General features: G+C 39.6%; 1 pseudogene; it reads left to right on the top strand.

Moving 5' to 3' along the window:
* Positions 1 to 40,801: 40,801 nt before the first annotated feature.
* Positions 40,802 to 43,649, top strand: LOC145957899 (putative serine/threonine-protein kinase PIX13; annotated as a pseudogene).
* Positions 43,650 to 72,089: the final 28,440 nt, after the last annotated feature.

Below are 72,089 nucleotides of genomic sequence, written 5' to 3'. Positions count from 1 at the left end.
TTTACGCTTCGTACCACGAGAATCAATGTGAAAATTTTCTTTATTGGAACTAACTACATCTAGTAAGTATAAATTATCAATTAAAGAACTAGAACCAACAACATTTGAATTTTGATAGAGGCTAAATTTATTATTTCCAAATGAACAAGAAAAACCAAATTTGTCCAAACTACAAATAGAAATTAAATTCCGCCTAAAAGACGGTACAACAAAAGTCAAATAAATCCAAATGAAATCCAGTTTTTTTAACTGTAATCTAAATGTTCCAATAGTCTCCCTTATGACCTTGTTGCCATCACCCACATATATAAATCTTTCATTATCACTTGGCAATCGGCTCCAAAGGAAACCCTGCATGGATACACTAATGTGAGTAGTAGCACCAGAATCTACCCACCAAGTATCATGTGGTACAAAAGCTAAATTAACTTCAGAACAAACAAAAGAGAGAAAATTACCTTTCTTTACATGCCAAAAGGCGTACTTGGGACACTCTTTCTTCATGTGCCCAGGCTTCTTGCAGAAGAAGCAAGTAGGTGTGTTCTCATCCTTTTTGACTTTCTTTTGCTGAGAAGTCCTTTCTACAACATCCTTATTATTCTTTCTCTTCCTATTCTGAGAGCTTGACACTAAATGAGCATTTTCAGTCTTTTCTCTTTGCTGCCTTTCCTCCTCTTGTACACAGTGAGAAATCAATTCATTCAAGCTCGATTTATCTTTCTGAGTATTATAACTCACCTTGAATTGTCCAAAGTGTGTAGGAAAGGAAATCAAAACTAGATGCACGAGCAAGTCATCAGACAGCTCTAACTTTAGTGCTTTTAGTTTTGACGCGAGATTAGACATTTCCATAATGTACTCCCTTATGTTTCCTTTACCATTTTATCTCATAGAGATAAGTTTAGCAAGCAAACTGCTTGCATCAGCTTTCTCATTACTGGTGAAATACTGCTTAACAACATCAAGGAAACCTTTAGCATTTTGGCTCTCAGAAATAGAGCCCCGAAAAACTTATAGAACAGATCGCTTCATGATCATCAAACACATTTGGTTTGAGCGTTCCCACTTTTCAACCTTATCCTCATCCGGGTTTTCCGGATTTGGAGTGGGTTTCTCATCTCGAAGTGCAAGATCAAGATCCATGCAGCCAAGAATTATCTCAACTGCTTCCTTCCAGGCCTTAAAATTTGTCCCATTAAGCATGGGTATACAATTAATTTGAGCATATAAGTTAACAGCACTAGCAACAACAACTGTAATAGAACATTAGAAAAAAAAATTAATTTAATTACATGCTCACAAAGTAAAATAAAATAAATAAAACATGCAGATTATTTACATAATAGACCCATTACAAGATACCAAACACAACATTAATTCTTTGTCTTTGGACATACAAATCAACTTGTTACTAGCACTCTCAATGCAATGATCAAATATTCACAATTAATTCTATCAAATAATAGCCTTTCTTTGGACCGACTATTATTCACATGATTGTACCTTTATAATTGTCATATATTTATCATCATAGGCATAAATAATTGTACCTTTATAATTGCATGTTATTATTTGGCCCAATTGTGTCTTCCTTTGGGATGAGCACAAATTGCATAAATAATCTCATACTAACATCTATTGTAATTTTAATCAAATTAATTTCTATAATAGGGATTGTTTTGGCAATATATTACATCAATTTATTTAATTAAAAAAATTACCAGAAAAATTAATTAATAAGGAGGGTCTATAATCTGCCAACATTCGCACTCAAATTTGATATAAAAAAAATATCAATTTAAATTTGAACATAATATCAATCAAATTTCAAGAAAATAATTCTTACGCGAATGCCATTAAAATTTCGATAATGTGGAATTAAATATATTGATCATATAATTTTCCCAAATATCATTTAATATTACAACAATGATTTAGACAAAAAATAAAAATAAAATCCCACTTCTGGTGGTACTCAAAGGATCAAACATAATATTATGTATTTATCTTTCCTTTCATTTTTTTTATATTATTTTCCCACTTCCGGTGAGGAAAATATTCTTTTATTTCATTGTTGTACAATTAACTCACTTCTAGTGAGAAAATATTCTTTTATTGCATTGTTGCACAATTAATTCACTTCTGGTGAGAAAATATTCCTTTATTGCATTGTTGCACAATTAACTCACTTTTGGTGAGAAAATATTCCTTTATTGCATTGTTGCACAAATTATCTCCCTTCCGGTGAGAAAATTAAAAAGCTAAAAAATTTCTTCATTTGACAATGTCTTCTGGATCATCGCAAAATTGTTACATATATAAATATATAACATTCACAGAAAATTATACAATTTCACAAAAAATCTCTTTAATAAAAATTCAATTTTTAATCGATCTCTTTATCCGTACAATCAATTAAACCAAATTGAAGCAAAAAAAAAATGGTCAACACATTCAAATACACGTATTGTCAATGAAGAGAGAAAAAAAAATTGTAACAATACGCTTTAGAACCCCATAACCTAATAACAACGGCAGCTCTGATACCACTTGTTGGGATAAATTTTTTAAGCCAAATAGAAATTATCCATTAATCAATATTAAGAACCGTTGTCTCAGATTACAGAGTTAATGTTAATAACACGTACTTGTATCCATTGACGTTGACCAAAAAAGGTTGCAACGGAATAGTCTTTTGATGCAATGATCTTCCTCAGCCAAATCACTAGATTCCTTAATGAGACTTGATGTTACTCTTCTGATGGGGAGACAGAGAGACGTATATTTCTGATTTAGCATATTAGGGACCATGACCATCTTTATAATTTTAACGGGCCAAATCTGGTTTCCACTTATTTGGGTCCATATCAGTTTTTCCTGTTGGTAGTCTAAAGGCTCACTAAAATTAGATCACTTTTATTGAGCCCAACTAAATATAAATAACTAATATAAATACTACAAATAATATATGTAGTATATAATAATTATTAAAAATAAAATTTCTTAACACCGTAGTGGAAAGAGAGGGGATTGACGGAAAAAGAAAATAAGGACAGAGGAAAAAGAGAAAGCCACGTTGCGGTATTGGATTGTTTTTCGACTTTCATTCTATACTGTATGACAGCCGACCGGGCCGAATACCGAACCTTCGGCTGAATGGTCCGACCACCCGAGCCCTGAGCACGCCGACCACTAGAACAGGCTGACCACTTGCGGCTTGAACATAACATATCGGTGTGCTCGGCCAAACGCCTTAATTACGCTAGGATGATGACGGAGAGGTTAATTTACGTAACGCAACGGATTAACCCCCTAATTTTCCGAGGCCCAACCCCTAATCAAGGCCCAATAAGAACCACTATAAATAGGACCCCAACGAGGTATGTAACTAACTTTCAACTACCGCATTTATTACGCCGAGCACTTACTTGAGCGTTGGATTGTCTTTGCAGGCACACCCCCCTCGCTTCGGACTACCCGGATAGGAATGAGAAGACCGAGACCCAAGATTAGACCCGCTATAACAAGGATAATTGAAGTGTGTATCATAACACAGGAACATTTGGCGCCTAGCGTGGGGCCAAAGAGACATTTTCAGCCCCATTGAACTCTATGACTGGGACCAAGACATGGTAGTAACGCGCAAAGGACAATCGTCAACGACTCAACCGATCCCTAACCCCGAGAACAATCCCGCCATGAACAACCAAGAACGTTATCCGTACGGAATGCCTCAGACGCAACCGGAACCTGTGATACAAGAGGTCCAGTCGAATACTGACCGAGCCCAGCCCGACTTCCAAGATGACTTGCGTGCATTGCGCGAGGAAATGGAGACCATCAGGAGACAGAGAGAAGCCGATGCTCGAGAGCTAGCAGAGCTACATCGGCAAAATGCTGAGCTCCGGAGCCTGAACCAAACCTACGTGCCGTCAAATCTCCAAGAGGAGTCGGCATATCACGCCCCAGCTGACCACGCGACCCGTACACCAGTTACCTCTTTGATAGATAACAAGGCCGACACCAGCGTTCACTCCCTAAGACACCCTTTCACACGAAGGATAATGGAAGCAACCTTGTCGGATCATTGGAAGAGCCTTCCAATCAAGAAGTACGACGGATCCACCGACCCTGACGAACACCTGAATGTCTTCCTGACACAGGCGACCCTCTCCACTCAAGACGACTTGGCTTTGTGCCGAATATTCCCCACGTCGCTGAAAGGAAGGGCCCTGAGTTGGTTCACGAGGCTGCCGAGCTCTTCCATTAACTCGTTCAATGAGTTGTCATCCCAATTCACTCTCCAATTCGCGACGAGCAAGTCGTAAAAGACGACCTCGTTAGCCTTAGCGGGGGTCTGTCAAGAGAAGAAGGAAAGTTTGAGAAGTTTCATGGACCGATTCAACAAGATTGCCATGGAAATAGGCGATCTTAACCCAGCCGTGGCGTTGGACCGGCTGAGCACCGCCCTGAGGCCCGGGCCATTCGTAAACAGCTTGTGTAAGAAACCCCCAGTCGATATGAACGACCTCCAGCGCCGAGTCGAGAAGTACATGCAAATGGAGGAACTTGCGGAGACCCGTAACCAGGCCAGGGCCGAAGAGACTTATAGCCAAAAAGAGCCTGGCCGAGAGCCAGCGAGAAAGACGAATGTTGAACCCTCAAATGCTCGCCCCCCGAGAGGACCGCGCTACACAGCGTATACCCCCTCAATGCAAGCAGGGCCAAAGTAATGGAACAGGCCCTCGCATCAGAGATACTTACAATGCCGAAAAGAGCGAACACACCCCCCAGGGCAGACAAAGCCAAAACGTGTCGGTTCCATTGAAACAGGGGGCACTCTACTGAAGAATGTTCGGCGTTGAAAGACAAGCTCGAGGACCTTATCAAACAGGGTCACCTCGGGAACTTCATCACCTCCCGAGACCACCAATCAAGGAGAGATCACTCTCGGGAGGCACAACAGCCGAGAGACCAACGTCGCCGATCCCGATCACCTGAAAGGAGGGAACATTCACGGCACTCACAGGAAGATACCGACCGACCAAGGAAGGTGATAAACACCATCGCTGGAGGCTTCGCTGGAGGCAGATCCACCTCTTCAGCGCGAAAGAGACATCTCCGAGCCGTACGATCCGTGAACAGTGTGAACCAGCCAAGGATGTCGAGAATGCCCCCCATAACCTTCTCCGACCGAGACTTCCGTGGCGTCGACCCCGTGCAAGACGACCCCATGGTAATTTCGATTGAAATGCACAACTTCATTGTGAAGAAAACATTGGTCGACCAGGGAAGCTCTGCCGACATCTTGTATTGGAACACCTTTGTGCAGCTAGGGATCCCGGAAAGCCTAGAACCGTATCACGAACCACTAGTGGGGTTCTCCGGCGAGAGGGTGATGACAAGAGGATGCATTGACTTGTACACCCGCTTCGGTTTCGACCAAAAGTCATCCCGAGAAATCAAAATCCGTTACATTGTGGTGCATGCGAATACATCTTATAATGTCCTGCTAGGCCGACCCTCCATCAACGCACTGGGGGCCATCGTGTCAACTCCCCACCTATATATGATGTTTCCGTCGAGAGACGGTCAGGTAATAACCGTTCATGCCGATCAGAAGACAGCTAGAGAGTGTTACCTCTCTAGCCTGAAAGTGCAGCCAATCGCCGACCCCCGACGGTAGCGAAGGGTGTGAATGTGGTTAGACAGGGAATGAAGGAAGACATTGACCTCGATCCTCGCTTAGGTGAAGAGGAGCGAATCGAACCGGCCGAGGACCTCGTTCCTTTTCAACTTGGCCAAACGCCTGAACAGGTTACACGTATGGGATCCCAACTGAGTGAAGCCTATTCGAACCAGGTGAAATGAACGATTCGAGACAACAAAGATCTATTTGCATGGGCGGCATCGGACATGCCAGGAATAGACCCAAGCTTCCTTTGTCATCGGCTTGCAGTATGTCGAGACGCCTGACCCGTCACTCAGAATAAGAGAAAAATGGGGGACGAGAAAAGGAAGGCTGCAAATGCCGAGGTCAAAAAACTACTACAAGCCAAATTCATAAGGGAAGTCACGTACACAACCTGGCTAGCCAATGTGGTCTTAGTCAAAAAGTCGAGTGGGAAGTGGAGAATGTGCACCAACTATACCGACCTCAACAAGGCCTGCCCCAAAGACGCTTATCCACTCCCTTGCATTGACCGACTGGTGGACGGCGCGTCCGGGCACTCCATCTTTAGTTTCCTCGATGCCTACTCCGGCTACAACCAGATAAAGATGCACCCGGCCGACGAGGAAAAGACGGTGTTCATCACCGAGAACGCCAACTTCTGTTACAAAGTAATGCCATTCAAACTGAAAAATGCCGGAGCGACCTACCAAAGGCTAATGGATAAGGTGTTTGACGGGCAGATAGGGCGCAACATTGAAATCTATGTAGACGACATGGTGGTGAAATCCAACTCGGTGGCCGACCACCTAACAGACCTGGCCGAAATCTTCGGAGAGTTACGCAAGCATAACATGAGGCTCAACCCCGAAAAGTGCACTTTCGGAGTCAAAGGAGGAAAATTTTTGGGATTTATGCTATCGACTAGAGGAATAGAGGCAAATCGAGATAAATGTCGAGCAGTCTTAGACATGCGGAGTCCGAGCAATCTCAAGGAAATGCAACGGTTGTCCGGAAGGTTAGTGCATTGTCCCGATTCCTCCCTCGCCTAGCCGACAAGATCAGCCCGATGACGAACCTCCTGCGGAAGGCCTCTGCCTTCTCGTGGAACGAAACGTGTGAAGGAGCTTTTACAGAACTGAAGACAACCTTGGCGTCACCGCCGATCCTCACGCGACCCGACCCCTCACGCCCACTTGAAGTGTACTTGGCCGTCTCTGAAGAAGCGATCAGCTCGGTTCTGGTACAGGAAAGGGAGGGCAGCCAAGTCCCCATATACTTTGTTAGCCGACTACTTCAGGACCCCAAAACCCGGTACCAACTAATAGAAAAGGTGGCCCTAGGCTTGGTACACACTTTCCGACGCCTACGGCATTACTTCCAGAGCCACCGAGTCATTGTACACACTGATTTCCCAATCTCGAAGGTCATAGGTAAACCCGAGTTAGCCGGGAGGATGATGGCTTGGTCCCTTGAATTGTCACAATTCGATATTACTTTCAAGCCGAGGGGACCGATCAAATCCCAGTTCCTAGCCGACTTCGTGAACGAACTACACCCACATGGTGATAGACCATGGGCCAAGGGCCCAGTGACCAGAGCTATGGCTAGGAGGATACAGGAAGAGCTGGATCTAGAGAAGACTAATGGGCTTGTCAGGCCCAAGATAATCTTCACTTGGAATGCTCTATCATGAAGAGAAAGCCTTAGTTCTATTTGTTTATATTGTACAGTTTATACATAGTCTTGTGTATAGGTTATTTTTGCCTTTGTATTTGTGAGGCACTTTACTAGCTTTTTCTAGTGTTTGTATATTGATTTTGAGGTAGGTTACTTGGAGAGTTTAACTCCATTTAACCTCCCTAGTTGACACACTCATTCTTTATTTTTTCAGTAGGATAAAGGGGGTGACATTTAGCAAAGCTAGGGAGTGTGCTTAGAAATTGGGCCAGAGTTGGGCCTAGGCAAAATTTTACATATTGGACTCATTTTGCTCCTAATTTTTCATAGACTTGATTTAGCTAGGTTTCATCATCATATGATGAACCTAACTAAACCAAATCAAAGAATTTCAAATTAAATCAAGGAGCAATTTGAACCATGGGCCGCCTAGCTTCCTTCCTTCTCCTTGGCCGAATTTTTCAAGCATTCTTGCTTGAGTTTGAAGCTTGTCTTACAAGCTTCTAAACTCAAGCAAGGTTAGCTTAACCTTACCTTGGTTCCTAAAAGAACCATGGTCAAGGTTTAGCTTCTCCTAGAAGCTAGCTAAACCGTAGGAGTTTAAGTTAATCCTACCATGGTTCTTAATGAACCATGGTTAGGGATAACTTCTCCTACAAGCTACCATCCCCTATATATTTGTTTTTCCTACACATGTACTCACTTTTGACATAAATGAGAATCAATCTTCAGATTTTTCTCTCAAATTCAAGAGTCCAAAACCGTGAGGAACTTTCTCTCCTAAGTTCTCTCCAAAGTTCTTCAAACCTTAGCTTAGGTTCTACAAACTTCTTCATCCAAAGGAAGTAACCGAACCTCCTTCTAAGGCATCACCTCCATTGAAGATTTCTTCAAGGAGTTTCAAGATTTGATCCAAGGTCTACCTCAAGAGATTCGGTCCTAAGCATGGAGCAAAGTGGAGGAACATCAATCTCCTCTCCTAGTTCCATCATTTTTGGTATCTAGAGCCTAGTGCTCTTGAGGTTTTTGTTTCTAACTTTTTGTTCTTGAATCCGTGTTGTATCTTCCTCCTTTTACATGTCTCTTTGTGTTGCTGCATGGATCTAGTTTTAATAAATATGTTGATGGATCCTTATGTCACATATGAAGTAATTGATTCATAGTTTTGCTTGTTCCTTATTCTTGAATCAATTTGTGGTGCGCCTAGGTTCCTATACTTGTGCGTTTTGATTTTTGTTTGAGTCTTCTCTATTCCTATACATGAGTCCGTGATTGGACATTGATTTTGTTTAGTGTATGTTTTTGTTTTTGAATCATATGTTTTGTCTAGAGTCATGTGTAGTCCTTTGAATGTCATTGATTCCTAGACTAGCTTGTTTTAACCTAGTTTTTGTGTTGTGTTGATTGAGTCCGAAATTTTGTGGAATTTTCTTATTGAATCTGTACCTCACCATATGTGCTTTTGTTTTACATCATTGAGTTCTTAATTTGCTATTAGTCCTAGCAAATTTCCTAGAGTTAGGTTTCCTTTATGTCATATTAAAAGTTTTGTCAAGAAAAGTTCATAAACACTCTCCTATTAGGTTTCCTTGTGTCTTGTGTTGTGGCTGAAACTTATTGAAATTTTTTGAACATTAAAACAGAACCAAAACAGAGGTGTGAGTGTCTTAAATGCATTAGAAAAACAAGAGAAAGAGTGCTTAAAAATTTGACAAAAAAATAGTACAAAATTGTGTAGCACTAGTTGAAAATTGCATGTGAACACCTCTTGTTTTGTGTCCTAATTTTGCTGCAGTTTTTCTATATTGAAACCGAGACATATAAGTGCTTAAAAGGCATTGAAACTCCTGAACATACAAAGAAAAATAAGTGAAAAATAATTTGCAAAAGAAAAAGAAAGAAAATAGCAAAAGAAAAGCCAAAGGAGTGAAAATTTGAGAAAATATTACTCTCGGTTTTGATCTATTTTGTGTGACATTTTTGTGTTGGTCCAGCCACATATTGTGTCTTGTTTTTGTTCATAATCTTAGCTTTTAATTTTGTAATCCATTCTAGTGCCTTTCCTAGGTTACTCTTGTGTGTACTAGCTTCCAAATTTGCCTTAATTTTTTGCTTGTCAATTTGTGGAACTCTTTCTAGTCTTGTCTCATTTTCTTCTACCACTTGGTGTAGCCATTCTAAATTGTTCATTTTCAGTTTTAGCACTAATATTCAGTCTTGAAGGTGGTTGAGTGCTTCTTGAAAGGTGTAGGAGGCCAAGGCAAAGGACATCCACTTGAAGGCTTTGGTGGTTGCTTAGGGAGTTTGTTCTCTCTTGGTGGCTAGGCTCTTGGAAACACCTAGAAGTGACTAACATCAAAGTTGCTTCTAAAGAGAGGAGTGAAACACTTTGTGAGGCTGCAGTTGGTGGCTGAATTGGAGCAAGAAAGAACAAAGCTAATTGTGAAATTTTTTTGTGAAAATTTAGAACAAATTTTAGTGACGGAAATTTTTGATTCTAAAACCTACTTCTCCTTACAAAATCCGTGACTAACATTTGCTTCTAATTAGTGGCTAATTTGTTTTTCTTAAAATTAGGTGCAGCCACTAATTTCATTTGAGTGTGAATTTACATTTCATTTAGAGTGTGAATTTGCATTTCATTTGAAGAAAAAAGTGAATTTCATTTTCCTTGTAATTTTTTGTTTTCTAAATTTTTTGTACAAGGCCTTTATTAAGGAGTGTCTTGGAGTGCCTTTGGTGTATCTCCATCTCTCCTTAAGAACTTTTATAGTAATCACGTGTAGTACTTGTGAGAGTGGTCCTTGAAGGTCTTTGGTGCCTTTCAAGCTCTCACTTAGGTTTAATTGCTTTCAACGTCTAGTTTAAGTTTTCAAGCAATTTATGTTTTAAGCAATTTATGTTTTCAGTCATTTAAGTTTTCAAGCAATTTATGTTTTCATGCTCTTTATGTTTTCAAGCATTTTATAAATTGTACACATAGGCACTTGCTTGTTATTTTTCTTTAAGAAAAGTTCTTTGTGAAAATTGTTTTGTGCAAGACAAAAGTACAAGGGGGTTTAGAGATTTTTACTTGAAGAGGCTTGGTTATTAAGTGGCTCTTTAGTAGCTCACCTCCCTCCAAAGTTCAATTTGTACTCTTAGACCTCTACGTGCCAAGTCTAAAGCACTCCAAAACCTTATTTTCATAAAAACTATTTTTGTGTGAAAAATATCTCTTGATTTAAAATGTCTCAAGATTCCTCCCATAGTGAAAGTGATGGCTCTCCAAAAAGTCTTTCTTACATTACTAAAGAGCTCAAATCACTTAAACTATGGAAAAAGCAAGAGTCCATTCAAAGAGAGAAGGAAAGAATTGAAAGAGAAGGACAACTTGCTTATCTTGAGGAAGAGTTGAGAATTTTAAGACAAGAGGAGGAAAAATTGAAAGAAGATATGAAGAAACATAGGAAAAAGAGTAGGAGCTCACATTCCCAATACACATCCCCTAATGAAAGCATGAATCAAGGGGATCACTACCAACATACTCCTAGGAGAATTACTAGGCCAAGGGAAGTCAAGGTTGACCTCCCACAATTCTTTGGCAAAGATGATGTGGAGTCTTATTTAGATTGGGAAATGAAGGTTGAGCAACTCTTTGCTTGCCATAGGGTAAGTGAAGAGAGGAAAGTACCTTTGGCTGCCCTTAGCTTCCAAGGGCATGCCATGTATTGGTGGACAGCCCTAGAGAGAGAGAGACGCCTCCACAATGATCCTCCAATTCAATATTGGAATGATCTTAAAAGTGCAATGAGGAGGAGGCACATTCCTACCTACTATGGGAGGGAGCTTATGAATAAGCTCCAAAGGCTCCAACAAAGAGACATGTCTGTAGAACAGTACAGGCAACAAATGGAGCTATTAATGATGAGGGCTTGTATTAGGGAAGAGGAAGCTACTACTGTAGCTAGATTTTTGAGTGGTCTTAATTTAGAAATAAGAGACCAAGTGGAGCTACTACCCTACAGGGACCTAAATGACTTGGTCCAACTTTGTGTAAGGGTAGAACAACAAAGAATGAGGAAATCTTACAAAAATAGCTCCAACTCTTCATTTCTAAAGAAAGATTCCAAGAAGGAGGGAAAAACTTTTGAAAAGAAGAAATCTTTTGAACCCTCCAAAAATCTAGCCACAGAAAAAGATAAGGGAAAGGGAAAGGACACTACACACACTAGTTCTAGGACTAGTGATATTAAGTGCTTTAAATGTTTAGGGAGAGGCCACATTGCCTCCCAATGCCCCACAAAGAAGGTAATGATCATGAGGGGGCATGACATTTATAGTAGCCAAGATGAGGCTACTACTTCCTCTAGTAATAGTGAGGAAGAAGCAAGTGATCAAGAGAAAGGTGTAGAGTCTACTTTTCCTTATGAAGGGGAGCTCTTAATGATTAGGAGACTCCTCAACAACCAACCTAGTGATACTCTATCACAAAGAGAGAACATATTTCATACTAGATGCAAAGTTTCAAACAGTGCATGTTCTCTCATTGTTGATAGTGGCTCATGGTGTAATTGTTGTAGCACTAGGCTGGTTGAGAAGTTGGGTTTAACTACTAAGTCCCATCCTAAACCTTATCAACTCCATTGGATTAATGAGGATGGTGATTTAGCAGTTGACCAACAAGTAAAGGTCAAAATTTCCATTGGGAACTATGAAGATGAGGTGCTATGTGATGTAGTACCAATGGAAGCTTGTCACATCTTATTAGGAAGGCCATGGCAATTTGATAAGAAAACCATGCACAATGGCCTTACTAACGAGATTACCTTTACACATAAGGAAAGAAAGTTTGTGCTTCATCCTCTTTCTCCTCAACAGGTGGCTGAGGATCAAGCACAAATGAAACTCAAAAGAGATAGTGAAAAGAAATTTATAAAAAAAGAAGAGAAGAGAGAAAAAAAAAAAAAGTCTGTGAAACTTAAGGATAGAGAGGAATCTAGGGAGAAAGGAGTTCCTTCCCTAGAGGTTGTTAATCAAGAGAATAAAATTTCCAAACAAACCCTCTTGATTCAACAACCCTTTTTTTTCCTTCTCTGTAAAGGAACTCTTTCTTGCACTGCCACATCTAGTGGACATGAGACTTTACCTAAGGGGGTAAAAACACTTTTAAAAGAATTTGATGATCTATTTCCTCCCGAGGGTCCAATGGGCCTTCCTCCTTCTAGAGGAATAGAACATCAAATTGATTTGGTGCCTGGAGCTAGCCTACCTAATAGGCCTGCCTATAGGACCAACCCCCAAGAAACTAAAGAAATTGAGTCTCAGGTCCAAGATTTGTTGGAGAAGGGCTGGGTTCGAAAGAGCTTAAGTCCTTGTGCTGTTCCAGTGTTGTTGGTTCCAAAAAAAGATGGCAAGTGGAGAATGTGTTGTGATAGTAGAGCCATCAACAACATCACTGTGAAATATAGACACCCCATCCCTAGGCTTGATGACATGTTAGATGAACTTCATGGAGCCATCATATTTTCTAAAGTTGATCTTAAAAGCGGATACAATCAAATTAGAATCAAAGAAGGAGATGAATGGAAAACCGCTTTCAAGACCAAGTTTGGATTATATGAATGGTTAGTGATGCCTTTTGGGCTCACCAATGCTCCTAGTACTTTCATGCGTCTCATGAATCATGTCCTTAGGGATTGTATAGGTAGATTTGTTGTAGTTTATTTTGATGACATCCTCATATATAGTAGGAGCCTAAGTGATCACATAGGACACTTAAGGCAAGTTTTTGATATTCTTAGAAAAAATCAACTTTTTGGAAATTTAGAAAAATGTACCTTTTGTGTAGATAGTGTAGTTTTTCTAGGGTTTATAATTAGTAAAAAAGGGGTTCATGTGGACCCCGATAAAATCAAGGCCATCCAAGAATGGCCCACTCCTAAAAGTGTTGGAGATATTAGGAGCTTCCATGGTTTAGCAAGCTTCTATAGGAGGTTTGTTCCTAATTTCTCCACACTTGCCTCCCCATTAAATGATTTAGTCAAGAAAAATGTGGAATTTATATGGGGAGAGAAACAAGAAAATGCCTTCATAACTTTAAAGCATAAGCTTACTCATGCACCACTTCTAGCTCTACCAGATTTTTCAAAAACTTTTGAGTTAGAATGTGATGCTTCTGGAGTTGGCATAGGTGCGGTTTTGTTACAGGGTGGGCACCCTATTGCATATTTCAGTGAAAAACTCAAAGGTGCCTCTCTTAACTACCCTACCTATGACAAGGAGCTTTATGCTTTAGTTAGGGCCCTTCAAACTTGGGAACACTACCTTATTCCCAAAGAATTTGTCATTCATAGTGACCATGAGTCACTTAAATATTTGAGGGGCCAAGGCAAGCTAAACAAAAGGCATGCTAAGTGGGTAGAGTTCTTAGAACAATTTCCATATGTGATTAAATACAAGAAAGGGAAAATAATGTTGTGGCTGATGCCCTTTTTAGGAGACACACTTTGTTAATCTCTCTTGGATCTCAAATCTTGGGATTTAATCACATTAAGGAATTGTATACTAATGATCTCGAATTCAAAGAAAATTATACCCAATGCTTAGCAAAGCCTCAAGGAGGTTTCTATATTTCTGAGGGGTACTTATATAAAGAGGGAAGAATTTGTATACCCCAAGGATCTATAAGAAAACTCCTTGTTCAAGAAAGTCATGAGGGTGGTCTCATGGGGCACTTTGGAGTTGAAAAGACTCTAAGTTTTCTAAAAGAAAAATTCTTTTGGCCCCATATGAGAAGGGATGTTGAGAGGTTTTGCTCTAGATGTATAGCTTGTTTACAAGCAAAGTCTAAAGTAATGCCTCATGGCATCTATACACCCTTGCCTGTTGCTAACTCTCCATGGGTTGATATCAGTATGGATTTTATTTTGGGCTTGCCCAAGACCCAGAGAGGCATGGATTCTATTTTTGTGGTAGTGGACAGATTTAGTAAAATGGCCCACTTTATACCCTGCCACAAAATAGATGATGCAAGCAACATAGCAAGACTCTTCTTCAAGGAAGTGGTTAGACTTCATGGTCTACCCAAAACTATTGTCTCAGATAGGGATACTAAGTTCCTTAGTCATTTCTGGAAAACTCTTTGGAGTAGGCTAGGAACTAAATTACTTTTCTCTACTACTTGTCACCCACAAACTGATGGGCAAACAGAAGTAGTTAATAGATCCCTATCTACAATGTTAAGGGCAGTCCTTAAGGGTAACCATAAATCTTGGGATGAGTACTTGCCCCACATTGAATTTGCTTACAACAGGGTAGTCCATAAGACTACCAAAATCTCACCTTTTGAGGTTGTATATGGTTTTAACCCTCTTACTCCTTTAGACCTAATACCCCTACCAGATTCTTCTCATTATTTTCATAAAGAAGGGGTATCAAGGGCTGAATTTGTTAAGAAATTGCATGAGAAGGTTAAAACTCAAATACAACAACAAAATGAGAGAACTGCTTTAGATAGAAGCAAGGGAAAGAAAGCCCTCATTTTTGAGGAAGGGGATTGGGTTTGGCTTCACTTAAGAAAGGAAAGGTTTCCTTCTCAAAGAAAGTCAAAACTCAACCCAAGAGGAGATGGTCCCTTCCAAGTCCTCCAAAGAATTAATGATAATGCTTACAGGTTAGATCTTCCCAGTGATTATGGAGTGAGTAACACTTTTAATGTGAGTGATCTTATTCCTTTTACAGGCTATGGTGAAGAAGATGAACCTACAGATTTGAGGACAAATCCTTCTCAAGAAGGAGGGGATGATAGACCATGGGCCAAGGGCCCAGTGACCAGAGCTATGGCTAGGAGGATACAGGAAGAGCTGGATCTAGAGAAGACTAATGGGCTTGTCAGGCCCAAGATAATCTTCACTTGGAATGCTCTATCATGAAGAGAAAGCCTTAGTTCTATTTGTTTATATTGTACAGTTTATACATAGTCTTGTGTATAGGTTATTTTTGCCTTTGTATTTGTGAGGCACTTTACTAGCTTTTTCTAGTGTTTGTATATTGATTTTGAGGTAGGTTACTTGGAGAGTTTAACTCCATTTAACCTCCCTAGTTGACACACTCATTCTTTATTTTTTCAGTAGGATAAAGGGGGTGACATTTAGCAAAGCTAGGGAGTGTGCTTAGAAATTGGGCCAGAGTTGGGCCTAGGCAAAATTTTACATATTGGACTCATTTTGCTCCTAATTTTTCATAGATTTGATTTAGCTAGGTTTCATCATCATATGATGAACCTAACTAAACCAAATCAAAGAATTTCAAATTAAATCAAGGAGCAATTTGAACCATGGGCCGCCTAGCTTCCTTCCTTCTCCTTGGCCGAATTTTTCAAGCATTCTTGCTTGAGTTTGAAGCTTGTCTTACAAGCTTCTAAACTCAAGCAAGGTTAGCTTAACCTTACCTTGGTTCCTAAAAGAACCATGGTCAAGGTTTAGCTTCTCCTAGAAGCTAGCTAAACCGTAGGAGTTTAAGTTAATCCTACCATGGTTCTTAATGAACCATGGTTAGGGATAACTTCTCCTACAAGCTACCATCCCCTATATATTTGTTTTTCCTACACATGTACTCACTTTTGACATAAATGAGAATCAATCTTCAGATTTTTCTCTCAAATTCAAGAGTCCAAAACCGTGAGGAACTTTCTCTCCTAAGTTCTCTCCAAAGTTCTTCAAACCTTAGCTTAGGTTCTACAAACTTCTTCATCCAAAGGAAGTAACCGAACCTCCTTCTAAGGCATCACCTCCATTGAAGATTTCTTCAAGGAGTTTCAAGCTTTGATCCAAGGTCTACCTCAAGAGATTCGGTCCTAAGCATGGAGCAAAGTGGAGGAACATCAATCTCTTCTCCTAGTTCCATCACATGGTCACTTCGAAGAACATTGGTGGATCCTCCGTGTGGATGGCTCCTCAAACTGCCAGGGGAGTGGGGCAGGAGTAATTCTAGAGGAACCCAAGGGGATAACTTTAGAACAATCCTTGAGGTTCCGGTTCAAGGCCTCAAACAACCAAGCCGAGGATGAAACCCTGTTGGCCGGATTAAGGCTGGCCGAAGACATGGGCGCATCGAAAATCAAGTGCCTAATAGACTCCAAGGTTGTGGCCGAGCAAGTGGGCGATAACTTCCAAGTAAAGGACCACAACATGATGAAGTACTACCATGCCTATCAAAAGTTGAAGGCGAACTTCCAAGAGGTGTTGGTCGAGCACATCCCGCGCGAGGACAACACCCAAGCCGACCAGTTGGCTAGGCTGGCTGCGACCAAGAAGCCAGGCCAACTAAGAACCATCATTCAACAAGAAATTGACCAACCTAGCGTCGAAGCGGAAGTGATTGCAAGTGTTGATGTCGATAACCCCGGCCTGAGCGACCCCACGAACTGGCGATCTGAAATCAGGGCATTCCTCACGAATGGCGTCGCACCAGCCGACCCTGCAGATGCAAAACGATTGAGAACACAGGCCAGCAGATATGTTGTCATCGCCGGTCTACTATACAAGCGTGGCTTCTCTCCTCTGTTACTCAAATGCCTAGATCCCACCGAGGCTGATCACGTGATGCGAGAAGTCCACGAGGGTATTTGTGGAATGCACTCTGGAGCAAGAACGACCGTCTCCAAACTTTTACGAGCCGGGTACTATTGGCCGACCATGAACACCGACTATGCAACGTTTGTGAAGAAGTGTCAGCCGTGCCAGAAGCACAGCAACTTAATCCACCAACCGGTCGAGCAGCTACATTGCATTCCTCTTGCATGGTCGTTCGCCAAATGGGGGGTCGACACACTTGGACCCTTCCTGGTTGCCAAGGGGCAATGCAAGTTCCTCATCGTCGCCGTCGATCTTTTTACTAAATGTATTGAAGCTGAGCCCTTGGCATGCATCTCGGCTCATCAAGTCTAGAAATTCTTGTGGAAGAATATCATTACCCGATTCGGCGTTCCATATACCCTGGTGACCGACAACGGCCTTCAATTCATCGACCGAAAACTCAACGAATTCCTAGCCGGCCTGGGAATACAACACAAAGTCACATCGATCGAACACCCACAAACGAATGGTCAGGCGGAGTCCGCCAATAAGGTCATTTTAACAGAGTTGAAGAAGCGGCTAGGAGAAGCAAAAGGAGCATGGGCCGAGCAATTGCCTGAGGTGTTGTGGGCCTACAGGTGCACACCCCAGTCGACCACACAAGAAACCCCCTTTCGCTTAGTCTATGGGTCCGACGCAATGATCCTGGTAGAAATTGGGGAGCCTTCATTTCGCCGAGCCCACTTCGATGAGCCAAATAACGAAGTCGAGCTCCGAGTAAACCTGGACGTTGTGGAAGACGTTTGAGACCGAGCACAAGTCGTGGCTGAGGCCACCAAGCAACGCTACAAGAGAAGATTCGACAGCAAGGTGAAGCCTAGAGAGCTCCGAGAGGGAGACCTTGTATGGAGAGCCATAGGCGAGGCACGAAAAGATCCGAGACAAGGAAAGTTTGCCCCGAATTGGGACGGACCTTTCCGAATCCGACACAACCTAAACAATGAAGCGTTCAAGCTAGAATACCTGTCAGGAGAGCTTATCCCTAGGACTTGGAACTCAACGCACATAAAGATGTATTACAGCTTATGTAATAGTGCACTCTTTTCCTTGGCCACTCTTTTTTCCCTAAGGAGGGTTTTGGGTCGGCAAGGATTTTAACGAGGCACTTCATTAATACAACACATTTTGAATATTGTTATTTCATTTCCTATTTAACTATGCATACACGTTTAGGTCACGCTCATGTAGGGCCGACCATTCGAACTAGTGCACTCGCGCCTCGTAGGTTTCCCTCCCGAGTACCCTCCTCGGCTAAGGATGTACCTAGGCCGAGCACTACGACACGCGCTGAAGCCGAGCCGCAATCGGCTAAACCACAAAAGTGCGTTCGAGCCACAGGTTTCCCTCCCGAGTACCCTCCTCGGCTAAGGATGTACCTAGGCCGAGTACTACGACACGCACTAAAGCCGAGCCGCAATCGGCTAAACCACTCAAAAGTGCACTTGAGCCACAGGTTTCCCTCCCGAGTACCCTCCTCAGCTAAGGATGTACCTAGGTCGAGCACTACGACACGCGTTGAAGCCAAGCCGCAATCGGCTAAACCATTCAAAAGTGCACTCGAGCCACAGGTTTCCCTCCCAAGTACCTTCCTCGGCTAAGGATGTACCTGGGCCGAGCACTCTCACGATCTGGTAAGCATGTCATCGCATCTCAACTCCAAGGTCGAGACCCATTAACCGAGTACTCCTAACGCGAGCGCTCTTGTGCGGTCCAACCAAATATCAAATCATGAGTCGACCCCGAGGCCTAAACCGCTCGGGCCGAGCACGTAAAGCCTGATCACTCGTGCGTGCCACCGCGTATCAAATTGCGATTTCCCCCGAGGCCGAGCACTCTCACATCAAAAACGTTAAATTTATTTCCTCGGCGGGATGTACAGTTCGGGTACAGGTTGATACAGGCGTTATTGCGCGTAAATAAACATGTAAAAATTGCAGTTTCATTAAAGGTATGGCCGATCAAATCGGCTAATTACAAAAAATCATCTTCCTACCGGTGCCAATGGCCAAAATAACAAAAGGCACTAACGGCCCGGTTATAGAAAAAGAAGCAAAAATCCTTAACCTAACCTACTTCAACCAAAGTTGACCTCCTACACTGCGGCCGAGTCCTCAGGATTTCCATCACCGACCACATCAATGATCAGGTCCTCCTCTCTTGCTGGCGGCGTCGGCGCCCGAGTCGAAATACCTCGTCAAGGAGCCTCTTCGTCTGGCTCGGCCCCCTGAGGGAAATTGGCGTAACTAATAAACTTGCCACCATAGAAGTCCTGACTAACGTCGAACTCGAAGTCAGCCGGAACCTCACAATAGTAGAAGGCCTGACGAACCGCATGCCGAAACCCGACATCATGCTGCTCCAGGATCTTCTTGGTGGCCGCGGCCTCAAACTTGGAAGCAGCCTCATTCAACCGGGCAATTTCACTCACAGAGGCGGCGGCCTCCACCTTTAATTTCTGAACGGCCAACTTCAGGTCGTCGACCTCCCTTCTGTAATCATCGGCCGCTCTTTTCAGCTCTTCAGCCGACTCGGTCACCTTGGCATTAGTAGCCAACGCCTCCTTTACAGTGACCTCGACATCCTTGAGTCGGCCCTGCATCCTCTCCTCCGACACGGCATGCCTCACCATGATATGCTTGGCGACGAGGGAGGTCCGAGCATTAAGCTCACAGAAGAGCTTATACTCGGACTCTGTAGACATACCCTCCAAATATTGCAGACCTCCCCCGGTAGTCAGGTCTAGGCTGACCAGGTTTTCGGTCTGCACGTTCGGCGCAAGAAAGTTGGAGCCAGCAACAACAGCTGGAATGGCGAAGGCGCCATAACCGGACTGCTCCAAGGACAGTTGTTTCAGCCGCTTGCTAGAAGAGCTCGGACGCTCTAGCTCTATATTTTGCTCGGCATCCCTCACCCGAGAAGTGCTACCCTTCTTCTTAGCGTCGGCCAAAGAGATAATCATGTTGGGAGGCTTATCCCGCTGCAACTTCAGTGCCGACCTCGCCGGCGGTACCTTCCCACTTGCCTTCGCCTCTTTTGCCCTCTTGGCGAGCATAGCGGTCACATCTAGCTTACCTCCAGCCATTAAACCTGCAACAAAATAAGTCTTAACATCAATTCAAAACACTGCTACACTACCGAAACCTAAAACACATACCTAGCAAGGCCATCTCAAAATGGGACGTTTCAAAAATGTCCAACAGGCCTCAGACAGGCAAATCCTTCGGTAGTTTGTCCAGCAGCTCCACAATTTCCTTGTCCTCGGCAGGGAGCTTTTACGCAGGGATCGCCTCGAAACGCGTCGGGCACCTCGTCCAATAGAAGGGGAAAAGAGGAGAGCCTTCTCAGTCATAAAAACAATTCCTCATCTCCGACCCCCAGCGAACCTTGAAGAATCCATTCTTAAACCCTTTGTAAGAGGAAATGAAGGCTCGGAGGAATCCACGCTTCAGCACCCGAGCCAGCGACACCCACTTCACCGGCTTGCTCGGACGACATATATAATAGTAAAGAAAAGCCAGCAGTCGGGGTGTCAGGCCCAAGCACCAACAAAGGTTTTGAAATGATTGCATGGCGGCCCAAGCATTCGGATGTAGTTAGGTCGGGGCAACGTTCAGTGCCGGGAGCACCCCCATCTGGAAGTCGTCAAATGGAAGTTTTATGCCAAGGTCCTCGAACCAGCACATGTAAGCGTAAAAGTACTCGTCCTCCCCGGCTTTCGGCTCCAAAAACACAAAATCGGTCTCCGACCCGTCGTCCTCACACGCCTCGGCAAGTAGCGGAAACTCATCTTCCCCACTCCCAAAACACTTCTCCAAAGACACGAACGTGTCCAATAAACCTTGGTCGGATAACTTCAAAAAATATATACCGACCTCCCCGTCCACCCATTCGTACCCCGGCATATCCACGGTGCCGTAGTCAATCTTCACTTTTGTCCGAGTGCTCGGGCCACCCACGCACTTCCCTCGTGCGTTGCCGAGCTCTTCCAAATCATCCTCGCCCGCTTTGGCGAGAATGGTCTCGGCATGTTGACTCTGTTGGCCGACCCAGTCTAGGCCTCTGCAATCCACCTTGGTGGTTCGTGCCAAAGCCACAGCCAAAGATACCGGGGGCGATACCTCAATCACTTCGTCCCCACTGTCATCCTGCATGGCATGATCGGAGGGGAATACCACTTCACACTGCAACGCAGGCAACCTTGAAATTTCACTTGAAGACGACCCCTCTTTATCCGACGCGGCACCCAACGGCTCTGACGACGTCCAGCTCCTGGCCGAGGAATAACCCCTATCCATTTATTATTAAAAAAAAAGAATACAAAATTTACCTTGATCGGTGGTTTCAGACGAATTTGATTTTGATTTCGAGAGAGCTCGGGAAATTTACAGCAAGTAAATTTCCACGCGCCCCAACCCCTATTTATAGGCAAGGTAAATGGGGGAGGTGAAAAGACATCCCCAAACCGCGACCGTCCGATCTGCATCATCCAACGATCCAGATCTAATAACCGTTGGACCTGTAACCGCTAGGGCCAATGTGGCAAGCCACACCCACCGAGGCCTCGAGGTAGGCTCCACCTGCTCAAGGCCAAGGCCTCGGCGTAGTCGTCAACGACTCAAGGCCTCTGATTGGCCTCACCCACCCAAGGCCTCAGCGTAGGCTCCAACTGCTCAAGGCCAAGGCCTCGGCGTAGTCGTCAACGACTCGGCCTCTGATTGGCCTCACCCACCCAAGGCCTCGGTGTAGGCTCCAACTGCTCAAGGCCAAGGCCTCGGCGTAGGCTCCAACTGCTCAAGGCCAAGGCCTCGGCATAGGCATCAACTGCTTAAGGCCACGGCCTCGGCATAGTCTTTAACGTCTCAAGGTCTCGGTATAGGCCTCATCCACCCAAGGCCTCGGTGTAGGAGTCAATGACTCCTCTGTGATCGGCCTCATCCACCCAAGGCCTCGGCGTAGGCCCCAACTGCTCAAGGCCTCGGTGTAGACCTCACCCACCCAAGGTTTCAGTCCAGGCTTCGTCTAAATGAGATCTCGGTCTCTTTCTCATCCGTTTGAGGTCTAGCTAGGCACGCGCTTCGTCCTGTCAAGGTATCGGTGTAGACCCCTAAAATTGTCCGGGTAGGAAATAAAGCTTGAAGACTCTTGAAGACCAAAGGAAAGTCAGCCGGAAGGACTCCTGGAAGACCCTGGAAGACCCTAGGATGACAATCTGTAGGTTTAGAGGTCTTAGAATAGCAAAAAATAAGAAAGTGGAGGGAATGAAGCCCAATACGGCCTCCCAAAAGTTCAGTACGGCCGTATTGAACATTTTAAACTACAATACGGCCGCACTGAACTCAATACGGCCGTATTGAAGTTTCTGAACTTCAATACGGCTGCATTGAATTCAATACGGCTGCACTGAACTTCAATACGGCTGCACTGAACTTCAATACGGCCGTATTGAGGTTTTTTGAACTTCAATACGGCCGTATTGAATTCAATACGGCCGTATTGTAGTTCAAAACTTCAATACGGACCGTATTGACCCCCAGAGGCCGTATTGCGCCTCATCCCTATAAATATGACGTCAATTGGACGTCATTCTACACTTTTTCACTGAGTTTTAACCCTCTTCTTGAGTATTCTGGGTTTTTTTGAGCAGTGCTCTGCCTAGAAATCACTCGGAGAGTTGATCCGATGAAGTTCTTGAGTCACGAGCCATTTGCTTGAGTCTCGAACCTAGTCGAAGGGAAATCCTCCGGATTTCCATAGTTAAAATTTTATAGGAGGGAGCGAGCGGTTTTGTAGAGGGAGGGAACGCCAAAACGCTTCCCAATTTCTGTCAAGATATATAAGAAAGCACGCTTCAAAGGTTTATCTCTTTAAAGTCCCTTCTTTTACCGCTTTCTGTGTGTACATATTTAAACTGTCATCATGTAGATAGTTAATTTATAATTGCTTAGAATAAATAGGGGTAATTTAGTAATTTCGCACTATTATTTTTAAATAATCTGTCATAGGGAACCCGAAAGGGGCGCTGTGGGGTGCTAACACCTTCCCCACGCGTAACCGACTCCCTTACCCGACTCTGGTTGTCATGGCCGAAGTCGATTTTTGAATCGATTGCCTTAAACTTCTTTTTCCAATGTTTTGAGTAAAACATTGGTGGCGACTCCATGAACCCTTCCTTTTTATGAAAACCGCTAATCCATGGAGGGTCCCGCTTGGGATTAACATGGATTGGTGAGCCTTTTAATAAAATTGCTCGTTTGACGAGGTCTCAGTTTGAGAATAAGTCATTCTAGCAATCCATATTTTTAAACAAATAAAAGAGTCCAACCATCCTTCGCGAATGCCGAAAGCCCGTTTCGGGCCGGTGGCGACAGATGGCGACTCCACTGGGGAAGCCTCGAGAGTCAGTCCCATTTAGTGACAGATTATTTTTAACAAATAATAGTTAAAATTACTTCATTACCCCTTGCTTGTATGATAACATGTTTATCTATTTGGCTTTAATAACTGTTGTTTGTTTAATTTTCCGCAATTGTTTGAAATACAAACTGCACACAAACCTTTGCACACAACAGTTCCCTCTATACCCGGGGGCATGAGTGGTAAGCCATAGGGAGTGGATGTTAGTACGGCCGGTTGTCGAATGGGTCTATAGGTGCCCGTAGACCGTTGTCGGAAAGCATCACTCAAGGTGATAACCATGAACTCGAGTCCGACAGTGCGTTGGAGCTTTCCATCGACTTACGACGAGAGGAATTGGGTCCCTATAATGGGGGCACCTTGGGGGCCTCAGACCGGTGAGAACAGTTAGAACCACCTTGAATATGCACCTTTCTGCAGGAAACCCCTACCTCGTGATTCGCTCGTGACTGTTCGTGGATGAGTGAAATTGTTTGTGTAAATGCTTATGTGCAATTGTTTGTGCATTAATAAATAACCTCGTGATAAGGTCTAAGAATAAATCCCCATGCATGAAAAAAACCATGACATGAGAGGAAAGACCATGTGCGAAAATATAATAAAAGTGAGGAGCATGTGCATCATTACCAATAAGACATCATGCATCCTCATAAACCATGCATTTTAGGTTCACCAATACCTCTTGACATGAGTAAAAGAGACCCATAATTATCGAGATTCTCCGTTGAGGAGAGATCATAAGTCAAGGAGGGTAGTAACACTCTGTTTTAAAAAGGCAGCGCCTTAAAAATGGAGGGTTATCAAGCTCATGTCAAGCGCGTATTCATTCCATAAATTAACTAATTAAACATTCATTTTAGAAAGTGGCTGGTCATCTCTCTGTCCTCACGCGCGCACAGAAAATCAAAAAGATGGACGCGTTGGAGGAACAATATAAGAAGCTTACAGCCGAGCTCTCACAGCTCAAGGAGCAAATGGCGCAAATGATGGAACTCATGCGTCACCACAACATACAAGGGGCTGAGCACAGTGACCATGAGTCCCATCATGTTGGAGGAAGAGTGGAACAAGAGCTGAAAAGTGGGAAGCTAGCTAAACCTTCCCAATCATTTAAAGCTAAGAAGACCTTTGGGAAGAAGAAGGAGGGAGGAGTCAGTGCCATAACCATTTCCTCATCTTCCTCCACTTCGAAGTCAGGAAGATTGCAATTCACCCCTGTGAAGAAGTTTGATAAACTTCCGACCACCTACAGCGATCTCCTGCCGAAGCTAGTGGAAGCACGTCTTCTAGCTTACGTTCCACCAAAGAAGATGGATCCACCTTATCCCGAGTGGTACAAACCACAAGATAAATGCCTATACCACTCGGGGGCACCAGGGCATTCAACAGAGAACTGCCTAGCTCTCAAACACAAGGTCCAAAGCCTTATTGATGCCGGGTGGATCACTTTTGATTCGACAGCGCCCGACGTGAGCAAGAATCCTCGGCCAAAGCAGGATTAGAGAGAAGAACAAACCACGATAGGGCCCCTCCATATTCTTCTTTTAGGGACTCATGATCAGTACCCGAGATCATGAGAACCTTTTCATGTAAATAAGGGTTTTACAGTTTTTTTTTAATACATATCAATAAAGAGGCATTTTTCACATATCATTCTCTCTTTTGTTCTTTTCTCTCTTTCCTCATTAACATTAATAATTCTAAACCTAAACAGAACCAATAAAATAATTATGTCTGTAATTGTTCGCTCTGACCGGGATCCGAAAGTGAATGGGTTGAGTTGGAGAGTGATGAGGAGACCTCTCTCCGGATCTGCAAAGACTGCTAGAACGAGAAGCTCGCCTACTCCAACTCGTCAAGAGAAATTGGAGACTGTGAATTTGGGACATGGCCGAGAGATATAAGAGGTCGACATTGGGACCCATATCAGTGATGAAATAAGGATACATGTTTCCGCTATGATTATAATAAAATCATTCTTCATTGCTTCTTTTCTTGTTTATAATAAAATTCTAAACCACATTATTTTTAACCCTGTTTGAATAAACATGAATGAGGTTAAAATCATCTTAATAATAATAAACCCACATCATTTTTATGTGGAGGTGTGTGTGACAACTTGGAGCACCTTCCCTTGGCCTTGACAAGTGCCATCATGGGTAAAAAGAAATCTTTCAAAATAAAAGAAGCTCGACAGGAAACTCAAAAAAGGGGACTGCGCAAAAATAAGAGCAAAAGACCCGCTAGGAATCCCACGAAAGGGTGACCTAGGCAAAAGTTAGGGTTACAAAAATAAACAAAAACAAAGGTCCGCTAAAACGCCACAAAAGGGTGTTTTAGGCAAAAATAAGGACAATCAAAAAACAAAAATAAATCCATGATGGTACCATGAACCGAATTCAAAAAGAAAGGTTCAAGAGAAGCTATCCAAGTTGTCAAAATCACAACGTCAATAAACAAAGATTTTCTTAACTTCATAAGTGTTTAATCAAACAAGCCTAAACACATAAGCCTACCTTGGCCAAACATTCTTACAAAAACCATTTTTGAAAAATAAATCCCCTCTAAAACACAAACTTCAGAACAAAAATATCTTTCCTTTCTTTTCTCTCTTGACCCAAACGATTTTAGAATAATCTAGTGGAAGCACGGAGAAATAAATCATCACTGATAATGGATCTAAACTGAACAACAAAATGGTGGAAGAACTGTGCCAAGAATTCAAGATCCAACACCATAACTCTTCCCCATATCGGCCAAAGATGAATGGGGCAGTCGAGACAACCAATAAGAACATCAAGAAAATAGTGCAAAAGATGGTTGTCTCATTTAAAGACTGGCACGAGATGTTACCCTTCGCTTTCCATGGTTATAGGACTTCTGTACGCACATCTACAAGAGCTACTCCATTCTCCAAGAGGAGATACATTAAAAGAACCAAGAGGAATGGGATGATTTTGAAGACCTTTTTCATATGTTGTAAATATCTTGTACATAGTTTCTTTTGTATAGGTTATTTTTGCCTTTGTATTTGTAAGGCACTTTATTTCCCTTTTTTAGTAGCTATTGTATATGATTCTAGGGTAGGTTACTTGGACACTTTGACTCCATTTAACCTAACCTAGAAATATATTCTTTTCTTAGTTTTCTAGTAGGAGTGGCATTAGCAAATTAGAGAGTGTCCTTAGTAAGCTAGAGAGTGCTCCTAGCAATTTAGCCAAAGGTGGTCCTAGGCTAAATTTTTCATATTGGACTCATTTTACTCCTAATTTTTCATAGATTTGATTTAGCTAGGTTCCATTCCCATTGAATGAACCTAACTAAACCAAATTAACCATTTTCAAATCAAAAGGAGTAAATTAATTCCAAGAAGCCACCCACCTTAGAAGTGTGTTCACACTTGTGTGAACACTTGTGTGAACACTTGTGTTCACACTTGGACAAAATTCATGGAGTTTCTTAAGCTTGGAAGCTTGAAGCACAAGCTTCTCCTTGGCTAGCTTACCAAGCAAGCCAAGTGAGAAGCTTGCTCTCCAAGCCTCTTGACCTTGGACGGTTTATCTAGACTCAACCATGGTTCCTAGTGAACCATGGTCAAGACTAGCTTGCTCTCTAAGTTTCCTACTCCTATAAACTTGTAATTCTTTGATTGTAAAACACTTTTGACCAATTTGAGAAATGAAATCTGAATTTTCTCTCTAAATCAAGAGTCACAAAAACCGAAGAGAACTTTCTCTCCTAAGTTCTCTCCAAAGGTGCTTCAACCTTACCTTGGTTCCTTAAGCTTCTACCTCAAGCTAAGGAGTAACTGAGCCACTTCAAGGCTTCTTCTCCATTGAAGAACACTTCAAGGAGCTTCAAAGAGTCATTGGAGTCTTAACCTCAATAGCATTCACGGTCCTAAGCATGGAGCAAGTGAAGGAATCATCAATCTCCTCACCTAGTTCCATCATTTTTGGTATCTAGAGCCTAGTGCTCTTGAGGTTTTTGTTTCTAACTTTTTGTTCTTGAATCCGTGTTGTATCTTCCTCCTTTTACATGTCTCTTTGTGTTGCTGCATGGATCTAGTTTTAATAAATATGTTGATGGATCCTTATGTCACATATGAAGTAATTGATTCATAGTTTTGCTTGTTCCTTATTCTTGAATCAATTTGTGGTGCGCCTAGGTTCCTATACTTGTGCGTTTTGATTTTTGTTTGAGTCTTCTCTATTCCTATACATGAGTCCGTGATTGGACATTGATTTTGTTTAGTGTATGTTTTTGTTTTTGAATCATATGTTTTGTCTAGAGTCATGTGTAGTCCTTTGAATGTCATTGATTCCTAGACTAGCTTGTTTTAACCTAGTTTTTGTGTTGTGTTGATTGAGTCCGAAATTTTGTGGAATTTTCTTATTGAATCTGTACCTCACCATATGTGCTTTTGTTTTACATCATTGAGTTCTTAATTTGCTATTAGTCCTAGCAAATTTCCTAGAGTTAGGTTTCCTTTATGTCATATTAAAAGTTTTGTCAAGAAAAGTTCATAAACACTCTCCTATTAGGTTTCCTTGTGTCTTGTGTTGTGGCTGAAACTTATTGAAATTTTTTGAACATTAAAACAGAACCAAAACAGAGGTGTGAGTGTCTTAAATGCATTAGAAAAACAAGAGAAAGAGTGCTTAAAAATTTGACAAAAAAATAGTACAAAATTGTGTAGCACTAGTTGAAAATTGCATGTGAACACCTCTTGTTTTGTGTCCTAATTTTGCTGCAGTTTTTCTATATTGAAACCGAGACATATAAGTGCTTAAAAGGCATTGAAACTCCTGAACATACAAAGAAAAATAAGTGAAAAATAATTTGCAAAAGAAAAAGAAAGAAAATAGCAAAAGAAAAGCCAAAGGAGTGAAAATTTGAGAAAATATTGCTCTCGGTTTTGATCTATTTTGTGTGACATTTTTGTGTTGGTCCAGCCACATATTGTGTCTTGTTTTTGTTCATAATCTTAGCTTTTAATTTTGTAATCCATTCTAGTGCCTTTCCTAGGTTACTCTTGTGTGTACTAGCTTCCAAATTTGCCTTAATTTTTGCTTGTCAATTTGTGGAACTCTTTCTAGTCTTGTCTCATTTTCTTCTACCACTTGGTGTAGCCATTCTAAATTGTTCATTTTCAGTTTTAGCACTAATATTCAGTCTTGAAGGTGGTTGAGTGCTTCTTGAAAGGTGTAGGAGGCCAAGGCAAAGGACATCCACTTGAAGGCTTTGGTGGTTGCTTAGGGAGTTTGTTCTCTCTTGGTGGCTAGGCTCTTGGAAACACCTAGAAGTGACTAACATCAAAGTTGCTTCTAAAGAGAGGAGTGAAACACTTTTTGAGGCTGCAGTTGGTGGCTGAATTGGAGCAAGAAAGAACAAAGCTAATTGTGAAATTTTTTTGTGAAAATTTAGAACAAATTTTAGTGACAGAAATTTTTGATTCTAAAACCTACTTCTCCTTACAAAATCCGTGACTAACATTTGCTTCTAATTAGTGGCTAATTTGTTTTTCTTAAAATTAGGTGCAGCCACTAATTTCATTTGAGTGTGAATTTACATTTCATTTAGAGTGTGAATTTGCATTTCATTTGAAGAAAAAAGTGAATTTCATTTTCTTTGTAATTTTGCTTTCTAAATTTTTGTACAAGGCCTTTGTTAAGGAGTGCCTTGGAGTGCCTTTGGTGTATCTCCATCTCTCCTTAAGAACTCTTATAGCTAATCACGTGTAGTACTTGTGAGAGTGGTCCTTGAAGGTCTTTGGTACCTTTCAAGCTCTCACTTAGGTTTACTTGCTTTCAACGTCTAGTTTATGTTTTCAGTCATTTAAGTTTTCAAGCAATTTATGTTTTCTGCCATTTATGTTTTAAGCAATTTATGTTTTCAAGAAATTTATGTTTTCAAGAAATTTATGTTTTCAAGAAATTTATGTTTCCAAAGTCTTGATTGCATTGCTTAATTGTACACATTAGGCACTTGCTTGTTATTTTTCTTTTGAAAATAACTTTGTGAAAACATTTTGTGCAAGGAAAAGTACAAAGGGGTTTAGAGATTTTTACTTGAAGAGGCTTGGTTATTAAGTGGCTCGATAGTAGCTCACCTCCCTCCATAGTTCAATTTGTACTCTTAGATCTCTAAGTGCCAAGTCTAAGCACTTCAAAAATATTATTTTCTTAAAATCTATTTTTGTGTGAAGAGAAAAAAAAAATCTTGTTGTTTAAAATGTCTCAACAATCCAACTATAGTGGAAGTGATAGCTCTCCTAAAAGCATTTCTTACTTAACAAAAGAGCTAAAATCACTTAAACTATGGAAGAAGCAAGAGGCCTTTCAAAAATAGAAGGAGAAAATTGAAAGAGAGGCTAAACTTGCTATCCTAGATGAGAAGTTGAGAATTCTTAAACAAGAAGAAGAAAAATTGAAAGAAGACATGAGAAAACACAAAAGAAGAAGAAAAATGAAAATCAAAACAAAAGAAGAAATAGAAAAAAAGAAAGAGCTTTGTGCAGGGAAGAGTAAAGAGGAAGAAATATCCTCTAAAGGATTTGTGATTAAAGAGAATTGTTTTAGTACTAAAAATCCTATGAAAAAAATTCTCTTTATTCATAAAGATCTTAACTCTTGCCCTCATTCTGCCACTAGTCTTGAGGAGGAGATTCATAAATCCATTATTTTTAAAGAAAAAGAGTCTCAACTTCAAGATTTGGTGAAGGAGAAGTGGACTTCACTTAGTTCCACTTCTCATGCTACTTCCTTGGTGGTGCCCAAGGTAGATAGCCTTCCTTTGTGTAGGACTTTTCCTACTTTAGTTGTGTCAGTAATGCACCCAATTTATGGAATATATTATTTGCTGGATATAACATCTGAACCTTCAAGGTTCTTTGTGACAAATTCTTTTCATAACTATCCAACAAATAATATAATCCAAAATTGTTTAGGAAATTTCTTAGTAGTATTTTCCTTATTTTCTAGGAAATGCCTAGGTTACCACATAGGGTACTTTAGGCAAGATGTTCTAGTTTTTAGGATTAAGTCTTTAGTGTGTTATAGTCTTAGTTTTAGCACTTTCTTAGGGTTTAGTAATATACCTAGACTATGTTTAGGAGAGAATCCTATTCATTATTTTAGAAGGTCTAGTATCATCAATTTCTTTAGGTTCTATGAAAGGATTCCTCTTAGGATATACCTTTCACATTTATTGATTGACAATATCACCTCTAATGAATGGTATTATATATTTGTAGGTGTGGATGATTATCATGAAGACCCTCGAGATTTGAGGTCAAATCCTTTTCAAGAGGGAGGGGATGATAGACTATGGCCAAGGCCAAGGAATCCAAGAGGAGATACATTAAAAGAACCAAGAGGAATGGGATGATTTTGAAGACCTTTTTCATATGTTGTAAATATCTTGTACATAGTTTCTTTTGTATAGGTTATTTTTGCCTTTGTATTTGTAAGGCACTTTATTTCCCTTTTTTAGTAGCTATTGTATATGATTCTAGGGTAGGTTACTTGGACACTTTGACTCCATTTAACCTAACCTAGAAATATATTCTTTTCTTAGTTTTCTAGTAGGAGTGGCATTAGCAAATTAGAGAGTGTCCTTAGTAAGCTAGAGAGTGCTCCTAGCAATTTAGCCAAAGGTGGTCCTAGGCTAAATTTTTCATATTGGACTCATTTTACTCCTAATTTTTCATAGATTTGATTTAGCTAGGTTCCATTCCCATTGAATGAACCTAACTAAACCAAATTAACCATTTTCAAATCAAAAGGAGTAAATTAATTCCAAGAAGCCACCCACCTTAGAAGTGTGTTCACACTTGTGTGAACACTTGTGTGAACACTTGTGTTCACACTTGGACAAAATTCATGGAGTTTCTTAAGCTTGGAAGCTTGAAGCACAAGCTTCTCCTTGGCTAGCTTACCAAGCAAGCCAAGTGAGAAGCTTGCTCTCCAAGCCTCTTGACCTTGGACGGTTTATCTAGACTCAACCATGGTTCCTAGTGAACCATGGTCAAGACTAGCTTGCTCTCTAAGTTTCCTACTCCTATAAACTTGTAATTCTTTGATTGTAAAACACTTTTGACCAATTTGAGAAATGAAATCTGAATTTTCTCTCTAAATCAAGAGTCACAAAAACCGAAGAGAACTTTCTCTCCTAAGTTCTCTCCAAAGGTGCTTCAACCTTACCTTGGTTCCTTAAGCTTCTACCTCAAGCTAAGGAGTAACCGAGCCACTTCAAGGCTTCTTCTCCATTGAAGAACACTTCAAGGAGCTTCAAAGAGTCATTGGAGTCTTAACCTCAATAGCATTCACGGTCCTAAGCATGGAGCAAGTGAAGGAATCATCAATCTCCTCACCTAGTTCCATCACAGTGCTACCCGTCGAAGTCGAAATACCTTCCCTAAGGGTAATCATGGAAGCAAAACTTTCCGAAGCAGAATGGGTTCAAAGCCGGTATGACCAGTTGAACCTCATTGAAGAAAAACGGCTGAACGCCATATGCCATGGTCAAGCCTATCAGAGGAAGATCAAAAAGGCTTTTGACAAGAAAGTCCACCCTCGAGTCTACCATGAGGGAGAGTTGGTAATGAAGAAATTGCTACCAACTCGAAAGGACAAAACCGGAAAGTGGGCCCCAAATCACGGAGGACCATACGTGGTAAAACGAGCCTTCTCAGGAGGAGCATTGATCCTCACAGACATGGATGGAAAAGAACTTCGATACCCAGTCAACGCTGACGTGGTAAAGAAGTACTATGCTTGAAGACGTTGCTTGCATAGGCCCGCTAGGATGAAAACCCAAAAAGGGCGTCCTAGGCAAAAGTTAGGGCAAAACAAAAAGCCCGCCAGTACAAGGGTACTAGGCAAAACAAAGGCAAAATTATCCCCGCTAGGATACGTCCTAGGCAAAAGTTAGGGGCAAAAGAATAAGATGTAAAAGCAAAGCAAGCAACGGTCACTTGAATCGAAAACCGAAAGGCGGTTCAAGTGATTATCTTCTAGAAGCAAGCGTCTTGCAGCATCTACGCTCCTGGCTCAGGCATCTCACCCAAAGCAACTAGGGGAATGTAAAGAGCAACAATTACAGATATAATTGTTAAGCCCAATGTATATAGCCTACCCAGGCCAGCCATTCTTCAGAAATTTCCTTCTGTATATCTTTCTGTAAAAACACTTGTGAATATTAATAAAATATCTATTCATTTCTTTTCTCTCTTGACCATGTGATTATGCCTCTAAATTGGTATTTCTAAAAATTGTATGAAATTCCTTAATAATCGGTCAATAAAGAAAATTGGAGGGGTTCCTATAAAATCCATAATCTCCTGCATAAAAGGCTCACAAAAATCCTCCCTCGCGTCTATGACAGAAACTCCTCCAAAGAAGAAGAGGATAGGGAGAGCCATTCATTTTTCTAAAAACATTAAATAAAATTAACTTGCATTTTTGTGCATCACACACACATTAGTTGCACATTCAAAGACCTTATCATGAGGCAATTCCATAAAATAGAAAAAATAGAAAAATTGCTTGTGTATGGCAGCGGTCAACAGAAAAGGCCGCAAATCAACAGAAAAGGCAAAAATACAGAAAAAGCCAAAAAATGACAAAAAAGGCAAAAAATACAGAAAAAGCCAAAAACGACAAAAAAGAGGCAAAAGATTTAGAAAATCAATCGCCTCGTGCGGAATAACTGAGCCTGGAGAGGCTTGCCGAAATAATACTCTCAGAATAACTGAGCCTGGAGAGGCTCGCCGAAATAATACTCTCTCAGAATAATTGAGCCTGGAGAGGCTCGCCGAAATAATACTCTCTCAGAATAACTGAGCCTGGAGAGGCTTGCTGAAATAATACTCCCCAACTGTACAGAATAAATGAGCCTGGAGAGGCTCGCAGAAATAATACTCCCCAGAGATATCTCAGCTTCCACTCACGGGCCGAATTCCCCAGTGAAAGCTATCAAACCAAGATCAGCAAAATTCCCCAAGGGAGGCTTGATCATCTAAACAAAATATCCAAGTCGAAAGGACTTAAACTTCCTCAGTGGAAGGTAGCTTTCCAACTCAAACGAAGAGTGAAGCTAAGCCTGAAGAGGCTTTCTAAATAATACTCTGGGATACATAAGAACTTCAAATCCCCAGTCGCCTACACAAGAGGCATTCCTTCAAAAAAGGAAAATCAAAAATCCAAAAGATCAATAATCATTCCCCAAGTGGAATCCGGCTCTCAGCCAATCATTGAACGTCAAGCTGATACGCCTAACAGAAGAGGCCAATCACAACAAAACGACAAAATCCCCCAGCGGATGATAGCCTACATAGAGGCAACAAAACCAGAAAAACAAAAAGAGTCACCCGAATAAGGATAACCGGGATACTCCACCATCGTCGAAAGGACGTCAGCCAGTCATAAGGCACCACTCATCTCAGAAAGAGCATCTTCGTGTCTACACCCCAAGGAAACAGAAATTCCTCAATGGGCACCAATTACGCAATGCAAAATTGGGACACAAGAACCTATGAGTAACTGCACATCCCCGAGGCGGATCCCTGCGTTATCCAGCCCTCAGTGGCACCAAAATCAAAAACAGATCGTCGAAGCAGCATCGTGGACTGTGGAGACAAAACCATCACAGATCCCTGGAGAGGGCAAACTCACATTGCCAATGTCGTCAAGAACACGGAGGCAGACCTTGGGGAGGGCAAACCGCAGACCCTGGAGAGGGAAAACTCACCCTGGAGAGGGCAAACTCACCCTGGGGAGGGCAAACCGCAGACCCTGGAGAGGGCAAACTCACCCTGGGGAGGGCAAACCGCAGACCCTGGAGAGGGCAAACTCACCCTGGGGAGGGCAAACCGCAGACCCTGGGGAGGGCAAACCGCAGACCCTGGAGAGGGCAAACTCACCCTGGGGAGGGCAAACCGCAGACCCTGGAGAGGGCAAACTCACCCTGGGGAGGGCAAACCGCAGACCCTGGAGAGGGCAAACTCACCCTGGGGAGGGCAAACCGCAGACCCTGGGGAGGGCAAACCGCAGACCCTGGAGAGGGCAAACTCACCCTGGGGAGGGCAAACCGCAGACCCTGGAGAGGGCAAACTCACCCTGGGGAGGGCAAACCGCAGACCCTGGAGAGGGCAAACTCACCCTGGGGAGGGCAAACCGCAGACCTTGGAGAGGGCAAACTCACCCTGGGGAGGGAAAACCACAGACCCTGGAGAGGGCAAACTCACCCTGGAGAGGGCAAACTCACCCTGGAGAGGGCAAACTCAGTCACCCTGGAGAGGGCAAACTCACCCTGGAGAGGGCAAACTCAGCCACCCTGGAGAGGGCAAACTCACCCTGGAGAGGGCAAACTCAGTCACCCTGGAGAGGGCAAACTCACCCTGGAGAGGGCAAACTCAGTCACCCTGGAGAGGACAAACTCACCCTGGAGAGGGCAAACTCAGCCACCCTAGAGAGGGCAAACTCACCCTGGAGAGGGCAAACTCAGTCACCCTGGAGAGGGCAAACTCACCCTGGAGAGGGCAAACTCACCCTGGAGAGGGCAAACTCAGCCACCCTGGAGAGGGCAAACTCACCCTGGAGAGGGCAAACTCAGTCACCCTGGAGAGGGCAAACTCACCCTGGAGAGGGCAAACTCAGTCACCCTGGAGAGGACAAACTCACCCTGGAGAGGGCAAACTCAGCCACCCTGGAGAGGGCAAACTCACCCTGGAGAGGGCAAACTCAGTCACCCTGGAGAGGGCAAACTCACCCTGGAGAGGGCGAACTCAGCCACCTTGGGGAGGGCAAACCGCAGACCCTGGAGAGGGCAAACTTACGCTACCAAAGTGACTAGAAGCACGGAGGTACGCAGACCCTGGAGAGGGCAAACTTACGCTACCAAAGTGACTAGAAGCACGGAGGTACGCAGACCCTGGGGAGGGCAAACCGCAGACCCTGGAGAGGGCAAGACTCACGCTACCAAAGTGACTAGAAGCACGGAGGTACGCAGACCCTGGAGAGGGCAAACTCACGCTACCCCCGTTGTCAGAAGCACCGAGGTATGCACGAGCCTGGAGAGGCGACGACTAATACTCACCCTGGAGAGGGCAAACTCAACCTGGAGAGGCTACTCAACAATTTTCCCACCTGAAGACACTACAAGTCGGAAGGATGGCTTATTCCCCGGACAATTGGGTCAACTCCTTTACTTATCAAACGGTACACCAAAAGGCTGTTTGACTAAGTAAAGGGGGGGCAGCTGTAGACCCCTAAAATTGTCCGGGTAGGAAATAAAGCTTGAAGACTCTTGAAGACCAAAGGAAAGTCAGCCGGAAGGACTCCTGGAAGACCCTGGAAGACCCTAGGATGACAATCTGTAGGTTTAGAGGTCTTAGAATAGCAAAAAATAAGAAAGTGGAGGGAATGAAGCCCAATACGGCCTCCCAAAAGTTCAGTACGGCCGTATTGAACATTTTAAACTACAATACGGCCGCACTGAACTCAATACGGCCGTATTGAAGTTTCTGAACTTCAATACGGCTGCATTGAATTCAATACGGCTGCACTGAACTTCAATACGGCTGCACTGAACTTCAATACGGCCGTATTGAGGTTTTTTGAACTTCAATACGGCCGTATTGAATTCAATACGGCCGTATTGTAGTTCAAAACTTCAATACGGACCGTATTGACCCCCAGAGGCCGTATTGCGCCTCATCCCTATAAATATGACGTCAATTGGACGTCATTCTACACTTTTTCACTGAGTTTTAACCCTCTTCTTGAGTATTCTGGGTTTTTTTGAGCAGTGCTCTGCCTAGAAATCACTCGGAGAGTTGATCCGATGAAGTTCTTGAGTCACGAGCCATTTGCTTGAGTCTCGAACCTAGTCGAAGGGAAATCCTCCGGATTTCCATAGTTAAAATTTTATAGGAGGGAGCGAGCGGTTTTGTAGAGGGAGGGAACGCCAAAACGCTTCCCAATTTCTGTCAAGATATATAAGAAAGCACGCTTCAAAGGTTTATCTCTTTAAAGTCCCTTCTTTTACCGCTTTCTGTGTGTACATATTTAAACTGTCATCATGTAGATAGTTAATTTATAATTGCTTAGAATAAATAGGGGTAATTTAGTAATTTTGCACTATTATTTTTAAATAATCTGTCATAGGGAACCCGAAAGGGGCGCTGTGGGTGCTAACACCTTCCCCACGCGTAACCGACTCCCTTACCCGACTCTGGTTGTCATGGCCGAAGTCGATTTTTGAATCGATTGCCTTAAACTTCTTTTTCCAATGTTTTGAGTAAAACATTGGTGGCGACTCCATGAACCCTTCCTTTTTATGAAAATCGCTAATCCATGGAGGGTCCCGCTTGGGATTAACATGGATCGGTGAGCCTTTTAATAAAATTGCTCGTTTGACGAGGTCTCAGTTTGAGAATAAGTCATTCTAGCAATCCATATTTTTAAACAAATAAAAGAGTCCAACCATCCTTCGCGAATGCCGAAAGCCCGTTTCGGGCCGGTGGCGACAATCGGCATAGCCTTTAACGTTTGAACCCGACCACTGGCGAAATCATTCAAAAGCAGCCATACCGAGCTTGACCATTGGTAACGCACATTGCCACTAGCGGTAGGAACCAACCCCTACTCCCCCACACCGGAAACCACAGCCTCACCTCTATACCGTCTTCGTCTTCTGCATCCTCGATGCTGCGGGGGTTGTATACCGTATGACAGCCGACCGGGCCGAATACCGAACCTTTGGCTGAATGGTCCGACCACCCGAGCCTTGAGCACGCCGACCACTAGAACAGGCCGACCACTTGCGGCTTGAACATAACATATCGGTGTGCTCAGCCAAACGCCTTAATTACGCTAGGATGATTACGGAGAGGTTAATTTACATAATGCACCGGATTAACCCCCTAATTTTTCGGGGCCCAACCCCTAATCACGGCCCAATAAGAACCACTATAAATAGGACCCCAACGAGGCATGTAACTAACTTTCAACTACCGCATTTATTACGTCGAGCACTTACTTGAGCGTTGGAGTGTCTTTGCAGGCACACCCCCCTCGCTTCGGACTACCCGAATAGGAATGAGAAGACCGAGACCCAGGATCAGACCCGCTATAACAAGGATAATTGAAGTGTGTATCCTAACACAGGAACACATTCTTTTTTGTTTCATTATGTTTCTGGTTTTTCATCTTTTATATATGTTGAATGGCTGGCTTATATATGTAATTGTGTGTTGAAATTTCCCTTTTCACTTGGATTGGTGTTAAGGGGTTTAACATTTGAGTTTTCCAAAAAAAAATATGTAAAATTTTGTGAAAATGATTGAATCTTTTTCTTATTTTATTATGTTAATTAGAATAACAATCGGGTAGTTTGAATCATAGTTTTAAAAACCGGACCGGTCATCGAACCGGTTAAGGTATTGGGTCAGTGGGTCAAAGGTTGAACCGGTGGGTCACTGGTTGAACCGCATGACTCGATTTTTATTTATTTTTATTAAAAAATATTCATATTAAATATATTTATACTTATAAATTTTAATAAATTCATATCTTATTTTAAATTTAAATTTTTCTATCTTATTTAAAATTATTTTTATTTTTATTTTGTAAAAAAAATACATAAAAAAGTTACATGTTAAACAGTATATTAATACAAATTAAAAATATAAATAATATGTACATATATAATATGCTTGCAATTAATATCACAAAATAATATATGTAATATTTACATAGATATTGAATTATTAATTAGATAATTTAAAATTAATAATATACTATAAAAGTTATTTAAGTTGTATATATTGCAAACAAATATATTAGAACAAGTAGTCATTGTTATATTTAACAAGACTCCTTGCTTTTTCATTAAGAGATTCAATTATTATTATTATTTTTGTGATTTATGGTCCCTTAAAAAATTTAAAAAAAAAAAAAAAAAAGTGGTTGAACCGGTTTGACCCACCGGTTCACCGGTTGAACCGGAAAATTGACTGGTTCAATCCGGTTTGAAACGGGTCGACTGCATAACCGATCCAACTTCAGATTCGGACCGGCTGGACCACCGGTTCCCGGTCCAACCGGTCCGACCGGCCGGGTCGATCCGGGTTTTAAAACACTGGTTTGAATTCAATCGTGTTCAATTATTTCATTTTGTTTCACTTAGTTCTATATTAGAAAATATGTTAAAAAAAACAGTAGCATGGATTTACGTTGGAGTACATTTTATTTTCTTACTTAATTAATAGGACCATTTAGGTTTTTAGAATTTTAAATAAAAAATAAAATTTTATAATCTATATAGTAATTTATAATATTTATTGAGTAATATTTTTACTTTTAATATTTACTTAAATGATAGAAGTTTGTAGCATAGTCGATCATTTGCTATTATGAACTTTGCTCATAAATTAAAATAATTTCCATCAAAAACTCTTTCAAAATATAAGAATTAATAATGTTAATTGAATAACATTTTTATCTTTGACATTATTTGGTTCTGAGAGTTTAATGACTAGCCATTTGTTATCTTAGATTCCTAAGCAAATATATATATTTATAGATAAAACACATAAAAATGAAAGCTTTTTTTAATAAATAAAAATCATAAAGTAGTTAATAACATTAACTGAATAGTTATTTTATCTTTTTCATGGGTTTAATGATTAGTCATTTTGCTAGCTTAAACTCTCCTATACAAATTTTTTTAAATAATTTTTTAAAAAAGCTGTCATCTTTGGACAAAATGTTAAAGAATAAATATATGTTGCAACCAATAACGTTAACTGAGTAGCACTTTTATCTTTAACGTTATTGTGGAGATTTATTGATTAATCATTTACTAACTTGAATCTTTACGCAAAATCTATTTTTTGATAAAAATAAAAAATAGTTATCCTCCACGTATAATTTATTTTTAATGGTTAATGATATTAATTGAGTAGCTCTTCTACCTTTAATATCATGTAAATTATAAAAGTTTATAGAATAGTCATTTATTATCATAAGTTTTTATGCATAAGATAAAATAAAAATATTTATTAATAACATTAATTGAATAGCAATTCTATCTGTAATATTATTTAAATGGTAGGGTTTAATGTTAGTCATTTATTAACTTAAATTCTTGTACTAAAATATTTATAAAAAAAGATAAAAAAAAATATATAAAGTCATTATCTTTTGGTAAAATAAAATATTTCAAAAATTTAATAACGTTAATTCTATCTTTAACGTTATTTTGATAGTTTAGCGATTATTTATTTATTAGCTTAAATTATTATGTAAGTTTTTTTTAATTAAAATACAAAAAAAGTTTTTCTCCTTTCATCTATAAAGGTTATATATAAAAAAGAATAACAAAATATATTTTTAGGGGTAAATTAAATATTTATAAAGTTATGTAATTTTGTATGATTAATTATAAGTATTATTTTTACGAGTGTCGTGGAGTGCTAATATCTTTCCTACACGTAATTGATTTCTAAACCCAATTTTAATTTTAAAGATTATTTTTTAAAAAAAAATTTCCAATACTTTTCTCTTAAAATAAAATATTAGTGACAACTTCATAAATATTTAAATAAAAATTATAAATTATTATTTATTTAAATATCATCTATTAAATACATGTTTTTTTAATCTTTAATATAAAGAATACTCGTCTTTATCTTCACATTTCTTTTCCTATCTTTCCACGTTTCTTTTTTTACCGCATATTTCCATGTTAAACTCTTGTAAATTTTTTCTATACTACTTTTTAAGATATATTAAACGTCCATTTAATGCTTATTCCTTTCTACACATGTAAAAGAAGTCATATGCCACGGGAAAGTCTCAGTAATTTTTGTGATGATTTTGAACTAAACAATTATACTTTTACATAGGTAATTTTTGTGATAGCTCTTAACTAAACAATCACACTTTCACAATATATTTTAAAATAACATTATTTTAATACTTGATTCATAGTCTATTTTTTTTTTTTTTTACAAATTTAATTAATCGCCCTTCCTCGATACTAAAATCAATTTAAAATATTAAAATGTGAACAATCTATATTCATCTGTGAATTGACGAACACATTTCCCACCAATTCCACCGGCCATCTTGTGTGGGTCAATTTGGTTAGTCAAGTCATCTGAGAAGCCAAAGAGAGCTTCGTCACAGTAACAGTTTCATGGGTCTCAGCTTCTCCTCTGCCTCGGCACCTCACTCCTCTACCCCCAACCTCTCTCAATGTTCAGGCAAGTCTTCAACTTTTCTCCACCCTTTCTAAAGTCACCCCAAAACACGACATGGGTCGTTCCCCGTTTCCTCGAATTCGATTTCTTCCATGATGGTTTCGATTCCTCTGTTTTCAGGTTCACCAAGCACTGAAGACCGAATTCTGAAATGGCCAAGTTTTCAAGGGATGGTTAAATGAGAAGACCCTCTCCCCTGCCAGACCCAACTCTGGTTTTGGAATGGCCGTTGCCATCAAAAGGTTGAACCCCGAAAGCACGCATGGCTTTCGAGAGTGGCAGGTCATGTATAACAGACCTTAGCTTAACATTGTTACCGAAAACGTGCGTATATTTTCACAATTAAATAATAATGTTAATGATTTTAACAAGAGAAAGACTAAGTTGAACAAATTTTAAAAAATAGAAAAACTAAAAGAGTAATGCCAAAGCATAACTAGGCATTCTTTGGCTAAATTTTTTATCATTCTGTCTTGTGGTTTTACTTGTCAATTGCATATTGTAGTGTAACCTTCAACACAATTAGAGTACCTTTCATGTGATAAATTCTACTGTTTGCACAAATTCAGCCTGGCTATCTGATTGTTTAAAATGATTTTCTGTTGATTGGAAGATGCAGTCAGAAGTGAACTTTTTAGGAAGGCTTTCTCACCCGAACCTGGTCAAGCTATTGGGTTATTGTTGGGACGATGATCAGCTTCTTCTTGTGTACAGTTCATGTCAAAGGGAAGCTTGGATTATCATCTATTCAGAAGTATGACTTGAACACTTTTAAAATGGGTAAAAGAAAACTCTTCCTCATGAATTTGATTTTAATTCATTTTCTTTGTAATGTTTCCAAGCAGGAAATCCCAACATAGAACCACTTTCTTGGAGCACACGGTTTAAAATAGCCATTGGTGCAGCTCGGGGATTAGCTTTCTTGCACGCCTCCGAAAAACAAGTCATATACAGAGATTTTAAGCCATCAAATATACTACTTGATGGGGTCAGTTATTTTCTGTTGGTTGATTTCTTATGTTGTATTGTTGTCTACCTTTTCCCTTGTATCAAGAGATGGAAGCTATGCTAAGTAAATGTAGCATCAACAACTTGGGATGAATAGACAGTTTAAGAATTTGTACCCTTATTGTTTATTTTACTAACCAAACTTGTATTTAAAAGGTATGAAAACTTAAAAGCGTGTGTGGGTTCACGTTTGATCATCTAAAATCATGTTGAAATACTAACTAACATGAATTTAGGTAAATACTAACATGTTTGGTTCCATGTTGAGGAATTGATTCTAGGTGTAGAATTGATTCTAGGTGTAGAATTTTGAGTTAAAACAACTGCACATAGCTTTTGTGCTGGTTCACAAATTTTATATCGAGTTTTCGTATTAGATGGCTTTTAGAAATTAGAATATAAACACCAAATATAAATCACAGTACTTCAAAACCAATCTCACAATCAATTTCATTTAAAAATCAAATTTTCAAATGCCCACCCAAACACGTCGTTAGTCTCTGTTAATAGAATATCAACTAAAAAGTGCAATGTCTTTGTTCCTATTGTCTCTTTTCTAAGTGTTGTCAATACCAGACCCGTTGACTAGTTGGAGAATATCCATGATGTCTCTTTTCTAAGAAACAAAATTGATATTTATTTTATGCGAAGTTGCTTGGATGATTTTGATGACAGATTGTTTTGTATCTTCCAGAATTACAATGCAAAAATCTCAGATTTTGGCTTGGCTAAATTGGGACCTTCTGAAGGACAGTCACATGTAACTACCAGGGTCGTGGGCACATATGGTTATGCTGCTCCAGAATATATTGCAACAGGTAAATAATATATCTGCACATAATTGACAATTAAATCAGCTTTAAATGTATGTTTTGACTTTATTGATTACTCACAAGGCATAATACATATAGCTAAGTTTAGATGCTATGCCAAGTAACAAGGAAATGAAAGTAAAATGTAGGGAAAAATGAATTGTCTGGTTTGGCAAAATGTTTTTTGTTTTCATTACTATTTTCACATATAATTAATAAAATGTCATTTGACTTGACTTCTTGATTTCAAAGAAGTGTACAGATAAGTTTTGACTGTTTCTGAAAGTAAGAAATAAATTAAGTGAAAACAAGGGGCATTGACATTATTTTGTAGTTAATTAAGATTGAACCAAACAAACCTTACTGTAATACTAAAGCAATCAATGCTTTGTGGAAGAATGAAGTTGGAGAAGGTAGATTAAAGATAAGCAATAGTGTAGTCTAATGGTTTGACCCACCAAAAACTAACATTGCTTTGAATTGTATGAATATTTCAACAGGGCACTTGTATGTGAAGAGTGATGTGTATGGGTTTGGTGTAGTGCTTCTTGAAATACTGACAGGCGTGAGAGCACTTGATAGAAATCGCCCAACAGGGCAGCAAAAGCTAGTTGAATGGACCAAGCCTTTTCTTTCTTCCAAGAAAAAGTTGAAAACAATTATGGATGCTAAAATAGATGGTCAATATTCACCCAAGGCAGCATGGCAAGCAGTACAACTTACTCTAAAATGCTTAGAAAAGGACCCTAAACAACGTCCTTCTATGAAAGATGTTGTTGAGGAATTGGAAGCCATTGAAGCTATCCATGAAAAATCTAAAGGATCCAGAATCTGCATTCTCACTGCACTTCTCATCAACCTCCTCGGCAGAGAGGTGCAAGAGTATAAATAAATTTACACAAAAAAAAAACTAGAAATTGAGAAAGTAATATGGTTCACCGAGTAGGTTGTTGGATTGGTCACTTAATAGATGTGATTTTTTTTTCCTTGTGCTGGTTGGAGGGGGGAGAATTTCATTAGCCTTTTGAAGTATATGATTTTTTTTGTGTTGATTATTCATATTTTTATAAAGTGGGAAAATATTTTGTATGTGCAAGGGAACATAGTTTTGATGCTAATATGTCTTTTTTTTTTTCAAGAGTTGTTTTTCTTTCAACAATGGGAAGTTGATTGGCTCATGGATATCTTGTAGAGGACACTATCATATTATTGTTATTAACGGCCATCTTTATAATCGATACCAAATCACAATGGATTTATCTTGAAATCTCGAGTTTGTATAACTATGAGTAAAAGTAATTAACATGAAATCTGTGATAGTAATGGAGCATGAGATATGTGATAGTATTGTAACATAAAATGACGAAATATGTGATCATATTGTAACATAAAATTATTTGTGTGATGCGTAAGTTTTCTGGAATTTAACATGTATTTTTTTTTTGACAATACTTAAGGAGGTTTTCTAGGATATAACGTTTTTTTTTCCTGATAATAGTTAAGACATTAGAGCTAGCAAGATTTCCTATCAGTTAAATATCAAGAACTCACAAAGAAAATTAGATAATAAGGAAAAACACATAAAAGACTTGGGATGTGTTTGAGAAAGGTATGAAAATTATTTTATTTCAATAATTAATTATATGTATAATCGATTATAATTAGAATATTTTTTTTTGGTAAATTGTTGAATGTAAAATATTTAATTTTGTTTGGATATAAAAAAAGTCATCTTTATTGTAATAGGTTAGCTTGAGAAGAAAAAATCCTAATGAAAAATAATCAAAAGTTTCAAATTTTCAGATTTAAGAAAACAACTTGTATTTTTTTTTTTTAAAGAAAAGGCTATTTTCAAATTTAAATTGTTGTCTTGAATAACTAGCTTATTTAACAAACCATTTTTTTCTTTCATTAAAACAAATGAAATGAATGAGAATAATCTTTTTCAAATACACTATTAGTTCACTCCAAAGATAGAAAATCAGAAAGAAAAGAAATGGAGAGATATCTATACCAAAAAACTATTTGAAATGATATATTGATAAGATTTAAATATATTTTTAATTTTTTAAATTTGGAGAAAATTATTTTTGATTTTTCAAATTCAAAATTGATCTTTTTGATCATTGTAATTTCAAGAAAAAAAATGTTCTAGTATTCCAGGATCACTAATGACATCATTAACAATGACAGATTGAGTTAGTTGTATAGCATTAGTTGGGTTCAACATGAAATTTTCAGTAACAAAAGTACTAATACGTGGATTTTGTGTGTCAAATTAAGTAACAAGTGAGTTTTGTCTGATAGATTCATCAAGCAACAAAATAAATTCTTCTTCTGAGGTTATAATCTCGAAATATGTAAATTCATATACATGATCAACTACACAAAACATAAATTGAATCGGTCATATAACTATACAAGCCATGAGATCATCCATCTCTAGTTCCAACCCTCCACTAATTGATGGAACTACTTGGAGAAGATTGATGAATCTTCAAGTGCTCCATTCCAAGACCTTTAAACTCTTGAGGTTGACCACGAATTTGGATGAGGAACTCCTTTGAAGAAGCTTCAATGGAGAAGAATCACCAAGGAGGTTCGGTTACTCCATGAAAGAGTGATGAAGCTTGTTGAACAAGCTAAAAGGTTGGAAACCTTTGAGAGAAACTTAGAGAGAGTTTCTCCACGAAATTTAGGACTTTAAGAGGAGAGAATTTGAGTCAAATTCTGATTTCATATCTCAAAAAGTCAAGTATAATGAGCAATTTAGAAATATATAGGGAGAGGTAGCTTGTAGAGGAAGCAAACCTTAACCATGGTTCACTAGGAACCATGGTAAGGTGTAGCTAACCATCCATGGTTTCTAAAACTTGTAGGAGAAGCTAACCTTGACCGTGGTTCACTTAAGAACCATGGTAAGGTCAGCCAAACCTACTAAGGTTTAGAAGCTTGGAAGGCAAGCTTCAAAGCTTGTAAGAGAAGCTAGAAATTTTGGCCAAGAACAAAAGGAATGAGCTAGGCGACCAAGGCTCAAAAATGCTCCATGATTTATTTCAAAAATATTTGATTTGGTTTAGTTAGGTTCATCATATGATGATGAGACTTAGCTAAATCAAATCTATGAAAAATTAGGAGCAAAATGAGTCTAATATACAAAATTTTGCCTAGGTCCAGTTGTGGCCCAATTACTAGTCACACCCTCAAGCATTGCTAAATGCCACTCCTTTTTCCCTACTGAAAAATATAAAATGAATGTATCAACAAAGGAGGTTAAATGGAGTTAAACTCTCCAAGTAACCCACCCTAAAATCAATATACAATCACTAGTTAAAAGCAAGTAAAGTGTCTCACAAATACAAAGGCAAAAATAAGCCTATACAAAGAGACTACTATATGTACAAACATATGAAAGGTCTTTAATATCATCTCATTCCTCTTGGTTCTTTTAAGATATCACCTCTTGGATTCATTGGCCTTGGCCATAGTCTATCATCCTCTCCCTCTTGAAAAGGATTTGACCTCAAATCTCGAGGGTCTTCGTGATTATTGGCCACACCTACAAATATATAATACAATTCATTAGAGGTGATATTTTCAACAAATAAATGTGAAAGGTATATCCTAGAAGGAATCCTTTCATGGAACCTAAAGAAATCAATGATACTAGACCTTCTAATATAATGAATAGGATCATCTCCTAAACATAGACTAGATATATTACTAAATCCTAAAAATGTGCTAAAACTAAAACTATAGCACACTAGAGACTCAATCCTAAAAACTAGAACATCTTGCCTAAAGTACCCTATGTGGTAACCTAGGCATTTCCTAGAAAATAAGGAAAATACTACTAAGAAATTTCCTAAACAATTTTGGATTATATTATTTGTTGGATAGTTATGAAAAGAATTTGTCACAAGGAACCTTGAAGGTTCATATGTTATATCCAACAAATAATATATTCCATAAATTGGGTGCATTATTAACACAACTAAGGTAGGAAAAGTCCTAAACAAAAGAAGGCTATCTACCTTGGGCACCACCAAGGAAGTAGCATGAGAAGTAGAACTAGGTGAAGTCCACTTCTCCTTCACCAAATCTTGAAGTTGAGACTCTTTTTCTTTAAAAATAATGGATTTATGAATCTCCTCCTCAAGACTAGTGGCAAAATGAGGGCAAGAGTTAAGATCTTTATGAATAAAGAATTTTTTTCATAGGATTTTTAGTACTAAAACAATTCTCTTTAGTCACAAATCCTTTAGAGGATATTTCTTCCTCTTTACTCTTCCATGCACAAAGTTCTTTCTTTTTTTCTATTTCTTCTTTTCTTTTGATTTTCATTTGTCTTCTTCTTTTGTGTTTTCTCATATCTTCTTTCAATTTTTCTTCTTCTTGTTTAAGAATTCTCAACTTCTCATCTAGGATAGCAAGTTTGGCCTCTCTTTCAATTTTCTCCTTCTCTTTTTGAAAGGCCTCTTGCTTCTTCCATAGTTTAAGTGATTTGAGCTCTTTTGTTAATTAAGAAATGCTTTTAGGAGAGCTATCACTTCCACTATAGTTGGATTGTTGAGAAATTTTAAACAACAAGATTTTTCTCTTCACACAAAAATAGATTTTAAGAAAATAATATTTTTGAAGTGCTTAGACTTGGCACTTAGAGGTCTAAGAGTACAAATTGAACTATGGAGGGAGGTGAGCTACTAAAGAGCCACTTAATAACCAAGCCTCTTCAAGTAAAAATCTCTAAACCCCCTTGTACATTTGCCTTGCACAAAACAATTTCACAAAGATATTTTTCAAAGAAAAATAACAAGCAAGTGCCTAAAGTGTACAATTAATCAATACTTGAAAACATAAATGGCAAGAAAACATAGATTGCTTGAAAACTTAAATTGCTGAAAACATAAATTGCTTAAAACATAAATTGCATGAAATCTTAAAGACAAGAAAACATAAACTAGGCGTTGAAAGCAATTAAACCTATGTGAGAGCTTAAAAGGCACCAAAGACCTTCAAGGACCCTCTCACAAGTACTACACGGTTTTACTATTAGAACACTTAAGGAAAGATGGAGATACACCAAAGGCACTCCAAGACACTCCTTAATAAAGGCCTTGTACAAAAAAATGAGAAGTTGAAAAATTTACTAGAGATGAAATGTAAATTTACACCAAATGAAATGCAAATTTACACTAAATGAAATGTAAATTCACATTCAAATGAAATGCAAATTCACTTGAAATGAAATTAATGGCTGTCGCCACCGGCCCGAAACGGGCCTCGGCGGTCGCGAAGACGGTCGAGCTCGCTTTTATTTTAGTTTTGAAAATGTATTGGATTATTAGAACGACTTGTTCTCAAACTGAGACCTTGCCGATCTTATCCAATTTATTTATTAAAAGTCTCACCAATCCATGTTAATCCCAAGCGGGACCCTCCATGGATTAGTGGTTTTCATAAAAAGGAAGGGTTCGTGGAGTCGCCACCAATGTTTTACTCAAAACATTGGAAAAAGGGATAAGGCAATTGATTTTATAAATCAACTTTGGCCATTACAACCAGAGTTGGGTAAGGGAGTCGGTTACGCGTGGGGAAGGTGTTAGCACCCCACAGCGCCCCTTTCGGGTTCCCTATGACAGATTATTTCTAAAATAACAGTGTAAAATTACTAAATTACCCCTATTTATTCTAAGCAATTATAAATTAACTATCTACATGATGACAGTTTAAATATGCACACAGAAAGCAGTAAAAGGAAGGACTTTATGAAGAAACCTTTGAAGCGTGCTTTTATATATTTCGTAAAACTGGGAAGCTTTTTGGCGTTCCCTCGCTCTACAAGCTCGCTCGCTCCTTCCTAAAAACTTTTAACTATGGAAATCCGGAGGATTTCCCTTCGACTAGGTTCGATCCTCAAGCAAAATGGCTCGGGGCTCAAGAACTTTGTCGGGTCAACTCTCCGAGTGATTTCTAGGGCAGAACACTGCTCAAAAACCCCAGAATACTCAAGGAGAGGGTTAAAACTATGTTGAAAAGTGTCGAATGACGTCCAATTGACGTCATATTTATAGGGATGAGGCGCAATACGGGCTATGGAATCAATACGGCCGTATTGAAATTTTTGAACTTCAATACGGCCGTATTGAGTTCAATACGGCCGTATTGAAATTCAGAAATTTCAATGCGCCCGTATTGAGTTCACTGCGGCTGTATTGAAGCTTCAATACGGCCGTATTGATTTCAGTACGGCCGTATTGAAGTTTCAGAAACTTCAATACGCCGTATTGAGTTCACTGCGGCCGTGTTGAAGCTTCAATACGGCCGTATTAAGTTTAGTACGGCCGTATTGGGCTTCATTCCCTCCACCTCCTTATTTTAAGCTACTCTAAGACCTCTAAACCTACAGATAGCCATCCTATGGTCTTCTAGGAGTCCTTCTGGCTGACTTTCCTTCGATCTTTGAGGGTCTTCGAGTTTTATTTCCGACCCGGACAATTTTAGGGGTCTACAGCTGCCCCCCCTTTACTTAGTCAAACGGTCTTTTGGTGTACCGGCTGACAAGTAAAGGAGTTGACCCAATTGTCCGGGGAATAAGCCATCCTTCCGACTTGTAGTGTCTTCAGGTGGGAAAATTGTTGAGTAGCCTCTCCAGGTGGGTGCATACCTCCGCGCTTCTAGTCACTTTGGTAGCGTGAGTCTTGCCCTCTCCAGGGTGAGTTTGCCCTCTCCAGGGTGAGTATTAGTCGTCGCCTCTCCAGACTTGTGCGTGAGTCTTGCCCTCTCCAGGGTGAGTTTGCCCTCTCCAGGGTGAGTTTGCCCTCTCCGGGGTGAGTATTAGTCGTCGCCTCTCCAGACTTGTGCGTGAGTCTTGCCCTCTCCAGGGTGAGTTTGCCCTCTCCAGGGTGAGTTTGCCCTCTCCGGGGTGAGTATTAGTCGTCGCCTCTCCAGACTTGTGCGTGAGTCTTGCCCTCTCCAGGGTGAGTTTGCCCTCTCCAGGGTGAGTTTGCCCTCTCCGGGGTGAGTATTAGTCGTCGCCTCTCCAGACTTGTGCGTGAGTCTTGCCCTCTCCAGGGTGAGTTTGCCCTCTCCAGGGTGAGTTTGCCCTCTCCGGGGTGAGTATTAGTCGTCGCCTCTCCAGACTTGTGCGTGAGTCTTGCCCTCTCCAGGGTGAGTTTTCCCTCTCCAGGGTCTGCCTCCGTGTTCTTGACGACATTGGCAATGTGAGTTTGCCCTCTCCAGGGATTTGAGATGATTTTTGTCTCCACAGTCCACGATGCTGCTTCGACGGTTTGATTTTGATTTTGGTGCCACTGAGGGCTGGATAACGCAGGGATCCGTCTAGGGGATGTGCAGTCATTCATAGGTTTTTGTGCCCCAACTTGCATTGCTCAGTTGGTACCCATGGGGAATTTATGTTTCCTTGGGGTGTAGACACAGATGCTCTTCTTGAATTGAGCGATGCCTTATGTTTGGCTGACGTCCTTTGACGTGGGTGGAGTATCCCGGTTATCCTTGTTCGGGTGTCTCTTTTGGTTTTCTGATTTTGCTGCCTCTGTGTAGGCTGTTATCCACTGGGGGATTTTGTCGTTGATTTTGATTAGCCTCTTCTGTTAGGCATATCACCTTGATGTTCAATGATTGGCTGAGAGCCAGATTCCACTTGGGGAATGATTATTGATCTTTTTATGATTTTTCCTTTTGAAGGAGTGCCTCTTATGTAGGCGACTGGGGAATTGGGGTTCAGTGTTCGGCTGAGTGCCAAATTCTGCTTGGGGAATGGTTATTGATGTTTTTTTTTTTTTGATTTTTCTCCTTTTGCAGGGATGCCTCTGAGTAGGCGACTGGGGAATGTGGGATCTTATGTATCCCAGAGTATTATTTAGGAAGCCTCTGCAGGCTTAGCCTCACTCAGCGCTTGAGTCAGAGAGCTATCTTCCACTGAGGAAGTTTTAAGTCCTTTGACTAGATATACTGCTTGGGTGATCGTGCTTCCATTGGGAATGTCGTCGATCTTGCTTTGATAGCTTTCGCTGGGGATTCGTTCCGTGAGCTTGAGTTGAGGTTTCTCTGGGGAGTATTATTTCTGCGAGCCTCTCCAGGCTCAATTATTCTTTGATGTGGAGTATTATTTTGGCGAGCCTCTCCAGGCTCAATTATTCTGTACAAACTGATGAGTATTGTTTCGGCAAGCCTCTCCAGGCTCGGTTATTCTGCGGGAGTATTATTTCGGCAAGCCTCTCCAGGCTCAATTATTCTGAAAGAGTATTATTTCAGCAAGCCTCTCCAGGCTCAATTATTCTGAGAGTATTATTTCGGCGAGCCTCTCCAGGCTCAGTTATTCTGAAAGATGTGAAATCTTTGTCTTTTTTTGTCGACTTTTGACTTTTTCTGTATGTTTGCCTTTTTTGTCATTTTTTGGCTTTTTCTGTATTTTTGCCTTTTCTGTTGTTTTTCGGCTTTTTCTGTACAGAAATGTCTCAGTTATTATGAGAGAGTATTATTTCGGCGAGCCTCTCCAGGCTCAATTATTTTGAGAGTATTATTTCGGCGAGCCTCTCCAGGCTCAGTTATTCTGTATGATGCTGTTGATTTTCTGAATCTTTGCATTTTGCTTGCTGCTGTCATTCACAAGCAATTTTCTATTTTTCTATTTTATGCGGTTGCCTCATGATAAGGTCTTTGAATGTGCAACTAATGTGTGTGTGATGCACAAATGCAATACACATTTTTTTTTTTTTTGTTCATTTATTTAGAAAAGTGAGTGGCTCTCCCTATCCTCTTCTTCTTGGAGGACTTTCTGTCATTGACGCGAGGGAGTATTTTTGTGAGCCTTTATGCAGGAGATTACGGATTTTAGGAACCCCTCCAATTTTCTTTATTTGACCGATTATTAAGAGAGTTTCGTACAATTTTTGAAACATCAATTTAGAGGCATAATCACATGGTCAAGAGAGAAAAGAAACAAATGGATATTTTATTTGATATTCAAAAAATTTTTTACAGAAAGATTTGCAAAGGGAAATTTATGAAGAATGGCTGGCCAGGGTAGGCTATATACATTGGGCTTAACAATTATATCTGTAATTGTTGCTCTTTACGTTCCCCTAATTGCTTCGGCTTGAGCCAGGAGTGTAGATGCTGCAAGACGCTTGCTTCTAGAAGATAATCACTTGAACCGCCTTTCGGTTTTCGATTCAAGCGATCGTTGCTTGCTTTGCTTTTACATCTTATTCTTTTGCCCCTAACTTTTGCCTAGGACATATCCTAGCGGGGACGATTTTGCCTTTGTTTTGCCTAGTACCCTTGTACTGGCGGGCTTTTTTATTTTGCCCTAACTTTTACCTAGGACGCCCTTTTCGGGTTTTCATCCTAGTGGGCCTATGCAAGCAACGTCTTCAAGCATAGTACTTCTTTACCACGTCAGCGTTGACTAGGTATCGAAGTTCTTCTCCACCCATGTCTGTGAGGATAATGTTCCTCCTGAGAAAGCTCGTTTTACCACGTACGGTCCTTCGTGATTTAGGGCCTACTTTCCGATTTTGTCCTTTTGAGCTGGTAGTAATTTCTTCATTACCAGCTTTCCCTCATGGTAGACTCGAGGGTGGACTTTCTTGTCAAAAGCCTTTTTTGATCTTCCTCTGATAGGCTTGACCATGGCATATGGCGTTCAGCCGTTTCTCTTTGATAAGGTTCAACCGGTCGTATCGGCTCTGAACCCTTTCTGCCTCGGAAAGTTTTGCTTCCATGATTACCCTTAGAGGAGGTATCTTGACTTCGACAGGTAGAACTGCCTCCATCCCATAAACGAGGGAGAATGGAGTAGCTCCTGTAAATGTACGTACTGAAGTCCTATAGCCCTGAAAAGCGAAGGGTAACATCTCGTGCCAGTCTTTAAATGAGACAACCATCTTTTGCACTATTTCCTTGATATTCTTATTGGTTGCCTTGACTGCCCCATTCATCTTTGGCCGATATGGGGAAGAGTTGTGGTGTTGGATCTTGAATTCTTGGCACAGTTCTTCCACCATTTTATTATTCTGATTAGATCCATTTTCGGTGATGATTTATTTCTCCATGCTTCCACTAGATTATTCTAAAATCTTTTGGGACAAGAGAGAAAAGAAGGGAAAGATATTTTTTTCGAAAGTTTGTGTTTTAGAGGGGATTATTTATTTTTTGAAAAATGGATTTTGTAAGAATGGTTAGCCGAGGTAGGCTTATGTGTTTAGGCTTGTTTGATTAAACACTTATGAAGTTAAGAACATCTTTGTTTATTGACGTTGTGATTTTGACAACTTGGATAGCTTCTCTTGAACCTTTCTTTTTGAATTCGGTTCGTGGTACCATCATGGATTTCTTTTGTTGTTTTTTTTTATTGTCCTTATTTTTGCCTAAAACACCCTTTTGTGGCGTTTTAGCGGACTTTTGTTTTTGTTCATTTTTGCAACCCTAACTTTTGCCTAGGTCACCCTTTCATGGGATTCCTAGCGGGTCTTTTGCTCTTATTTTTGCAGGATTTCTTCTTTTTTTTTTTTTTTTTTTATCCATGATGGCACTTGTCGAGGCCAAGAGAAGGTGCTCCAAGTTGTCACACACACTTCCACATAAAAATGATGTGGGTTTATTATTATTAAGATGATTTTAACCTCATTCGTGTTTATTCAAACAGGGTTAAAAAAATGTGGTTTAGAATTTTATTATAAGCAAGAAAAGAAGCAATGAGAAAGAATGATTTTATTATAATCATAGTGGAAACATTAGTCTTTATTTCATCACTGATATGGGTCCCAATATTGACCTCTTTTATCTCTCGGCCCTGCCCCAAATTCACGGTCTCCAATTTCTCTTGACACGGTTGGAGTAGACGAGTTTCTTGATCTAGCAGTCTTTGCAGATCCGGAGAGATGGTCTCCTCATCACTGTCCAACTCAACCCATTCATCCTCAACTTTTGGATCCCGGTCAGAGCGAACAATTACAGACATAATTATTTTATTGGTTCTGTTTAGGTTTAGAATTTGTTAATGTTAATGAGAGAGAGAGAAAAGAACAAAATAAGAGAATAATGTGTGAAATATGCCTCTTTATTGATATATGTATGTAAAACTGTACAAAACCTTTATTTACATGAAAAGGTCCTCATGATCTCGGGTACTGATCATGAGTCCCTAAAAGAAAAATATGAAGGGGCCCTATCGTGGCTTATTCTTCTCTACTCCTGCTGCGGCAGAGGATTCTCGCTCACGTCGGGCGCTGTCGAATCGAAAGTGACCCACCCAGCATCGATAAGGTCTTGGACCTTATTTTTGAGAGCTCTACATTTCTCAGTTGAATGCCCCGATGCCCCCGAATGGTATAGACATTTGTCTTGCGGTTTGTACCAATAGGGATGAGGTGGATCAATCTTCTTTAGTGGAACGTAAGCTAGAAGACGTGCTTCCACTAGCTTCGGCAAGAGGTCGCTATATGTGGTCGGAAGTTTATCAAACTTCTTCACAGGGTTGTATTGCGACGTTCCTGACTTCGAAGTGGAAGAAGATGAAGAAATATTTACGGCATTGACTCCTCCCTCCTTCTTCTTCCCGTAGGTCTTCTTGGCTTCAAATGATTGGGAAAGCCCAGCTAGCTTCCCATTTTTCAGCCCTTGTTCCACTCTTTCGCCAATGGTGATGATGTCCGAGAAGAGTGTTGTCGTGTTCCCTATTATCTTGTCATAATAGGGACTGGTCAACGAGTTTATGAACAAGGACACCGTCTCCTTATCCGACAGCGGGGGCTCTATTTGTGTCGCCAACTCCCTCCATCGTTGGGCGTACGCCTTGAAAGATTCATCATTATTCTTGCTCAAGGCTTGAAGATTGGACCTATCGGGTGTTAGGTCGATGTTATACTTATAGCGCTTGAGAAAGGCGTCGGCCAACTGCCTCCATGTGCACACTTGATTTCCATCCAGCTGCATATACCAATTGAGTGCAGTTTCAGCCAAGCTCTCTTGAAAGCAATGAATTAAGAGCTTTTCATTGGTAGCATATGCAGCCATTTTCCGGCAATACATGGTGAGATGACTTTTGGGGCAAGTCGATCCTACATATTTTGGGAAATCTGGCACTTTAAATTTGGGAGGGAATTGGATGTCCCTCACTAAGCACATGTCGGCGGCATCTTTGATGTCAAAATCATGCCCCTCCATAGCCCTCAACCGATCCTCTAGGGCGTGGAATTGTTCTTTTGAAACCTCGGGCTCTTTGATTACAATTCCAGCCCTTATAGGTATAGCGTGTGGAGGCTCTTCCTCGTGCTCTTCCTCCTCTCCATGATGGGACTCATGGTCACTGTGGTGTGATCCATGTATATTGTGATGACGCATGAGTTCCATCATTTGCGCCATTTGTTCTTTGAGCTGTGAGAGCTCGGCTGTAAGCTTCTTATTTTGGTCCTCCAGCGCTTCCATCTTCTTGATTTTCTGTGCGCGTGTGAGGACAGAGAGATGACCAGCCACTTTCTAAAAATGAATATTTAATCTAATTAATTTATGGAATGAATACGCTCTTGACATGAGCTTGATAACCCTCCATTTTTAAGGCGCTGCCTTTTTAAAACAGAGTGTTACCACCCTCCTTGACTTATGATCTCTCCTCAACGAAGAATCTCGATAATTATGGGTCTCTTTTACTCATGTCAAGAGGTATTGGTGAACCTAAAATGCATGGTTTATGAGGATGCATGATATCTTATTGGTAATGATGCACATGCTCCTCACTTTTATTATATTTTCGCACATGGTCTTTCCTCTCATGTCATGGTTTTTTCATGCATGGGGATTATTCTTTAGACCTTATCACGAGGTTATTTATTAATGCACAAACAATTGCACATAAGCATTTACACAAACAATTCACTCATCCACGAACAGTCACGAGCGAATCACGAGGTAGGGGTATCCTGCAGAAATGGTGCATATTCAAGGTGGTTCTAACTGTTCTCACCAATCCAAGGCCCCCAAGGTGCCCCCATTATAGGGACCCAATTCCTCTCATCGTAGGTCGATGGAAAGCTCCAACGCACCGTCGGACTCAAGTTCATGGTTATCACCTTGAGTGATGTTTTCCGACAACGGTCTACGGGCACCTATAGACCCATTCGACAACCGGCCGTACTAACATCCACTCCCTATGGTTAATCACTCATGCCCCCGGGTATAGAGGGAACTGTTGTGTGCAAAGGTTTGTGTGCAGTTTTTATTTCAAACAATTGCGTAAATTTAAAAATACAACAGTTATTAAAGCCAAATAGATAAACATGTTATCATACAAGTGAGGGGTAATAAAGTAATTTTAACTATTATTTGTTAAAAATAATCTGTCACTAAATGGGACTGACTCTCGAAGCTTCCCCAGTGGAGTCGCCATCTGTCGCCACCGGCCCGAAACGGGCCTCGGCGGTCGCGAAGAAGGTCGAGCTCGCTTTTATTTTAGTTTTGAAAATGTATTGGATTATTAGAACGACTTGTTCTCAAACTGAGACCTTGCCGATCTTATCCAATTTATTTATTAAAAGTCTCACCAATCCATGTTAATCCCAAGCGGGACCCTCCATGGATTAGTGGTTTTCATAAAAAGGAAGGGTTCGTGGAGTCGCCACCAATGTTTTACTCAAAACATTGGAAAAAGGGATAAGGCAATTGATTTTATAAATCAATTTTGGCCATTACAACCAGAGTTGGGTAAGGGAGTCGGTTACGCGTGGGGAAGGTGTTAGCACCCTACAGCGCCCCTTTCGGGTTCCCTATGACAGATTATTTCTAAAATAACAGTGTAAAATTACTAAATTACCCCTATTTATTCTAAGCAATTATAAATTAACTATCTACATGATGACAGTTTAAATATGCACACAGAAAGCAGTAAAAGGAAGGACTTTAAGAAGAAACCTTTGAAGCGTGCTTTTATATATTTCGTAAAACTAGGAAGCTTTTTGGCGTTCCCTCGCTCTACAAGCTCGCTCGCTCCTTCCTAAAAACTTTTAACTATGGAAATCCGGAGGATTTCCCTTCGACTAGGTTCGATCCTCAAGCAAAATGGCTCGGGGCTCAAGAACTTTGTCGGGTCAACTCTCCGAGTGATTTCTAGGGCAGAACACTGCTCAAAAACCCCAGAATACTCAAGGAGAGGGTTAAAACTATGTTGAAAAGTGTCGAATGACGTCCAATTGACGTCATATTTATAGGGATGAGGCGCAATACGGGCTATGGAATCAATACGGCCGTATTGAAATTTTTGAACTTCAATACGGCCGTATTGAGTTCAATACGGCCGTATTGAAATTCAGAAATTTCAATGCGCCCGTATTGAGTTCACTGCGGCTGTATTGAAGCTTCAATACGGCCGTATTGATTTCAGTACGGCCGTATTGAAGTTTCAGAAACTTCAATACGCCGTATTGAGTTCACTGCGGCCGTGTTGAAGCTTCAATACGGCCGTATTAAGTTTAGTACGGCCGTATTGGGCTTCACTCCCTCCACTTCCTTATTTTAAGCTACTCTAAGACCTCTAAACCTACAGATAGCCATCCTATGGTCTTCTAGGAGTCCTTCTGGCTGACTTTCCTTCGATCTTTGAGGGTCTTCGAGTTTTATTTCCGACCCGGACAATTTTAGGGGTCTACAATGGCTCCAACAAAAGTTTTTAGAAACAAAATTCAGCCACTAATTAGTGACAAATTTAGTGATGGATTTAGAAATAGAAATTTTTGAAATCAAAATTTTCGTCACTAAATTTGTTACTAATTTATTGTTTTCACAAAAAATTTTACTAAAATTTGGTTGTTCCTTTTCTTCCAATTCCAGCCACCAAGATTGCTGCTCTCACAAGTGTATCACTCCACTTTTAGAAGTAGCCTTGATGATGGATACTTCTAGGTGTTTAGAACTCAAAGCCAAAAATCCAATGGAGAAGAAATTCTTCTAGGTTGCCACCAAAAAGCCTCCAATATTAGCTTCCTTTGAGCTTGGTCTTCAACACCTTCAAGGAGCACTCAACACACCTTAAGTGATGGAATAACAAGTCTAAAAACTGAAAATGCAAAATTAGGAATAGTTACACCAAGTGGTGGAAAGCAATGTGACAAGACTAGAAGGAATTCCAAGAAAAGACAAGCAACAAATAAAGCACTATTTGAAAGCTAGTACACAAAGGAATTCCTAACAAAGGCACTAGAATGGATTACAAAAACAAAGCTAAGATTAGAAACAAAATTAAGACACAAAATATGTGGCTGGACTGAAAATTAATAGGCAAAAATTTCACCAAAACCGAGAGCTAATTCACACAAATTTTCACTCCTTGGCTTTTCTTGTGTTCTTTCTTTTTGTTTTCTTTTGTAAATTCTTTTGTTCTTTCTTTTTCTTTGTTGACACAGGAGTTTAATGCCTTTTAAACATGTGTAAGTCTCGGATTTAATAGGATAGAACTGCTGCAAAAATTTTCACACAAAACAAGAGGTGTTCACATGCATGATTCAACTAGTGCTTCACAATTTTGTAGTATTTTTAGGTCACAAATTTAGGCACTATTTTCTTTTGTTTTTCTCATGCATTAAGAACACATACACCTCTATTTTGTCTCTGTTTCAATGCTTTAAAAAGTGTTAAAAGTTTCAGCCACAAAACAAGACTCAAAGAAACCTAATAGGAATTAGTGTTTAATTAACAATTTTTTTTGACAAAACTTTTAACAAGACATAAAGGAAACCTAACTCTAAGAAATTTGATAGAACTAATAGCAAATCATGAACTCAAATATGTAAAAACAAAAGCACATGTGAGTAGGTTCAGATTTAATAAAAAAAAATGCACCAAACAATGAGTGAAGAACAACACAAAATTATGTCAAACAAGCTAGTCTAGGAATATTCAACATACAAAGGACTACACATGACTTCTAAGACAAAACAAGTGATTCAAAAATAAAATTAATGCAATATGAATGTTGTCCAATCACAGACATATGTTAAGGAATGGGGAGACTCAAACAAACATCAAAAAAAGGCACAAGAACAAGAGTCCTAAAAGCACAAACCAAATTGATTCACAAGAATTGGAAACAAGCAAAATATGAATCAATTACTTCTCATGAGACATATAGGATCCATCAAAATATGAAATAAAACTAGATCCATACAGCAACACAAATTTAGACAAAGATAAGTAAAGAACAACACAGATTCAATGAAGAAAAAATTAGAAACACATAACCTCAAGAGCACTAGGCTCTGATACCAAAACTGATGGAACTACTTGGAGAAGATTGATGAATCTTCAAGTGCTCCATTCCAAGACCTTTAAACTCTTGAAGTTGACCACGAATTTGGATGAGGAACTCCTTTGAAGAAGCTTCAATGGAGAAGAATCACCAAGGAGGTTCGGTTACTCCATGAAAGAGTGATGAAGCTTGTTGAACAAGCTAAAAGGTTGGAAACCTTTGAGAGAAACTTAGAGAGAAAGTTTCTCCACGAAATTTAGGACTTTAAGAGGAGAGAATTTGAGTCAAATTCTGATTTCATATCTCAAAAAGTCAAGTATAATGAGAAATTTAGAAATATATAGGGAGAGGTAGCTTGTAGAGGAAGCAAACCTTAACCATGGTTCACTAGGAACCATGGTAAGGTGTAGCTAACCATCCATGGTTTCTAAAACTTGTAGGAGAAGCTAACCTTGACCATGGTTCACTTAAGAACCATGGTAAGGTCAACCAAACCTACTAAGGTTTAGAAGCTTGGAAGGCAAGCTTCAAAGCTTGTAAGAGAAGCTAGAAATTTTGGCCAAGAACAAAAGGAATGAGCTAGGCGACCAAGGCTCAAAAATGCTCCATGATTTATTTCAAAAATATTTGATTTGGTTTAGTTAGGTTCATCATATGATGATGAGACCTAGCTAAATCAAATCTATGAAAAATTAGGAGCAAAATGAGTCTAATATGCAAAATTTGCCTAGGCCCAGTTGTGGCCCAATTACTAGTCACACCCTCAAGCATTGCTAAATGCCACCCCTTTTTCCCTATTGAAAAATATAAAATGAATGTATCAACAAAGGAGGTTAAATGGAGTTAAACTCTCCAAGTAACCCACCCTAAAATCAATATACAATCACTAGTTAAAAGCAAGTAAAATGCCTCACAAATACAAAGGCAAAAATAAGCCTATACAAACAGACTACTATATGTACAAACATATGAAAGGTCTTTAATATCATCTCATTCCTCTTGGTTCTTTTAAGATATCACCTCTTGGATTCCTTGGCCTTGGCCATAGTCTATCACTAATGGCCCACAATAGCTCCAAGCCACTCTCTTCAAGCTATACATGGTCTGCTCCCATGCCAAGGACATGACCACTAGTGCAAAAAATATTTTTAAAATTGCAGTTTTAAAATCGATTAAGAGAGAACTGATTTTAAAAATAACGCGGTGACATTTTAGTAAATAATTCTACTACTTTTAATATTGGTTAAATTTTAACTATTTTTAAAATATTTTTTAAAATCGATTAAAATTTAACCGATTTTAAAATCTGTTTAAATTTTTATGGATTTTAAAAATAGCAGCATTAAGAACTACAAAATTGGTTTTTCTTGGAGCTAATTTTATAGGCTATATACAAAATCGAATTTTACGTAACCGATTTTAAAAATCTTCCAAAAGGACCCGTAACTCTTCTCCATTTTCTCTCTTCCATACTTTTTATTGTTTATGGTTTTTGTTCTCTTTGTTCTTCTCTATTCATCTTTGTCATTTGCACCATGATCGACTTCTATTTGCCACCATCCTGTGTGGTGTTTCTATGCAAATCCAAATGGAGCACAAGTGCGGTACAACTCAAAACCCGAAGAAACACAAACACGAACATATACGTGACTCATCACTCCCCACAACTTGCGAAAACACGAACCCTAACATTGTCATCGTTGAACTACAAAACTACGGTGATGTCCCAAACACGAAATCAAGAAGCTATGTATACAACTACATCATAGACAAAAAGTGGTCAAACAGATCTTCCATCTCCAACCACGCCTCTCTCATCTCTAAGATCTTTGCTACCACCACCAAATTCAGCGTGACATGACTCTCCCTCTTCGTGGTGTTGCTTCATTTGTGCTTGTGACGTCGTCGTCTTCTGTTACACCTTCTGTCGCTCGATTGGCTTCCCAGAGCTCTGCCACCACCTGCCCTTATCTACAAAAGCCACCACAACAACTTCGTCAAACTCCTCTGCCTATGTTCTAATTCAATGTTTATTTGATTTTGGTACTATTGCTTTGTGTTTTGATTCAAAGTACTATTGCTTGGTGTTCTGATTCAATGATTATTTGATTTTAGTTGCCATTAATTTTTTCATTTTCTTGCATGAGAGAATAGATTTATCATAAACTAAGCATAGTGTGAATGTTTAACTTTCTAGCTACTTAATCTAATGTGATATTCTAATATTTAATGATCAAAAGTTTGCGCAAAGATCAAAGAGTAAAATGCATGGATCTGCATGTGACACAGCCATGGTAATGCCTCCCCTCTTTTGTTATTATCTTTTTTCTCAAATTAATTTATGTGAAGATAACTTTATAATCGGGCATATGTGTAGTTTTTGGGAAATTGGTTGCTAATAATGATGTTTATTATACAAGATTAAGGTTGGAATCATTTAATTACTATGCAACCTTGTTGGTTGGATTATGGCTAGTTTATACTCTGGAATTGTCTGAATATGGAACTATCAATCTTACGTTTGCAATTCTTTATAACATATATGATTTATATTTTAATTGTAATAATGGTTTTTTTTTCTAATTGAGAAAAGTAATGGTGGATGCATATATATTGGCACTTAAGGTAGACACTGATGTTTGTTGATTAATCTATAAAAAAACTGCCTTTTGTAATGTTTTCTACTAATTCACAAATAGAGGAACCTATTTTATCTATGGTTTCCTTCAAATCATATTATATGATGTAATGATTTATTGAATATCTACATGATGTGATGATTTATTACTTGGAGAAAATATTGAACGAAATTAACAAATCTTTTTTCAGTAATATTAATGTTGAAGCATGGCTAGAAATTATTTTAGTATTTTCTATTTCACAGTCGATAGGAATTGGTAGTTGTCAATTGTGTGAGATTTACATTTTGATAAGTAATTTGATGAGTAAATTGTGTGTTTCATTAATAATATAAGTTAATTACTTATGTACTGTCAGTGTAAAGTTTTTTTATACTAGCAAGTAATCATATCTTTTAATAGTGTCATGTCATTTATTTTTAATAGTGACATGACACTATTAAAAGATATGATTGGTTGTCAATATAAAAAAACTTTATACTAGCAGTGTATAAGTGATTAACTCTAATAATATTCCTTTCCATTAAAACCTGTTTGCAAAAGTTCATGCACGCATTGAGTGAACCTTAGTTTCTTATTTAAGATTCAATACAAATATTAAACTGATTTTAGTATATATTTTATGAATTATTACTAATTGTTGTTATATTTTTTCTTAAAAGATATTTATAAATCGACCATTATTACTGCTAGAAGACATAAATACTGTTAGAAAATAATGTGCTACATTTTCCTTTACCATTACATTGACTAGTTAGGACTTATATTTTAAAGTTTCACATATGTTTCTTAGTTTAGGATATATGATATTATTTTGACATATTTATTAACTTATTATGTTCACAAGTATGTATTGCATGTATTTAAAACACTTTTGATTATATGTATGGTTGACATATACCCTTAATGCTTTATTAGTATGTAATTTGATCCATTGAGAAGTAACATAGGGAATGTAGATATTTTAGTTCATTGACAACTTATAAATTGACAAAATTTGTATATGAACTACTTTGTATTGTTTGATTTGTAGGTTGTTTTGGGATACTCCAAAAATAGATCAGTTATTAAAAAAAAATAGTCTTAAAATCGGTTATAAAATAATCGATCTTAAAATCAGTTATAAAATCAGTTTTAAGATTGACACTTTTAAAATTGGTCAAACAATCGATTTTAAAAGTAAAAAATAATTGGTTTTAAAAGTCTTTTTTTTCACTAATAGACTATTATAGTCAACACAAATAACAAAAGAGTAAGCTTGACAACAATATAATGTGAAACGAATCATTTCATATCATTTTCACAATATCCTTTAAAGGAGAATACATTATTTTTCAAGAAAACACATCCCTATTTAGGACTACGAAGCACTAGGCCCTTGAAGATCAAATCAACTGATATTATATTGTTGAACAACCCAACAAAACAACACAACTCAACATTCTCCTTTAAATCACCACAATGTTTTTTTCAAAAAATTTATCAATGAAAGGGGTTAGGATTTTCCAACATCCACTCACAACATCTTGAATTAGGGGCTCGTGCCTTCCTTAAATTCACTCTTAATAGCATGCAATAAGCACAAATACCGCTTTTGATATTAAGAGGCCTTTGATAATGACTATTATCATGATGTTCACTATATATTCTTCACTATCGGATCTCTCATGACTTTTGAGCCTCTCTACACCTTTTCCTTTCTTGGACTTACTAGACTCACCTTCCTTGTTGGCAATGCTTATCATAGGCTTTGCCAACATGTCCTTAATGGCCTCATTATTCTTTTTATTTTCTTCTTCTCTCCTTATATTTTTCTCTTCATTTTTCCTAATATATTCTTTGAATTTTCTAAGTTATTCTTTAGTAGAGCTTCTATTACTATGAGAGTTATAACCATGCACACTACCATGCCTAGATTGATCACTCATCTTTACTTGAAAAGGTTTTCACAAGGTTTGCAAATAGAAATAAAGATTGAAGTGAAAAATATTTTCACAAAAAACACTTTTAGTGTGTGTGTGCACGAACCCCTAATAGGCAAGGGAGCCTTCTAAATGAACTTGGAAATGTTCCTAAACGTATTAGAAATTAAACTAATGAATAAAGTAATAAAAGAAAGCAACTAAAGACATATATTAGTTAAAGTCCTAGGTTGAAAGTCTAAGTGATACTTAGAGCCCCTTAAAATACTTCCACAAGTACTAAATGTTTCTAAAAAGCAAGTAAACTAGGAGTTTTCCTAGTGGAAGCCTAAGTGACACTTGGAGCCCCTTAGGACACTTCCACAAGTACTAATGAATAAAGTTTTACTGATAATACCTAGGGGAGGTGAGAGAACTCTAAAGGATTCCCAAAACACTCCTAAAGGTCAAGTACAAGCTTAAGGAAATAAAGAAATGAAAATAAATTAATCCACAATGAAACTAAATGAAATACAATTCGAACAATTAGAAAAAAATTTAGTGATAGATTTGGAGACAGATGTTGTGACAGATTTGCTTGTAATGGAACTATTTTCGCTGGTAGTTCCCTTTCTTCAAAATTTTCCCACAAGATGAACACTGATGGAATCATGCTTAGGAAGGCAAGAGGTGACATCCTAGAAGATCTAAGAGGAGTGGACTAGACATGGAGGTTTGGGCAGTCAAAGCCCAATGGGCCTGATGGGCTTGGAAGGCCCAAGTTGAGCTTCACATGGGCCTATCTTGTTATGGCCATTTTTCTTATGTTTTGTTAGTATAGTTTCCATATATTTTGGTCATGTATTTTGGACCACATAGAGTAGCATTTTTGGGCTTTAGGCTTATTGGACCTAGTCTTGGGCTTCATGGGCCTTTGTACTTTTGGTACCCAATATTGGGCTCATTTTCATTCTTGTAATTTTTCCTTTCCATTGTATTTGTTTGGCCATTGTATTTATGCCATTAGAATAGGAAAATACAAGGATTACTTAAGTGGATGAAATAGATTAAATTAGATTTAATTTGGAAGTCCTTTAAGTTGCATTTAAGTCATGTAGACACCCAATTTCGTCCGGGGGGCATGCAAACAACGGGACAGGACTTTAGAGGGCCCAAAAACCCAAACAAGCAGATTTTAGAAGACTGGGACGAGCTATTCCAAAACCGGAACAGGCCATTCCAAGTTTCTAAAATGGCCAAAAACCCTAAATTGGAACGGGCCGTTCTAAGATTGGAATGGGCCGTTCCAAGATTGGAACGGGCCGTTCCAAGCTTATAAAAAGGGTGTTAAAACCTTTACTGGAACGGGTTGTTCCCAAACCGGAACGGGCCGTTCCAAGTTAAGGAAAAAGCATAAAAAACTTTCTTTGGAATGGCCGTTCCAGCATAGCCAAGTGTGTGCAAATTGTGTCTCTGGAACGGGCCGTTCCAATTTCAGAACGGGCCATTCCGATTTCGGAACGGGCCGTTCTGGACCCTTTTTAAAATCTATAAATAGACAGTAGGGGCTCATTTCTCAGGATCTCATAAATTTCGTCCAGACTCCTTAGAGTACGAAATTTCTCTCTTTTTCTCTCTCTCCTTCTCTTTTGTATTTCTTGAGATTTTGTGAGGCATTGTAGTGTGAAAGGTTGCCACAAAGCACCTAAAACTTCCATAGTTGAAGATCTAATAAAGCTTGTTACGAGGTATTATTCATCAATCTCTTGTTCTATCTTTCTCTTCTTTTATTTTATTTATTATTATAATAAACGCAATTATGTAGATATCTTAGGGGTTCACCGTGTAATTTAATTTTCATGTAAATAATCATTAATAAAGGGGATTAAATATTTAAACTATTAATTCTTATTATGTTATCTTCATCATAGGGTACCAATTTAGGGCGTTGTAGGGGTGCTTAATACCTTCCCTACACGTAACCGACCCCCGAACCCAATTCTGGTTATCAAGACCATTATTGGACTTTTAAAAATCTTTTCTTTTTCCAATGTTTTGAGTAAAACATTGGTGGCGACTCCATGAACTTATTTTCAAAACCATTGATTAATGATTAGTCTGGCGTCCGGGCATTTCTTAATCGATGATATTTTCAAAAGGATGTCTAAACCATTAGTTGCGAGATCGAAAATTTTCGGGTTGCGACAAGTCACATGTTTTCCACCACTAGTGGCTGAACATGTTCTTGCTTAAATCAACCCTAAATGCTATCTAAATTAAACCTAAATGCATGAGAACACCTAAACTCACGGCCAAGCACATGTCCACCTAAATTTGAATTCAAATTTCAAATTTGAATTCAAACTTTAGGCGCCAATTTGTGTAGCCTTGTCTAGGCGCCAATGCTACTCAAATTCATGCCTACTTAAGTGATCCTTCTCCTCATTGTAATCACTTTTTGAGATATAGAATTTCTGAACAATTTCTTCAGCCAAATTCTTCAAAGATTCACCGAGAGAGAGAGTGCCTTCAACCCTAGGAACCTAGTCTAGTTTCCTACCATTGAAGTGAGCAATCTCTTGTTGCTTAAGCTTGGATACTTCCCTCCATAGTTTAGGCTTCTTTTGATCCGAGAACTTCCTTCCATTCAAGCTTCTACATTTGGTTTCTGTAGACACCCAATTTCGTCCGGGGGCAAACAAACAATAAGATAGGACATCAGAGGGCCCAAAAGCCTAAATTAACTTTTTTAGTAGCCCGGAAAGGGCCGTTCCAAAATTGGAATGGGCCATTCCCAAGTCCGGAATGGGCCGTTCTAGAATCAGAACGGGCCGTTCTAGAATCAGAACGGGCCGTTCCGAGGCTTCTAAAGGGCCTAGAAAATGTAGGTTGGGACGGGCAGTTCTAGACCAGAACGAGCCGTTCCAAACCAATCAAAGGGGCTATATTTGGTACTCCGGAACGGGCGATTCTCATTTTAGAACGGGCCGTTCTGGTTCCCTGGAACGGGCCGTTCTAGGGTACGAAAATGCCGCATAAAGTTCAGATTCGGAATGGGCCGTTCTGAATCCAGAACGGGCCGTTCCGGCCCACGTCTGATACCTATAAATAAGAAATCTCGGGCACAGTTCAGGGGACCCCGAAAATTTCATCCAGCACTCTCTAGAGCTCGAAATTTCTCTATTTTTTTTCTCTCTCTCCTATTGTATTTCTTGAGTATTGTGAGGCATTTGTGTAGTGTGAAAGGTTACCACAAAGCACCTACAATTTCCATATTGGAAGATCTAACAAAGCTTGCTACAAGGTATTTTAATCAATCTTTTTCTCTCTCTTTTATTTCTTATTTTTGATAAATATTATTATAATAAAAACAATAATGTAAATATTTTAAAGTTAATTGTTTAATTTAAATTTCAAGCATGTAAATATTATCAATAAAAGGGAATTCAATATTTATATTATTATTGTTTATAATGTTAACTTCGTCATAGGGTACCGATTAAGGGCGTTGTAGGGGTGCTTAATACCTTCCCTACACGTAACCGACCCCCGAACCCAATTCTGGTTATCAAGACCATTATTGGACCTTTAAAAACCTTTTCTTTTTCCAATGTTTTGAGTAAAACATTGGTGGCGACTCCATGAACCTATTTTCAAAATCATTAATTAAGGATTAGTCTAGTGTCCAGACATTCCTTAATTGATGAGACTTTAAAAGGATGTTTAAACCATATGTTGCAAGATCGGAAATTTTTGGGTTGCGACAGATGACGACTCCACTGGGGACGTTTAAAGAGGGTCAGGCCCATTTAATTGATGAAGTTAATAAAATAAAAATAATAATTTAAATATTTTTCCCCTTTACTTTATTTGCTTTATTTGTTTGGCTTTAATATCTATTTTCTTGTTTAAATTCTGCACTTTTTGAGATAAAAATTGTACACAATCCTTTGCACACAACAGTTCCCCCTACACCCGGGGGCATGAGGGTAATAAACATAGGGAGTGGTTGACGTACGACCGACCCAAGTTTGGCCTTGGAGCCTGCGAGCCTTGTCAGAAATCACACTCAAGGTGATAACCGGTTACTCTAGCCCGAAATACTGCGACAGACCTTAGAGTTTGCCAGGTGAAGGCGACAGAGATATTGGGTCCCTATAATGGGGGCACCTTGGGGGCCTTAAGACTAGTGAGATTAGAACTGTCCTATACAATGCACTTTTCTTGCAGGGACCACAGACCAAGGATTTAAACGTGACTGTTCGCGGGTGTACATTTGTTTGAGCATATGTGTGTTGCATTTGTTGTGTTCTTTTTTTGTTCATTTCAAATAGAGAGAAATTATAAACAAATAGGTATTAATAAAAAAAATATATGATAAAAAATTTAACTCCCTTCTATATACCCAAACCTCAAAGCATCATATAGGATAGTTTATTTCAAAAAAAAAAAAAAAACAAAAAATATGTAGCAAAAATCATGCATCATAACCTTTAGTAAAATAAAAAAAAATGGCAAAATTTAGGTAGAAAATAAATATCATGCATCTCCTAGGATAGTACATTAGCATGCATCCATTAGAGACGGAAGGCACATATAATAGTATACAAAGATGTTTTTTAAACAAAAATCAATGAGAATTATATTTGTTGAAATTCTCAAGTGTCTTTGCATCCTATTTTACATTTCATATAGATAACATGCCTTCCTTGTAAATAATAAATAAGAATAAAAAGGGAAACCTAACATGTGCGTGTTAATCAAATAATGAGATCACTGGTAATCAAGTGCAAAATTGATACATCAAATTGGAAGCACTTAAAAACCAGTAATTGTGCAAGAAGACTCGGGGGCATAATATTCCCAAATTGACGATTTAAACGCTGAGAGTTCCCCATGCGAAAATGATAACTGTTGGGATAGGAGGAATGATCAAGAATGAATGAATCCTTACTTCTAGGGAATTACAACAAAACCCAATTGAAGAATAAAGGCATTGCATGACAAAAACCCGCTAGAATGAAAACCCGTAAAGGGCGTCCTAGGCAAAAATTAGGGTAAAGGAATCAAAATCCCGATAGGATACATCCTATGCAAAAGTCGGGGATATATATATATATATAAAAAGCAATGTATTCTCAAGTTGAAAACCGAAAGGCGACTTGAGTATTCCCTATACAAAGCAAGAATCCATAAAGGTTTGAGTCGAAACACCCACATTCAAGCAAGTGAGAATGCGTTCTTAACGTAGTTCAACCAATCGTCAACCATGCCTCTCTAGGGGGCAACCTCGGTCAATCTCTCTGTGTACGAATCACGAACTCGGGGCATGCCCGGGCCTTCGAGCTTTGCTAAAGGGGCACGTGTAAATTGGAAGTACTGTTTTAAATGCCATAACATTCTTTCATTTCTCTTCTCCCTTTAAATATTCACTCTAGGCCTCATCCATTAACCCTTAATAAACAAGTTGTATTTGCGACAAAGATGTTACTCGATAATAGCATGGAAAGGATAACAAAGTAATCACATGAATCCAAACATGACTAGGGTTTGATAAAATAAAGACATCCCATACCTCACGAGTGCTGAAAAAAAAATGAAGGCCCGGCAGGAAACCCACTAAGGGGGCTGCGCAAAAGTTGGGGTAAGATCTGCTAGGAAACCCACAAGTAAAAATAGGTAACCTGGGCAAAAGAAAAGATAAAAAAAATGTCCGCTAGGGAACACATCTCAAGTAACCTAGGCAAAAGTCAGGACGTCAAAGCAGCGACCTGAGTTGAAAATCGAAAGGCGGCTCAGGGGATCATCTAAACAAGGAACAACCCCAAGTCATCAACTTTCCAAAAAGGCTAAAACACAATGATAACTTCCTTGTAGCAAATACATTTTGTTTGATAACCCTAAACACCAAAGCCTACCTTGGCTAGCCATGGAGCCACTGAAGCTTAGGCTCAAAAGAACATATCCCGACAGTAATCAAGATTGGCATGGATAGAAAGAAATCGTCAACATTAAACTTAATGCGTACAGGTTAATTTCACGACAAAAAAAAATTGCATCTTTAGGAACAAACACATGAGCATAAACTGCATCGCATGCATATGAGTTAGGGGCATATGGAAGGGCGTTACACAAAAAATAAAAGAATCATTCCTGTCTTGCATTTTCATTGCATCCATGCATCCATGCATTATACTTGCCATGGTCAAAGGGAGTCGTCAGGACAAAGCATTCGTAAAAGCTCAATAATCAAACAAGCAAGCCTATAAGCATGAAGAGGCCATCGCGCCTTGCTCTTCACCAAATGAAGGATAATTCAAAAAATGTCAAGACCAGGAATGACTTCCTAACCAAAGCCAGAAGTGGCTTCCAAAACAATACTCGTCAATAAAGATTCAGTAAATAACATCATCATGAGAATAGATCCCTCTAACAATGATGACAATAAAAAAGCAAAAAAACATGAGAAAAATGAAAGCTTCGTAAATGTTGAGAAAGCCGAAGCATTTAGAAAAATAGCAAAAAAAAGCAAGCTTCAAACATGAAAGAGCCGAAGCTAAACAAAAAATGAAATTCAAAAAAATCTACCACAAGCAGGCAGCCTGGAGAGGCCGGCACAATAATACTCACCATCAGCAGGCGGCCTGGAGAGGCCGGCATAATAATACTCACCATCAGCAAGCGGCCTGGAGAGGCCGGCACAATAATACTCACCATCAGCAGGCGGCCTGGAGAGGCCGGCACAATAATACTCACCATTAGTAGGCGGCCTGGAGAGAACGCATAATAATACTCACCATCAGCAGGCAACTTGGAGAGGCTGGCACAATAATACTCACCATCAGCAGGCGGCCTGGAGAGGCCGACACAATAATACTCACCATCAGCAGGCGGCCTAGAGAGGCTGGCATAATAATACTCACCATCAGCAGGCGACCTCGAGAGGCCAGCACAATAATACTCACCATCAGCAGGCGGCCTGGAGAGGCCGGCATAATAATACTCACAATATCAGCAGGCAGCCTGGAGAGGCCGGCATAATAATACTCACAATATCAGCAGGTAGCCTGGAGAGGCCGGCACAATAATACTCACAACATCAGCAGGTTGAAGAACGGGATCTCCACCTCACTATCATAAGAGAAACAATGGATCTTCTACTCGAAGACTGAAGATCAGGTGTACAGTTTGTCAACCTTGTTATCCAATAGAGTACGCAATCAATTCTCAACTGCTCTAAAGGGTGAGGATATAAGCAAATACACTTGTCCAAGGAAAGCAACGTAGAAGCATCAACACAGAGACGAGAAGAAGACCCGGACGAAATGTCTACGTCTTTACTTGCCTTTGGAAAAGAAACACAACTATTCCAAAGGACGAGTAAAGAGGGGCAGCTGTAGACACTCAATTTCATCCGGGGGCAAACAAACAATAAGATAGGACATCAGAGGGCCCAAAAGCCTAAATTAACTTTTTTAGTGGCCCGGAACGGGCCGTTCCCAAGTCCGGAACGGGCCGTTCCGAGGCTTCTAAATGGCCTAGAAAATGTAGGTTGGGACGGGCCGTTCTAGACCAGAACGAGCCGTTGCAAACCAATCAAAGGGGCTATATTTGGTACTCTAGAACGGGCGATTCTCATTTCAGAATAGGCTGTTCTGGTTCCTCGGAACGGGCCTTTCTGATTTCAGAACGGGCCGTTCTAGGGTACAAAAATGCCGCATAATGTTCGGATTCAGAACGGGCCGTTTCGAATCCAGAACGGGCCGTTCCGGCCCACGTCTGATGCCTATAAATAAGAAATCTCGGGCACAGTTCAGGGGACCCCGAAAATTTCGTCCAGCACTCTCTACAGCTCGAAATTTCTCTATTTTTCTCTCTCTCTCTCTCCTATTGTATTTCTTGAGTATTGTGAGGCATTTGTGTAGTGTGAAAGGTTGCCACAAAGCACCTACAATTTCCATATTGGAAGATCTAACAAAGCTTGCTACGAGGTATTTTAATCAATCTTCTCTCTCTCTTTTATTTCTTATTTTTGATAAACATTATTATAATAAAAGCAATCATGTAAATATTTTAAAGTTAATTGTTTAATTTAAATTTCAAGCATGTAAATATTATCAATAAAAGGGGATTCAATATTTATATTATTATTGTTTATAATGTTAACTTCGTCATAGGGTACCGATTAAGGGCGTTGTAAGGGTGCTTAATACCTTCCCTACACGTAACCGACCCCTGAACCCAATTCTGGTTATCAAGACCATTATTGGACCTTTAAAAACCTTTTCTTTTTCCAATGTTTCGAGTAAAACATTGGTGGCGACTCCATGAACCTATTTTCAAAACCATTAATTAAGGATTAGTCTGGTGTCCGGGCATTCCTTAATTGATGAGACTTTAAAAGGATGTCTAAACCATAGGTTGCAAGATCGGAAATTTTCGGGTTGCGACAGTTTCCCCTCTCCAAGAAGAGATCCTACGCAAGGTGAAGTCAAGGAGAAGTTTCATCAATCACTCATCTTTTCTCCACCATCAATTTTGGTATCAGAGCATGGTTCTTCTTTGGAGATAAGTACCTTTCAATTTGACCGATTGTTCTTGTGTTTTGTGTTCTTGTTTGTCACACTTTGAGTTTCTATTCGGATCTATAAATTTTTGAAATCATTTTATCCATAGATCCAATTGTTGATTGTATCTTGAGTTTCAATCCACAATCAACACAAATAGGATTCAACTTGTGCTTGGTTTTATTTTGTTTGAGTCACTTCTTATTCTCCTTATTTTGATTCGGCTATCTCTTTGTGTATGCATGTGTTG

The sequence above is a fragment of the Cajanus cajan genome, chromosome 5 (assembly GCF_000230855.2).
Source record: "Cajanus cajan strain Asha chromosome 5, NIPB_CcT2T_4, whole genome shotgun sequence".
Classification (NCBI taxonomy): domain Eukaryota; kingdom Viridiplantae; phylum Streptophyta; class Magnoliopsida; order Fabales; family Fabaceae; genus Cajanus; species Cajanus cajan.
This window is presented reverse-complemented; position numbering and strand designations above follow the sequence as displayed.